The 70,916-nt window shown below is 43.9% G+C and overlaps 7 protein-coding genes, 1 long non-coding RNA gene and 1 other non-coding gene across 9 annotated transcripts; 4 read left to right on the forward strand and 5 right to left on the reverse strand.

The window, feature by feature from the left end:
- LOC8058647 lies at positions 1,980 to 2,641 on the forward strand. Its single transcript, XR_002451949.1, has 3 exons — positions 1,980 to 2,027; positions 2,118 to 2,210; positions 2,286 to 2,641. It is a non-coding gene; the product is annotated as an uncharacterized LOC8058647 (long non-coding RNA).
- LOC110434808 lies at positions 3,571 to 4,743 on the reverse strand. Its single transcript, XM_021459536.1, has 3 exons — positions 4,623 to 4,743; positions 4,197 to 4,533; positions 3,571 to 4,112 (listed from the first exon to the last, which is right to left on the reverse strand). The coding sequence occupies exons 1-3, from the start codon at positions 4,713 to 4,715 to the stop codon at positions 3,571 to 3,573; spliced, it is 972 nt and encodes a 323-aa protein (XP_021315211.1). The 5' UTR covers positions 4,716 to 4,743.
- On the forward strand, positions 16,848 to 17,820 carry LOC8058648 (uncharacterized protein OsI_030282). Its single transcript, XM_002452163.2, has one exon. The coding sequence runs from the start codon at positions 16,891 to 16,893 to the stop codon at positions 17,620 to 17,622; it is 732 nt and encodes a 243-aa protein (XP_002452208.1). The 5' UTR covers positions 16,848 to 16,890; the 3' UTR covers positions 17,623 to 17,820.
- Positions 19,419 to 19,490, reverse strand: TRNAC-GCA. The gene has a single exon. It is a non-coding gene; the product is annotated as a tRNA-Cys (tRNA).
- On the forward strand, positions 20,169 to 21,632 carry LOC8058649. The gene has a single exon (XM_002452164.2). It carries the CDS (start codon positions 20,697 to 20,699, stop codon positions 21,375 to 21,377), a length of 681 nt encoding a protein of 226 aa, XP_002452209.1. The 5' UTR covers positions 20,169 to 20,696; the 3' UTR covers positions 21,378 to 21,632.
- Positions 34,313 to 35,655, reverse strand: LOC8058651 (uncharacterized protein At2g27730, mitochondrial). Its single transcript, XM_002453889.2, has 3 exons — positions 35,233 to 35,655; positions 35,011 to 35,109; positions 34,313 to 34,681 (listed from the first exon to the last, which is right to left on the reverse strand). Exons 1-3 carry the CDS (start codon positions 35,407 to 35,409, stop codon positions 34,655 to 34,657), a joined length of 303 nt encoding a protein of 100 aa, XP_002453934.1. The 5' UTR covers positions 35,410 to 35,655; the 3' UTR covers positions 34,313 to 34,654.
- LOC8059630 (N-carbamoylputrescine amidase) lies at positions 36,109 to 40,527 on the forward strand. Its single transcript, XM_002452166.2, has 9 exons — positions 36,109 to 36,351; positions 38,585 to 38,633; positions 38,781 to 38,872; positions 38,963 to 39,114; positions 39,189 to 39,235; positions 39,359 to 39,392; positions 39,511 to 39,677; positions 39,837 to 39,933; positions 40,025 to 40,527. The coding sequence occupies exons 1-9, from the start codon at positions 36,260 to 36,262 to the stop codon at positions 40,189 to 40,191; spliced, it is 897 nt and encodes a 298-aa protein (XP_002452211.1). The 5' UTR covers positions 36,109 to 36,259; the 3' UTR covers positions 40,192 to 40,527.
- On the reverse strand, positions 40,875 to 42,046 carry LOC8058652 (protein FAF-like, chloroplastic). Its single transcript, XM_002453890.2, has one exon. The coding sequence runs from the start codon at positions 41,786 to 41,788 to the stop codon at positions 41,162 to 41,164; it is 627 nt and encodes a 208-aa protein (XP_002453935.1). The 5' UTR covers positions 41,789 to 42,046; the 3' UTR covers positions 40,875 to 41,161.
- LOC110434809 lies at positions 53,849 to 54,826 on the reverse strand. The gene has a single exon (XM_021459537.1). It carries the CDS (start codon positions 54,824 to 54,826, stop codon positions 53,849 to 53,851), a length of 978 nt encoding a protein of 325 aa, XP_021315212.1.

Raw genomic sequence — 70,916 nt, forward strand, 5'->3', positions numbered from 1 at the left:
TCATAACGCTAGATTTCATAGGAGGGGTACACAAGAGGTTGTTTATTAATCTTTGTGCTTATCAAAATTCTTAGTAAACATGCATTTATGTTATTCGTCATCAAATTTACTTGCTTTGTCTTATTACTAATGTTATTAATTGTACTAATGTTGTTTCTTTCATTTTTGAAACAGACGGGCTACGATGGCGGCGCGGGCACCTCATCCCCGCTTTAGCCTCATTGAGGCGGACTACGACAAGGACCACCGGGCCAAGGCCTTGTCGGAGCAGCAGAGGCCGTTGTGTGTGCTTCGTGGTCGCACGCACCACGTACACAGCTAGAACGAGCAATACGCGCCGTACATTCGTCGTGCAGGCTTTCTTGAGATTGTCCGGGTCTACAACAGTGGACTTCCCACTCTAGACCCTGCAGTTCTTACTGCTTTTGTTGATAGGTAACATAGCATTTTACATTACTTTAATTTGTTTGTTAAATATGTGCCTTCAAATAATTGATATACACAACATTATAACGATGCAGGTGGAGACCAGAGACGCACACCTTCCACACACCTTGTGGAGAAATGACTATCACATTGCAGGATGTGAAGATGATATTGTGTTTGAGTTTGTCTGGTCATCCGGTGACTGGGGTCGTCGATGAGTCTACTTGGCTAGACTTGGTACAGGAGTTTTGTGGTAGGCGGCCATCTGATGCTGAAGTTAAAGGCACCAAGTAAGTTCATATTTGAGTCCCATTGAAATTACTAATACAACCATTTTAGATAAATCTATATTTATACAATATTTGTTTACTTGTAATTGCAGGAAGACCTCAGGAGTGTCGACGTCTTGGATTACACAGAACTTTGGTGCAGGACCACCGCCTGATGCTCCAGATCATGAGGTAGAGATGTATGCAAAGGTGTGGTTGTGGCACTTCTTGGGGGGTTTCTTGTTCCCTGATTCCTCAGGAGACAGCATCAGCTGGATTTTCCTGAGGATCCTTATGCAGCCACTGGACAACATTGCCGGCTACAGTTGGGGTAGCGCGGTGCTTGCATGGACATACCGTTAGCTTTGTCAGGCCTGTCGTCGCCAGTCATCGAATGGAAACCTAGGTGGTTGCTCATATCTACTTCAGGTTTGGATTTGGGAGCGTTTTTCAGTTGGAAGGCCCACTAAACCTCCGGGTTTGCCTGTAAGTGCATTTGCTAATTCGATTTCTTCACAACACTTAAGGCATTTATGACATTATGTTTGTGTTAATTGCAGGTATGGGTGCATGAAGATGTTGGACCCACCGCCCTTTTTCTCTGGTCAGATGCTAAGGTAGTCAGGGGCGAAGCAGACAGGAGGTACAGGCAGTACACTGACGAGCTAGACGTGTTGACACACAACTACGTAAGTTCAATTCACTTTTAGTACTAAATGCACTATTAATGCGTTTTATTTTGAAATACTAAAAATAAGTTTACAAATTTTGCAGGTCACATGGTCACCGTGGTCTCGGTGGGAGCTAGAGGGGTACCTTAGTCCACGCTGCGACGAGGAGGATAGCGATTGGCTTTACGATGGCCCCCTGATCTTCTTCCACGTGGTCGAGATGCACTACCCTTGCAGGGTTTACAGACAGTTTGGGAGGCTGCAGGGGATTCCACCACTGTATTCCACAAACGCTGAGCTGCATAGGTATGATGGCACTTTGTTTGTTTCCATTAAGTGGCTCATTGCTAATGCAATATATTTTTGCAGGATTGATCGCAGGTTTCGGTCCACGCAAAAGGATTGGGCGGTCAGGCACGATGCACATTTGCAGACTTGGTATCACAGGCAGGTTCCCCTCGTCAACTCACTACCACCGCACGACCCGGCCAGATGGATGGAGTACCTACAGTGGCTGCACCGGAGTACGAAGACTCATATCATGGTCCCGTACACCAACACCCCTGCAGATGAGGGTGGTGAGGATGACATCGCCGATGCATTCGACGAGGTGCAAAGGGTTGACAAACAGGTTCTTAGGGCCCCCTTAAATAGATATGTGGTAAGTATCTTGGACTTTCATGTATTATTTGATGTTTATGGCACAACAGTTGTCCAAATGATCGAGTTAATCTTGTGTGTGATGTTGTAGTCACAACAGTTGTCTAACTACTCCGAGGAAGCTAGTAGGCAACTGTTCCGGAGTAGAGACGACAAGAGCAACCCTCTTCGCAGCTTTGTCAAGGTACTTTCGAAAAAATAATTCATTATTACAAAGCAATTACAACTAAATAATGCATGTTGTCATTTTATCCTGCAGAAAATCAAAAAGGGCTGCAAGAAGTTAGCGGCTAAGCTGAGCTGTGCAGACACGACATATGCGCCTCCGTTGCACCCCATGTTGTCTAGGAGCCAGACGGCCTCGATGTCCACCAGAGCTACTTCGGCTAGGGCCGCTTCCTCCTCTGTACGTACTCCGCAGTACACAGGGAAGGGTCCAGCGGACGTGGACGATGAGGACGAGGCCCTTCAGTACTCCACGACTAGTGGCGACGACGACGACGACGAGTTACAGTGGGAGTTCACCGGTCACGAGGAGATGGGTACCTCACAGCTAGGCGGTGCTCCTATTGGTACACAGGGGGTGGAGTACACACAGGAGGAGTACACACAGGGGGTGGAGTATACACAGGAGGAGTACACACACGTCGAGCACCAGGTGCCTATGCTGTGCTTTTACTTTTCTATATTTGCATGATTCAAAAATTAAAATTGCTCATTAGGGTGCTTGTTTGCAGGGTACTTCGTCCACACAGGAGATGGAGCGTGTCCATAGGCGGCAGCGCGAGAGGCAGCGGCGAGACCGCACGGACGTGGGGTGGACAAGCAACGTGGTGCCTACCAATCCTAGGAGGCGACGGAAGCCGCGAAACCGCTACACCCCTGGCGATGATTAGATTAGACATGTTTAGCAGTTGGGACTTGTCATGTAGTACCTGTGACATATTGTTATTTCCAGCACGTTGGTACCTGTGACATTTCTAGATAATTGATGTGCCTTTTTTTAAGAATTAGTGTGAATTAATTTAGTTGTTCGGATTTGTCATGTAGTGACATATCTCTGTATTGCCAAACCAGCTGCGAACCCGAACAATCGGTTAACAAAATACCAAACAACGGTAGTGCAGCAAAGGGTCTCGCAAATTTTTGGCTACCCCGCCATGGCTGGGGGCGGGTTAGGGCTACCCTGCCATGGTGCATGGCGGGGTAGCCCTAACCCGCCCCCAGCCATGGCGGGGTAGCCAAAAATTGGCCAGAACCCCATGTACCTTTCATAGCACTACTCAAAGTGACTTCCTCTATTTCTTTTTAAATATTACACAAAAAACTAGCTAGTAAACATGCAAGAAACAAAACTTTTAAATGTTATATTAGTTAAACATGTTACAAAATCTTTTTCAATTGTTATGTTAGTTAAACATTCTGACAGCTGTGGACTTTGGCGAGGAGCGATCAAATTGAAATACGTCGGAATACAAATTATTACATGACAAGTTTCAAAGTACAAAAGTCTCATCCCTAAGCCACTGACATACATTACCACATCAATCAAACTGCATGCACCACTGCGTAAGCAACTCGTCCTCGGACTCCCAATCGTCCACTACAACCTCCTTACCCATGCTTGCCTCCGCTGCCTTGCCCTCACTAGCCTGTCTCTCGTAGTAAGCTGCCTCTGCCTCTTCTGCCGCCTGAGAGTATAACTGCCCCTCTTCCTCGGTCATGTCTGTTGGCCACCATGAGTCATAGACCGATGTCTTCTGGTTGTGGTATGCAGCCTCACCCTCCTCTAAGGCACCGACAGGCATCGGTCCTGACGCCTCACCCTCCTCTGCAAGACGAAGTAGGTCGCCTATCCTTCCCATTTCGTAGTCATGCTCGTCCTGAGGGTACCCCAATTCCTCGGCAAGACGAATGAGGTCGCCTATCCTTCCGGTGTCGTCGTCTTCCTCCGCCTCGTCCTCCTCTTCGACCACAATCGGACGGCTAGCGGTGCCACCAACTGCAGCCTCCCGCCCTAATATCATATTCTCCGCGTACTTAGCACGGCCCACATCTGCTTGCCAGTTTCCGGTGCATCCAATCTCTGTAAGTACAAAATTTAAAGAATTAATAACATATTCATTTCAGAGAAACTAACAGTTTCACTTTCAAAAATTAAATGACTCACTAGCACATAATGAGGCAATAGTATCGTTCAAGCATTGCATCTCAGCTCTCTCAGCCTCCTCCGCAGCCTTCCTTGCATCCTCTTCAGCCTTCCTTGCACGGTACTCCTCTATCTCCTTTTCCCTCTCCTCGGACCACTTCTTCCATGCAATACTCGCAGGGTTACGAACACGCAACTCCTGGGCGAATGCAAGCATTTTCTTCTTATGGTCCTTCACAAAATCAGTGACGTAGTTTGCAGGATAACCTCTCGTCTTGCGAACTGCTACTCTTGCCTTATACTCATCTTTGAACTTAAACACATCATCAGATGATTCCCATTTGCATTTCTGAGTGCTCTGTTACGAGAAATATATGAATACAAAGTTAGCGTACAAAAACAAATATATGAGTATACTAGTACTAAATGTGCACAGTCCTAGCAAACCTCATCATAGTCGATCATGTGGCCACAGAAGTGGCCAATCCCAAGACCTGAAGGAACTAGGCCGTAGCTAGCTTCAACACCACATTTGCACATCACGGGAGGCGCAATAGACCTCCGCTTCTTCTTCCACTCTTGAACCTCCTCCTGCTTCTCAGGCTCTGGCCAATGGCTCTTTGGACCATAGATCCACTCCGCGAAACGACACTTTCGAAAACCACGATCCTACAAAAAGAACACATTAGAACACACATATATCAACTGAAATTTTAAGATTGAATCAAAACTTACTTCACGCCGCAGAGGACAAACGAACTCTAGTTCATTCCGTGGATTTATCACGGCTTGTTCTCCGCAATGACACTTTGGAGGATCCTCGAGCCGCCGTGCAGAGGCGACGACCTTCTCTTCCTCCGTCATAGGAGGAGGGTTAGGGGGGCGGAACCCAGCGAGTATACAACTCACGTTTGCAATGATCAACGCCGGGGTAGAAAAGCAGAATTCTTGGGTCAAACTTGTCCGGCCCGTCGATCCATTGGAAGAAAAAGCACCGGAAGTAGGGCTACAAAAGAGTTTCAATTGTCTCATTGGGAATAAAAAGATAAAAAACCAATAAGAAAAACAAAGGGCACAGTGACTTACGCTATAACTATAACAAGTATAGAAGCAACGTGCCGCAGTATCCGGATGTCTCGACTGGCTCACGTGTGCCGGATGTCCACAATCACAATTTGGAATAGGTTCCTCGGGAGGTGTCACACCCTGGCTTTTAAAATAAGCCTAGAGTCGTCATATGTGTGCCCAGGAAGTCCACACATACAACAAAGAATAGAAATATCAGGAAACAATGTTATATATAGCGGAAAACATATTTATATTATCACTTACAAACATCAGAGTACGCGGAAAGAGTAGCTAAACTTCTTAGGCTCCATTTTGCGTGCCATCCTCGGTTCGCGTGCGGGTGCTCGGATCGAGCCGTGGCGATGGTCTCCGCATCGCACGGCGCGGCGGGGAAGAAGGCCGCTCTCGCTGACAAGTGGGGCCCACCTGGCGGTCAAACAAGGCGCGGGTGGCGTGCGGGCCACTGCTGCTGCTGCTGGGCCGAGGCCCAAGTGGGGGCGCGGGGTGTTGGGCCGTGGGGAGAGGGAGACGGCCCAGGAGAGAAAGCTCTTTCTTCTTTTCTTTTCTTTTTGTAAAACAGAAATTCTAAACCATTTTGTTAACCAATTTCCAAACTATTTTCAAACCATATTTCAAAACAAATTTGATTCAATACTTAGGGATTATTTTGGAGTTGGACTTCTTTCCTATTTTTTTGAAAACATAACCTATTTTCTTAAAACAACCCTTTTTTTTAACTCAAATATGAATTAGTTTTCGTAAGAACTTTTAGTGTGTTTTTTTTAAAAAAAAACCGAAAAGGACCTACACGTGGCTTGCTAGAAATTTTGTAATTCATTGTTGTCACGCAAGCCAAACAAAGCTAGGGCACAAAGCACGCAATAACAAAACAAAACACCCTTCACTTTTCTTTATTGAAGTTTTAAATTCCACATTTTTCTCATTTTGTAATCACAATAATTAATAAAAAAAAACTTGTAATATTTTAGAAAAATTTTAAATCCTTATTTAATTTAGTGTTTTATAATAACAATCCAAAATTAGAAAATTTTGGGGTGTTATAGATCTACCCCACTCAACATAAATCTCGTCCCGAGATTTGAAGAAACTAGAGAGAACGATAAAGTAGATCATCAAAGTTGTTTCGAGACTTTCAAGATATAATCAAAGGATTAATATAGACATAAGGGTAAAGTGTATGGTAAAGATTGATGACAAGGGAAGATAAACGTATGAGATAAGAATTGATCTTTGGATCATGAATTATGATAAGATGCAAGGGCAAGGAACCAATATTAACAAGAGATGATACATATGAGATAAAGATTCATGTTATGGTGCTCATAATTTCCTTGATTCAAGATTTATGAGATAGAAGATGAAAGGATAAAGAATTAGCAAAACTTGACAAGGACTGAGATTTTTTTTTAAGTCTTCGCGCTTAATCATTTGTAGTCCTATGAGACGTAGGATCCAAGATTACATGTTGACAAAATTGATAAGGGCTCATCGCAAGAATGATAAAGATCAATATATAGTTCTCCATGTCTTTCTGATTAGAGATTTTCAAGAGTGATGATCGTAGCGGACGCTACCCCACTTAAACCAAGTGTTAGCTTATCTTCCAAATTCCTGTATAAGAATACTCATCTTGTCAGTAGATAATCTTCAAAGTTTTCCTTTGGAGGTTACTAGTTCGACAAAACACTGCACCTCTTGAGATTCTGAGAGACAGGGAGAGAAACAACATAATGATTGGAAAGGATAGATTAAGAATAACCTTAGTTATCTTAGTAAAAGTGTGAGACTTAAGTTAAAAGACAAAAGATTTATCTAGGAGAAAACTCTTGAACACCACCTGAGAAAACAATCCAAGGGGTCTTGAGAAATTGACCATAATGGTATGGTGGTATATTGCACCTTCAGGTTCTGAATTTGGTCACGAGTCCATCATATATTCCAGGGTGAAAAATACATCTTATCTTGGGACTTTGGTTTCCTATGCCTTGCTTTGACATGTCAACAGGCATCACACTTTCAATGATTTTTTTTTGTCTCCAAAGATGGATCCTAAGCCGACTTGACCTACTACTTGCAGTGTCGGGAGAATGTTGCAAGAGAGAACTACACAAATGATGTCGACTCATTTTGTATGAAGAATTTAAGTTAGCTTCACAGGTAAGCACTACAAATTGATGTTGGGATAGCACGATGTGCTTCGTCCATGGTTCCATCAGTTACCATAAATAGATTGAACATCTGGTCAAACAACTCATAACTCATATTGGAAGCTTAAGAATGATAAGGTACAATGAACAAGACATCTCATTTTACAAAGAAGATTACAAGTGACTTGAATACAAAATCTTTTTAAGCTAATAGACACAACTGACTTCAGATTTCATAGACCATCATAGACTAGCTCAAATCCATGTAGGTCCCTTAATATAACTTGCTTCACATCAGATGTTGAGAATACATTGCCTCTATATAAGGTCCACATTTTTTTTGTCTGCCTCATGATCGGCACCATCCTTCCATTAGTCCTTCAATTCTTGGGGTGAGGATGAATACCTTCATACGCAAACCTATCTCCTGATGGGGTGGTTAGAGATACTGAGTGTTGGGTACAGTCAATCTTTCCGTGACAAGCGGTTAACCATCCTCTTCCAAGAACGACATCAATCTCCAATGATTCTAGGACTATAAGATTCACCTCATAATTTACACCTTTTATAACAAGACTAACTTTTGGGCACATGTGTTTAGCTTTTATCTTCCCTCCTAGTGATTTGACCAGTATGGGTTTCTTCATTTCCAACATAAGCATCTTAAGATCAGCAACACATTTATTTGAGATGAAAGAATGTGAAGAACCTGAGTCAAACAAAACAGCGGCAGGAGTTGAGTTGACTAGAATCGATCCAAACACCACATTTTGTGCTTCGCGAGCAGTACATAGATCCACATGTTTCAATCTACCATTAACATAGTCACGAACTGGGTACTTCTTTGGACAATGTTTCTTGTGATGTCCCTCTTCATGACACTGGTAACAAACATTGCTAACAGTTTTAACGTAGGTGCTATCCTGACATTGAGCTCCTTGAATTGATGTGCTAGGAGTAACTAAAGTGCTACTAACTTGTTGGTTCTGAGGGTTCACCTTCCACGGAGTCTCTTCATCATTTCGCTTCTTAGCTTGATTACTCTTTCGAGGCTGAAGTTCTGTATAGGTGATGGTCCATCCATCTAGGCATATCTCTGGCATAGCAAGTGTAGCTGAAGGGGCATCTAATTCTTCAAGATATGAATGTGTCTGATGAGAGTTTGGAGCAAAATCTAACTGCAATGTAGAACTCAAATTTGGCTCAACACTTAACAGTGGCTCTAGGGAGATTGCCTTCCTTTTCTTGTTACCTTCAGTCTGTTGATCCTGGTGTATCTCAATCTTTCCTTCGTCTAACTTGTTCTGAATACAAGGCAAACCATAATGTCTACAACAGCGACACGGCTCTTGAATTCCAAGTGCCTCATTAATACCATCTTTCTTAGCTTTCATGTTCTTCCAGGCTTCTATTACTTGTCTCTTCATTGCTCCTTCCTGAGTTTTGGTCATGTTCTTTTCTAAATATAACTGAGAATCTTTTGGTGGTCCCACTCCACGTAGTACTTGATCTTGCATAGACAAGGGCTTCTCCTTGTTTACTAGGGACAAGGGTAGCATAGTTGGGTCTTCCTGACATTTGGTGTAAGCTTCTTCAATGTCACCTTGGAGAAGTAAAGATTGTAGTATCAAAAGCTTTTGGAGTCTAGCCATATGATCAGCTGCCATCTCTAGGATTTGGGATTGCCAAGCTATCATCTCTTCACTGCTCAATTGTGTTGCAGAAGTCATTGGTTGACTCTGATCACCAATATTTTTTCCATTGATGTCACCACTTGGATCAATCATCTGGCATTAGGCAATAGTAGAATGAGCTAGAGTAATATAGGCAAAGAGTATGACATAGGGTAGGAGAGAATAGCTGGACAGGATTAAGATTGACAAAAGATATGGATAGGATAAGAGAGATCACTACCCCACTTAACAGAGATCGAGCTAATCCCCAAACGATTTCTTCCAGAACTCCTTCAAAACACTAGAATAGAGACAACACACAAAACATCAAACCAAACAAAACAAGCACGCAACACACCAACGATACTACACGTACTTCTTCAATAGTGGTGGTCATCCTAAAAGGTAAGTCTGAGATGATGAAGGGCCATCGAATTTGGAAATAAAGCAAGTTTTGTAAACTTTAGTAAAACAACTAAATAAGAGCCAAGGAGATAAATAGAAATAGCTCAAAGGAAGCTATTCAAGGAGTGGATACAACATGACAAGGATGAGGAAATAGTCAGAATAAAAGGGTCAAGGTGTAAGAAAATAGTTTTGTCTCAAAATAAGCTTTAGAAATCGACCAGTGCTGTCTAGGCATACGTCCTACAGTCAACATTGCTCTGATACCATTCCTGTCACACCCTGGCTTTTAAAATAAGCTTAGAGTCATCATATGTGTGCCCAGGAAGTCCACACATACAACAAAGAATAGAAATATCAGGAAACAATGTTATATATAGCGGAAAACATATTTATATTATCACTTACAAACATCAGAGTACGCGGAAAGAGTAGCTAAACTTCTTAGGCTCCATTCTTCTCAGGGACGGTTGACTGGGGGCTCCGTACGCCAAGCACTTCTGATAAGCTTCTAGAAAACTCCATAGCATCTTTGTTCTTCTTCTGAGCAGCACTTTACTACACACTGGGGTGTGGGGGGAATAGCAAGGGTGAGTTCATGTCGAACTCAACAAGCACAGACGGAAAGTAATGACATGCAAGGCTTAAAACAAGGTAAAGCTGACTTGGTTTGATTGCGGTAGCATTTTAGTTGATCACTTTTAATTATGACTATTATTAGAACAACCTACTACTAATTATGAGTAGCATAAACCCAACCCTTAATTAGTGTAAGTAGTAGTTAGCATCTTTTAAAGGACTATCCTAATCATTATAGTAATCCAGGGATTAACCCCAATTATTAACACAGGATAGCAATCCTGCCAACACGGAATAGCCATTCCGCCAAAACACGAGGTAGCAACCTCGCCAAGATCCATCTCCAAGTATCCAGTGAATCCAATTTGCTCATCAGGTGAGGGTCTGGGCCGCTCGTGACCGTGAGCACGGCTGATATATCAGTTTTACACTCTGCAGAGGTGTGCACGTTCACTCCAAGTCGTGATTCCCATTTGCCCGGGGTCGCGACTCCCCAAAACACTACCAAGGTGAGCAGGCAGGGTTTCACTACGAGACCTTTCACAGGGTCCAACTAATAGGATGCCACTCGCAAGTTTTCGCCGGGGCGCTCGACAGTCGATACCCATAGCCATGGCGTACCGAGCAGCCGCTAACTTAATATTCATTACCCAAGCTACTTCCTCACGCCTACCCGGAAAGTAACACCCTACTAGTGGAGGTCCTGCTAATTAGTCAAGCCAGAGCCATATAGCTTGGAGCTGCACTGTAAGTCCCAGGGGGCCGCTCCCTGACTAAGTCCTTACGGAGAGCAGAGACGGGTACGCCCGGCAAACCGGACCACCAACAGTACCCGCTCCCCCTGTCCTCAACCAACCCACGATGCTCGCAAGCACCGCAACATCTCCATCACCGAAGTGACCATTATTCACCATTTAATCATTTGTCATCATTGAAGAATTTATTAAGCAAGATCATTACTTTCATTTATCATATAAATTAGATGAGTAGAGCAACTAAGCATATCTACTATTCACTATACTACCCATGTATAAACCCAGGTATACAAGGAATATAGTAGAAGACTAGTCATGTCCTTAGGGTTTGCAGTATTAAGACACATGCAATGGAAAGTAAATGTATTTAAAGTTCATAGGTACTATATGATCAAAGGGTGTCTGCACTTGCCTTAATTCCCAGTGTATATCTGCTCAAAATTCTTTAGCTTCTTTCTTCTGATCTCCAACTTCTGCTTCGACTGTCGGTCCTCAGCTCCTGATCTTCACTGTTGATGAACCACGCTTCTACTCGTAGCAACCAAGCAACACGAACAGACAAACAAACAATCATGACTAAGAACAAACAACAATCAAAAGAAAAGCTTAGAAAGAGCGCACTAAACGACACGACTTAATACTACGATCGTGACAATGTAAGAACGATTGAGAACGGAGCTATCGTTAATCGGACACGACTTTCGGGGTTCGAAGTGTAACGGAGAAGACGACTATACGCTAGTCGTATTTTATTAAAAGAGGTGATAGACTTTGTCTAAAAGTTGAGTTGACCAAGCTATAAGAGATTATAAAGGTTAAGGTTAAATGTTAGTCATATTCTATTTATAATTAATTATATACCACTAGAGCCAATCAAGCATTTATAGTTTTGAAATATAGAACATATGAAAGCAACTAATCGAGTGATTACATATCATATTTAAACTAATCAAGTTATAACTAATAAAGAAACATTAAAGTTGATATTAATAACGTGGGCATTTATTTATTTACAAAAGATCAAAATTATAAACATTATTTACTTTTAAATCAAAAAGACTCTAGATAAATATTACTAAATTATTTATGTGCTTCATGTTTAAATAACCAAATTATAATTAAGAGGTATTTGAGTTCACATTTGATTATAAATACCAAAGTGTAAACCTAACGTGTTTTTAAATTAATTAAATAGGAATGCATTCGAAACATTAATCGGATTAATTATACTCATAAACATGAGACAATAAATATAGCACTGCTAACATGTATATTACATCGACATAGTCACAATGCAACGAGAACCGAATTACAACCCTAGATTATTTCAAATTTAAAAGCTATTAATCAAATTATATTTAAATCAATAAATTCAGAAATAAGTTACATGATAAATATTTATACTACTGCGTAGAGCGCGGCGATATGAAACTAACGCGACGAGACCAGGCTCAATCGGAAATAAAACGCGCATTCTTTGGCCAAAACTAGATCAGTGGCAAGACTGTGAATAAACCAAACTAATTTTCGTATTTTATATAATTTAAACTGATTTTTAAAAGCCTTTTGGACTTAATCTATAAAAACCAATGGATCCAGTGGCTAAACGGCTAAAAACAGGACCTAATTCGAAATACTTTTGAACTATAGTGGATCGCGGGTTGATTACTGAAAACCACAGGGGGCTTTTTGCAAAATGGCCAGGGCCTTGCGGGTGGCCGATCTGGCGGCCACGTGGCGGGCTGCGGTTGGCGGGTCTACAGCGGGGCTGTGGACCAGGGGGCGCGGGGGCTGGCTCACCGGTCCACGGTGGACCGGGCCGAGCGGGCGTGGGCGCGGCGGCCGGGGGGTGGCCTGGCCACGGCGGCGCCATGGCCGTGGTGGCCGTGCTCGCCGCGACGGCTCTATAGGGCGTGGGGAGCCACGCCGAGGGCATGGGCGAGATGCGCGGGGCGCGGCGAGTGCGTTGCGCGGGTCGGCCGCGCGGTAGAGGGACCGGGGCGAGCGCGCGAGGCGGCGGGGGTTGGCCGCGGCGGTGGCGTGCTCCGGCGAGCTCGTGCGCGCAAACGGAAGAGGGAGAGAGAGCGGAAAGGGAACGGGCGTGGTCGTCACCTCGCTGCGAACGCCGAGGGCCGGTCGTCGTCGTCGAAGATGGGGTCGGGGAGGAGATCACCGACGGCGGGTGGAGCTCGGGCGGTGGCAATGGTGGCGGCGCTGCTAGGGTTCTAGGGTGGCCCGCGGCGGTGCCCTAGGGTTCAAGGGGGGCGCGGGGTGTAGCCGAGGGCCTTTATAGGCCGCGGCCATCCTCGGTTCGCGTGCGGGTGCTCGGATCGAGCCGTGGCGATGGTCTCCGCATCGCACGGCGCGGCGGGGAAGAAGGCCGCTCTCGCTGACAAGTGGGGCCCACCTGGCGGTCAAACAAGGCGCGGGTGGCGTGCGGGCCACTGCTGCTGCTGCTGGGCCGAGGCCCAAGTGGGGGCGCGGGGTGTTGGGCCGTGGGGAGAGGGAGACGGCCCAGGAGAGAAAGCTCTTTCTTCTTTTCTTTTCTTTTTGTAAAACAGAAATTCTAAACCATTTTGTTAACCAATTTCCAAACTATTTTCAAACCATATTTCAAAACAAATTTGATTCAATACTTAGGGATTATTTTGGAGTTGGACTTCTTTCCTATTTTTTTGAAAACATAACCTATTTTCTTAAAACAACCCTTTTTTTAACTCAAATATGAATTAGTTTTCGTAAGAACTTTTAGTGTGTTTTTTTTAAAAAAAAACCGAAAAGGACCTACACGTGGCTTGCTAGAAATTTTGTAATTCATTGTTGTCACGCAAGCCAAACAAAGCTAGGGCACAAAGCACGCAATAACAAAACAAAACACCCTTCACTTTTCTTTATTGAAGTTTTAAATTCCACATTTTTCTCATTTTGTAATCACAATAATTAATAAAAAAAAACTTGTAATATTTTAGAAAAATTTTAAATCCTTATTTAATTTAGTGTTTTATAATAACAATCCAAAATTAGAAAATTTTGGGGTGTTATAGGAGGCACGGGGGCATCCTTGCAAGACACATCGGGGTACAACTCTCTAGGACGACCCTTTTTTCGCCAAATAGACTCACGATACGAGTCCTCCATCTAAAAACGCGAAAATAATTCAACACAAATCACATAACTAAACAAAGTAACGTAACAAGAGATTTACTAAACATATTAAATAACCAAATGAACTTATCTAAACTATGAAAACGTAAAGGTTGTAAGAAATTTACCTTTTCCAAACGAGGGGTGGCCGGGAAAACAACCGTGAAGAACAACGAGGCGGGGAATACGCAGCGGAGAAGAGCGCCGAGGAGGGGCAATGGAGGTGAAGGACGACGCGGAGGGGCACCGGAGAAGAGCGGAGCTCGGGTGTGAGAGAGGGAGAGAAAGAGAGACACTCGGGGTGAGAGAGGGAGACAAATGAGAAGAGATGGCCGTTCGGCCGACTAAGTAGGGCGCGGGTGCACCCCGCCATGATGCGCGGTGGGGTTGCAACCCGCCATGATCGGTGGCGGGGTCCCCGTACCCCGCCATGGCCGGTGGCGGGGTCCACGTGAGCCGGCCCCTCCCACCCGGGCGCCACGTGGCACTTCAACCCCGCCACCATGCATGGCGGGGTGCAGTGATTTTGCCCCGCCATGCATGGTGGCGGGGCCAAACGGCCTAGTTTTGAAATTTTTTTCGAAACCGTGTCAAAATTGAAAATTGTTTCATTTCTGGGCTAAAAATAAAAAAAATTCTCGGCAGGCCAGGCGCCGCCACCAATCCCGTCCCCAACGGATCGATGTCGGCATCCGGATCCTCTATGCGTGCTCTGCTCTACTGAGAGCTAGTGGATGAGAAAAAGAGAATAGAAGATTTTTTAGGGTTCCTAATGTGAAACTCTTGACTCATAGTCATATTACATAAACACTTAACGGCAGTATGTTAGAGCATGTTGAGAATAAGAAAAAGTATAGGGGCCTAGATGAAAAACATTTGTCCTATTCGGTTCTTTTTTTCATGTGTTAATCAGCTAAAAGTTATAAAATCTATATAAAATCATATAAAATTCATAAAATGAAATAAAAACAAGTTATGTTTTGTTTCTAATAACTAGAACTACGTAATAGATATATATAATACCATATGCATTAGTGCAGCTTCAAACATTCAACACTAACGATTCAGAATCTCCATCTATATCCGTTTCACATTGAAGTATTTTTTTTTATTTTCAGATACTCATGCTCCAAATTTCAATTAGCATCTATATAATAATATTTGAGAAACCAAATCAACCAAAGATTTATTACCACCCGTTAAAATCTAATGCATGTGCTCGTACTCTTAAATAACCAAGTTTATGAACATTGCTGCCCATTTACAAAATTAAAAAAAAACCTTGTAAATTCTATACTTCATATAAAAAATTGCTTATATGACTAACACAATACATATCAATAATATCCATTTTGTGGGGCTATAGGTAATGTAAATACATACAATAACATTTGTATATATTCACGTATAGACATAATATTTCCACTTATAATCTTTTCACGTATGTTTTGTTGCAAAACATGACACCTAAGCGAAAATAATGAAGCCAAGTATTTGTCTTACCTATATTGCTTAAAAAACATACTTCTATCCACACATAATTATTATTATTACTCTGTAGGTGAAATAAATTCTATATCAACTATAATACACCCATACAGGCTCTGCGCGGCAAGGTCGTGCACCTTTCTAGTGGTTCCATAGAAACTGAACGAGCCTGAGTGGGTATGTAATACTCCCTCCATCCATGAAAGAATTAATTCCTATAATTCGTATTAGTTAAAAAATTTTAAGTTTGACTAACTTTATAGAAAAGAATAACAACATCTATAACATAAAATGCGCATTATACGAAAATATATTCTATGATGAATCTAATGATACTAATTTTATACTATAAATCTTAGCATTTTCTAGAAAGTTGGTCAAAAATTAAAAAGTTTGAGTTAGCTAGAACAACTTTAGAAATTGATTCTTTCGTGGACGGAGGGAGTACTACCTACCTTTTTTCTTCCTCCATCCTAAAATACAAGAGATCTATGTTTGTTGTAAGTCAAGATATGTTAACTTTGACCAAAATTATAGAAAACAATAATAGTTATAACTTATTTTTGCAAAGGAATAGTTAAAACTTCAAATTAGCATCATTGAATATGTTATGAAATATATTACATCTTTGGATATTAATATTATTTCTTATATTTTAATCAAACATTGTATAATTTGACTTAGGACATAAAAATTTGGTGTTGAATTAATATAATTCTGAATTCCGAATCATAAAATTAATTTAGATCGATACTAGTCAACGACATCTGTGCATTATAAATAAGTTTTACTGTTAGTAGATGTACGTGATCGAAATCTCTTTTATCTTCAAAATATACATTGTGTATTTGTTTAGAACAAGCCTACTCCCTCTATCCAAAATAAGTAGTTCTCACTTCTAGAGAAGTCAGCCTTTTAAAAAAACTTTGACCAATTATATATAAAAATACATAATTATTATCATCAGATAGATCGTTGAATATACTTTATGATAAACTTATTTAGAGATATAAGTGTTACATGTAATTTTTATAAACCCAGTTAAAGTTGAGAAAATTTGATATACATGTACCTATAACGATTTTTATTTTGGGGTGGATGGAGTAATACATGGTTGTTCCTTTTTTTTAGGGAAGTACATAGTTGTTCCCTTGGTCAAGACGGAAGAGTAAGGAGGGGGGACGAAGAAGCACCAGGCTTGCATGAAGTTACCCTACCCCAATTCTGGAGCCATATCCTCATCCGCGCGAGTCTCTCTTCGGCTCACCTTAATTACATTGTCACCATCCATCCACCCATACATGCACGGATCCACTAATTACTATTTACAGTAAAAAGGTGTTCACCGTTCAATAAAAAGCCGAAAGCCACCGTCTAGCTTGGATTGTGAACCAACTGAACTACCAACAGTACATTATACCGATTTTTTTTTACCATGGCCAAGATGATCCTCCTACTAATCATCCTTGTTGCTACCATCACAGCCGCCGTGGAAGCCGCTCCTTCGCCAGCAGTGCCTGTGCCTCAGCAATCCTCCGCCGAAGCTGACAAGAAGATCAACGAGGTGAATCTGACACTGAAGAAGGTCTTCGACGATGTCATCGCCACCGCCCCGCCGGCCAAGAAGCAGGAAGCCATAGACGCGACCACCAAGCAGCTCCAAGTCGCCGAGCGCGCCCTCGCGAAGGCCAAGGCAGGAGGCGACGAGAAGGTCGCGAAGCTCGCCATGTCCTACGAGCTGAGCGCCAGGATCGTCACGGAGACACCGCCGGCGATGAAGCTGGAGCGGATGGAGGAGCTGTTCAACGCCATGGCTGCACCGAACCACAAGACAGAATGCCACCCGAACGCCGAGGCCGACAAGCCCTTCTGCGAGACCGTCTCCAAGCTGCAGAAGGCCTTCAAGGAGGTGCGCTCCGCCGTCGCGCAGGGCAAGAAGGAGGAGACCATCGACGATGTGTTCCTCGTCAACCAAGAGTTCGCGCCCACGATCAGGGCTATCAACAAGGCGTACGCGGACGGAGACGAGAAGGAGATCGCGGCGGTTCTGGCGACCTACGACAAGTGTGCCGATGCGATCCTTGCAGCTCCGCTCGCTGAAAAGTTCAAGGTGATGAAAGAGAGCATCGCGGCCGCTTCCCGTGCACCCGGAAAGCAGGCGCCATAGTGCCACACCCACACTGCATGCCACCACAACACTTTCGACGACGCGACCACTTTGCAACGACGCAATATCGATCCATACGCTCAGCACCAATGATCATCATAGTCATGTATGTAGTATTTACTTACCATTCCTATATATATATATATATATCCCCTAATTGTATAGACCCTTTTGCTCTGTCGCTGGTTGGTTCTTTAATGTCTTCAGAAAAACATGTTTGTCTAGAATGTGCGTGGTCTCGGGAGGCCGCGCGCGGCGTAGTGCTGTAAGAGAGTTTGTAGTCGAGGAGAGTGTGTCTAGTATGAGCTTCTTTCATAAGAGTCACAGCTTAGTTCCATGTAATTAGGATCTAATCTGACTGAATGTACTTTTATAAGACGAGGCTCCGTTCGCTTGTTTTATAAGACATACTTTTTTCTACTAACCAGTAGTTTTTTTCTCTCATAATAAATCAACGAACAATACTTTTAGTCATAACTTTTTAGACCAGCAACAAGACCAGATGTGTTTGTAATTCACTTTATTTCTTTCCATGCGCCGATCATTAATTGATTGGTTTGTAAGCAAATTAGGGAAGGCCATCAAAATACTCATTCAAAATGAACCCAATCAGGTGAGCTTGTTCGCTTGGCAGAAAAACCATGGAAGTATTGTTTACCGATTTATTGTGAGAGAAAAACACTACTGAATGACTGATAGATTCAGCAAATAAGCTTAAGCGAATAGGCTCTAATGTGTGTCGGGTACCATATATCCCGGATTTATTCTAGGATTTAATGACGCTATGCTTTTAGTGCTAGGCGACATCTCCATTGACAGCGAGCCTTCTGTGGTGACTTTGTGAATCTCGTGATCTGCTGGCTTAGTCCTTCGAAAGTGCTCATGAAGATATGATTTGCGTACATGTTATGGGTGAGTATGCGTGCGTTGTGAGTATTTGCGTTGTACTATGTAATTCTAAAAAAAATCCAAATCTCCTCTATTCTGCTAAAAAGGCTCAAGAATCCTTTGACCTGTGTTATTTAGGCGCCGGTTAAGACTTACAAACATATCAGATAATTTTTCATATGCTCTAGATCCAAATTAGTACATATATTGATGAACATGTAGATTGTAAAATCTTTTAAATAAGATCAAAATATTTTTGCCAAAACAGATTTAAAAATTATTAAATAATATTTTATGTCACAAATATGATAAAAACTTTAATTGCGTAAGAAAATAAATTAAACATAACTCATGACTGAAATAGAAATTTAAGGATATGTTGAAAAGCTTGTTACCTCCATCTATCCCAAATTATATGTATTTTCTAGGTACATACTCCCTCTATACTCATAAAAAAAGTCGTTTTGGACAAGATTTGGGTCAAACATTGAAAATATAAATCATAAATAACTTTTAAGTTGTTGAATTTGAAAATGTGAAAATCATATGAATAGATTTGTCTTGAAAAATACTTTCATAAATAAATATATATATATATATAACTTTTTGATAAATATTTTTATAAAAATAAGAAGTCAAAGTTAGGCTTTGGAGATCGTGTCGTTATCATAAACGACTTTCTTTATGGGTATGGAGGGAGTAGCTTTTATTACACACCTAGATATATAATAATACATTCTAGATATATAGTAAAAAATACTAGATATATAGTAAATAATAGTGTACCTAAAAAGCCAAAATGGCTTGTAAATTGAAACGGAAGGAGTTTTGGGAAGGCGGGAACTCTGGAACAAAAGGTAATTAAACAGCAAAGGGGAAAGCTAAAAAAGCAAAAGATATTTGAAAAAAGGGCCCATCCGGGTTCGAACCGGAGACCTATCGATCTGCAGTCGATTGCTCTACCACTGAGCTATGGACCCATTTTGCTTTTGTTGTAATATATCACTTTATTTGGCATGTTACATCCAGCGATCCAGACAATAAGATTGGATTTCTTTCGTGACAGTTCCGTTTACTCTAAGTGGAGATCATCATTTGTGAAAATGGAGAACTTACTCCTAAGACACTCTCAATACATAAACTATCATAGTTTCTATAAATATAAATTGTACTGATGTGACAAGGTAGTTATTGAAAAGATATCTACACGAGAATCAAGACATAAAGTGATATAATTGGTTGAGAATGGAGAGAGAATAAATGCGATTGAATAAAAAAATATTTTGTAGAAATTACTCATTGGGACTATGGTTTCTATATATAGTATCTATAAAAAAATAATAGATATGAAAACTACATGTAGTTTTTAGCATTGAGAGTGCGCTAAGACCAATCTCAATGCATAGTTTTATGGAACAATTACTAAGACTATAAACTAGGTGGCCGAGCCACATGAGTTTTATGGGGATGAAACTCCTCTCTCATCTGATGAAACACATTCATTTAATGACCCTACCAAGTCAGCAATTTTGCTTATGTGACATCATATTTAATGTGCATGACACTCTCATGAAACATGCATTGAGAGTACCACTACTCCTGTAGCACGAAGCACCAGACCGATTCGAAACAAAAGAAAACAAAATCACTCGAATCGAAACGGCGTTGGCATAGAAGCTTCCTACTTTGGTGGCGCCAAGCACCAAGCAGTCCCGCCTTCCGGCATGCCCGGCGGCACCCCCGTCCCATGGACAATGCAAAGTACCAACCAACCTCCATTGACTTCCATCTCGTACGTAGCTAGACTCCGGCCTCGTGCAGCTGCTGAATTTAACCAAACTCGATTAGTTTAATCTGAGACATGACAAGCGCAAGAGCACACGGCAGAGGTCTCTCGGGACCCGGGAGCACAATAATCCAAACCAAACCAAACTAAACCTACACCATTAGCTTCCAAATCGACCAGCCAACCCCTTCCCCCTGCCTGGATTAAGCTCAGCCGCCCCCCACCCACCGCTTTTCCATCACCATTTTCAAATCCTCCACCTCCCAAACCATTGGCGCCTCCTCTGCACTGCTGGTCGCCACGGCGCCTCGCTCTTCAAAACCAAACACCACCCGCCGTGCTTGCCTGCTTCTCTCCTTTCCGCCGCTTCTTGCACACATTGAGCTGCGCTAGCTGCACGATGCCACCGCTCGACGTCGGCTCCCTCGTCTTGTGCGACAGTGGCGCGGAGTCGGAGGCGTCGTCGTCGTGCGGCTGCGACGAAACCGCGCTGCCGTCGTCAACAGATGGCTACGACCCGTACGACGACGCCCCCGCGGAGTCTCTCCGGCTGCGGATCGGCGAGGACATCGACTGGAGCGACGTCGTCGTCGGCGCCGTGGCGGCGGCGGCGGTGCTGGAGCGGGACGACTCCACCAAGGGCGCCGCCGCCAACCCCAAGTCGTGCGCCGCGCGCAGGAGCGCCGCGACGGCCGCGAGGAGCTCGCTGTCCACTACCCCGGCACCGCCGGCGCCGAGGACGGCGGTGGCAGTGGTCATCGGCGGCCTGCCGACCGCCACGCGCGACCACGGCGGCAGGCGCCGCTCCCCGTGCAGGCCTCAGCTTCAGCTTGGCGGACGCGCGGCGAGGGTGTTCGCGTCGTCTGGGGAGGCCGCGGGCGGCCATCATCAGTCGGAGCCTGGGTCCCCCAAGGTGTCCTGCCTCGGAGGCGTCCGGTCGCAGCCGAGGACCGCGGCTGAGGGTGAAAGGATCACTAGTGGTGGGCGCCGGTGGTGGGCGTGGCTGGTGGCCGACGTCATGTTCTGCTGCTGCTGGAACGGTCGCCGCCACAGGAGGCCGACGGCGAGCCAAGCCGAGTAGAGTAGCCATGGCGCCACGGGGGATCCCAACATCAGATCGGTCGATCGATCGTGTAGTGCAGGTGTGCCTGGCCACGTACTGTGATACTGTCGGCCACATGGATCTTTTGTGTGTGTGTGTGTATGTGTGTGTGTGTGTGTGGCTAGATTTGGGTTTTTGTCAGTTGACAGCCGGTCGGATCGGAGTAGCTCGTGCCTTTCCTGTACATGCATCTTCGCTAGGAGTTTAATTTGAATTCGAATTTTGTCATGGCCCTCTGCTACTCTGCCTCCACATTTTCAAGTCTCCAACCACCCTTGCTATACATTTTTTTATGGGTCCAGATTGCTGAGTGATACTTTTTGATAGCACCACTAGTGATCTTTTTTGATAGAATCACAGGGTACTCAGGTACTCTGCGCCGGAGTACTTGTTTTAATCCCGATCTTTTGTGCCTGAGTACCCTGTGATTCTGGTGTTTCCTCGCAGAGTACCAAGTTGCATCGTGTTGCTATATAAAAGGAAATTTTGATAGCATAAACCAACGTACATGCGCTAAGTCAGTTTAAGATGCTTCTGTCATGGTGGAACTCCTTAAAACATGCTCTCAAAGAACCCTATATATAGTCTGCCAGGATGAGATGGAGCTAGATGAAACCATAATTTTGGGCTTCACCCTCAATATATCCTTTGTAAGAGGACGATTTAAAGGGCTCCTTGGTGTAGCCATTTGGTTTTACCTCTGTTTGGCACAAAACCACTCTAGATAACTTCAAGAACCGGTGAAGAAACTGTATCAAACGGGTCTAGATTTTTTTTATAACTAGCAGTATTTCTATGCGTGTGCGTCACATGAGCCCTCAATTGGTGGGCATGCTGCAAACGACATAATATTGAAATGTGTGTATAAACTTTTTTTCATTAAAAACTAGTTTTTCTTTATTTTATTAAAATATAAAAAATATACTACAAACTAGCTCATAAGGTTTTTTATCTGAAACTGGAGGGGTGTAACCTCCTACTGTGCTTTATTAAAAACAAAAACAGGTCCAGTACAAGTCCCCAAGAGTCAAGAGACAAAAAAAAAAGGAACAAAGAAAACAAGTTTAACTACACAAGCTTCTATCCATAAATCTAGATGGGGTTGATACTTTCCTTTTGCTCTGAGCTTAACTAGAGCAAATTCTTGTTTAAATATGGATTTCCAGCGTTGAACTAAAGTTGGGAAGTTCCTAAAGATTACGTCATTCCGAATTGTCCAGATGGACCAACACATGGTGATTAGAATTTCCATTAAAAAGGGTACTCTAAGCTGACTTCTGGAGCTTTCAAGGACTGACAACAATCCAGTTGCACTGGCATGAAGAGGTTTAAACTGTTCTAGCAATCCACAACAAAGGGACAACCAATTAGAAGATGAAAAAGCGTTTCTTTTGTAGTATTGAGGCAATGAACACAACTATAATCTGGTAGGAACATGTTTCTTCGCCTCATGAGATTACGAGTACTAAGCCAGTCTTTGAGGTACTAACCAGAAGAAGAACTTATGCTTGTTCTGGCAAGAAGATTTCTAATGCCACCGATAGACATGATGAATATAGGGCTGGCCACTAAGGACCTTATAAGCTTTGTGGGAGGAGAAGATTGATGAGCCCCAAATATAAGACCACTGATCTTATGCTGCTGGACAGTGATGTTTTGGATCAAGAGAGCTGAACCTCTTTGGTATTGGGCATAAGCCTCAGTGGGAAGAGGCAGGTGTGGGTATGTGATGTTATTGTGCCATGGACCTTATCGACTGCAATATGTGTCTTTTGCAAAGGAGCAAAGCTCTGGATAGACTAGTTGTAGCACATTGTGGTTCCAAAGATCTAACCAGAAAAAACATGATTTGCCATCTTGAACATTAACCATGGTCATACCTTTAAAAGAATCCAGTAGTTTCAATAAGTCACGCCACCAAAACAAGCCCCTGAAATGATTAGTAAGTCTAGGAAGTCGCCCTTCATTATAATATCTGGCCCATACCAAATGAACCCATAGGATGTCCACGTGATTGAAAAATTTATGCAAAATGCTTGAGGAGAAGACCTCCTTCTTCCTTTGGAATGCAGACCACAGACCAAGTCGCTTTTGGTGGCTTCCTATTATTAGCATCTGAACCCCCGCCAAAGACAGTGCTTGCGATATATTATTTTCTGCTTGATAATTGTTTTAGGTAGAAGATATGTGCTCATGGCAAAAGTTGGTAAGGCCGAGAATACTGCATTGGTAAATTCTAGTCAGCCAGCTTGATTTTAAAAAGATGAGACACTTACCAATCTCCTCTCACATTTTGTAGCTAGGGTCCAGAAGTCTGCAACCGTCGGCTTTGTATTGCTCAGGGGCAAACCCAAATAGGTAAAAGTCAATAAGCCTTTAAAGCGACAGTCTGTGTAGGATCCTGATAAGGGGACTAGCGACTTTGAGAGGAGTCATGGGCGAGGAGAGCGCCCCCCCGCTTGCGTGCGCCGACGCCGAGGCCAACCCCGCCAGCAAGCCGGAGAAGACGGTCCCCACCCCACCGGCCCCGTCTGCGCTGGTGGGGGGCGACGCGGGAGACGAAGCAACCCCGGAGCCACTCGACTGGGGCTCCATTGATGATGAAGACGGTGCCTTTGGCCAAATCTCCCAAGCTGCAAGACTTCAAGATCCAGATCCGACGCTTCCAGATGCTCAGCTACGCCCGCCTATGGAGAAGCTGGGCGAACGCGTGGGGGAGGTAGCCTCCACCACTGCGCCCCCTGCAACCCTGGAAGCCGATGCAGAAGCTGCAAAGCCGCATCTTGCGGGAAGCGACGCGATGGCCAAACAGAGCAAGCATCAAGACACTGCAGCGGCTTCCTCGACTGTGCTAATTTCATCAACTCGGCAACGCTCCTCCAACCACTGCAATGGGGGCACTTATGGCCCTCTGGATCATGGCATCTACACCCAAACTGGCATTCTTCATGGCCGAGATCTGGATCTACTATCAGACGCCGAAATCGACTGGGCGGCAACCTGCCGCTGCGAAGCCAGCTGCTGGCGCTCCCCATGCTGCGCTGGAGCACCGAGCTGGGCTTATTAACACCTCTGCTGCACCGGCGACGCTGCCGGACTCGGACTCCATCGGCATGGCCAAGGTAACCAAGCGGCTTACTCTCCCCAAGTTTGTTGCTTCTGAACTACATCATCCCGAGGCACCGAACGCTCCAATTCGGGGTGTGCCGCTGAGTTATTGCGACGCTGTGCGCTCGCGCCCTCCTACTGCTCGGGTAAATGCCCAGCAGCATCTTCGTCGCCCGCGCGCCAAAACTCGGTGGAGGCCGCTGCTCCTAGAGGGAAAACCCGCTCCGCCGCCGGGCTATAAAACGCCCTTCGCCGGCCGTTGCTACCGCTGCCTTGGCAGAGACCACAAGCTTGCTGAGTGTAGAGATCCCCTCCGCTGCCTAACGTGTCGCGGCAATGGACACCTTGCTCGCGACTGCCCTCTGAAAAAACCCACAATCCGAAACCTCCCAATCCATTCTCGCCTCACCTTCCCCAAGTCATCCATCCACTCTCGTCTTTCCTTCCCCCAGCCCGTTAAACCACCCATTCATAGCCGTCTCGCCTTTCCTCCTCTGCCCCAACCGTCTGCTGCAGCTCCAACCTGCAGCACCAACGCGGAGATGACCTGGTACCCGGGGATGCCGGAGAACCGGCCGGCGGCCGGCAGTGTGGTGGTGCTCACTTCCGCTGCCATGGTCCAGGAGACCACCAGGCTGCGCACCAGGGCTGTGCTGCTTGTGGCACGGAATAGGCCGCACAACATCGACATCACCATTGGCGACGTCTCCAGGGTGGTGGCTGGCTGTGTCTGCATGCCGCCACATGAGATGCGCACCACGCGCCATCGCCCAGAGGACTTCATGATCATCTTCGACGCTGCCCATCAGCGGACCCTGGCGCTCCGGGTGGGGAATGTGCGTGTCAAGGGGGTCCTCTTCAACTTTGTCCCCTGGACAGAGCACGCCCATGGTGGGGATGTCACCTGGTGGTACCACGTCAGGATGGCCATCGAGAACCTGCCGTCACACGCCTGGAACCTGGACGTGCTCAAGGAGATGCTGGGAGAGGTCTGCCTCTTCGACAAGATCGACCGGGCAACATACCGTCAGCAGGCCTCGGACATCCTCTACTGTTGGGCATGGATGTGGTTTCCTGACGCCCTGCCGCGCTCCAAGACGGTCACCTTCTTCTCCAACGGCGCTGGCCAGACACCACCACCATTGGGCACCAGCCAGCAGCCCTGAGAGGTTGCACCACCACCACGTGGCAAGAGCCACAACCTGATCATTCACTTGGACCTGGTGGAGGACTGGAGCCCGCCAAGGGAGCGCACACCAAGCTCGGGCCAAAGTGGGATACCCTCCTCGGTATCCTCCGGGCCAGATGAATGCCCAAGGATCTACAACTTCGACGACTGGCAGCCGGGGGTCCTGGATGGCCTTCATGCGCGCCCAAGGCCTGTGGTGTGCCGGCCCCCCCAAAGAAGCTTCGCCCCCAGCCCCGACGACGACAACGACGATGAGCGCCGACAACGGGACCCCTCCCGCGGCCTTCTGCAGCAGGGCATACAAGCTTTTAGCCTGCTGCGACGCACTGCAGGCTCCAGCAACAACGGTGTGGGGGATCGTCAGCGTACCCGCTCCCCCCCACCATCCCGGCGCTGGGCCCGCGATGCCGAGGATGACGCTGGCCAGGGGAGGGGCAGGCAGCTGGCGCGCGACGCGCATACCTCTCCGCGCAGGCGCGACCCGATGCGACTGGAGGATGCTGACTGGGAGCGACGCCGTTCGCGCTCCCCGCCGGCCAAATCAGCACATACAGATATGCAAGATGCTGCGTTAGGGGCGATTGGCAAGGGTGATCTTGGCTCCGCCCTGTTCTCTGGGACCCTTGTGGCAGCAGAGGAAGCACCTCCCCCACCGCCCAGACACCCAGACCCGATGATGGACTGGTTCAAGGAAACCTGCACTGGAAACATCTGGACTGATATCTCCTGCTCCTTTGGCAACTATGACCCGATGCTTGCCGAGGCAATGGCAGCTTGCTCTATGGCCACGAGCAGGCCTCTATCCTTCTACCCCGACGGCAGTCCTCGAGAGGAGCTCCACTCGCCAGTATACACCCCCAACAGCACCAACTGGGACAAGATTGCTGAGCTTACGGAGGAGGCACAGGCTCTTGGGCTTGGCAATGTGATCCATTTCGGCCCTGGCGTGCAGCGAGAGGACAACGGGCGTCTAATCACCACTGGCATCACTGAGCAGGCTGCAGAGGAGCTGCTGAACGCGCGTAGGGACACGATTGTTAGCAGCATGTTCGTTCCTTGTGAGCAGCCAGTCCTGGCAACTCCATCTGCACACATGCAGCAGGGCAGACCTCCGGGAAGACAAAGGCAACTAAGACCGCAGTGGGCACACTGAGGAGGAGCACCAGGCAGAAGGCAAAGATCTCCTCAGTCCCAGTCTCCAAACGCGCCTCACACCGCCTGATCAAGGCCTTCGGAGTGGCTGGCAACAATGAGCCCATCGGGGATGAGGCCCTCCAGGCATATGTCCAGACCTTTGCCACACCGCTCTCCCCCGAGCACATTGAGGCAGTGCGGCGCCTCACTTCCCTGGACAGTGGTCCGGTGATGGCAGCGACAACTCAGTTGGCAGCGGCAGAAGGGGACCCTGCTGCAAAGGAGTGAGAAGATGACGCTGCCCAGCCAAGAGAGCTTTTTCTAGTCCATGTTAGTTATCCGGGATTTGTCCCCAGCTGTTAGATGTCAATGCCCAGGAGGGCTGTTGAGTGTTGTACCGAGTCTTGTGTGCATGGCAGTTGCCCAGGTTGTGTCCTCTAGTCAGCAGTTGGTAGTAGTATGTGGTGACGGTAAGCGTCGTGCTGGTGCGTGTGGTAGATGCAGTTTCAATGGTCGTGTTGTGGTGGAAAACAAGTATTGGTTCGCTTGGTGTTTGTTCAACAAGTGTATCTGCAACTCAGTGGCTTTAATAGTAGCACCTATGTTGTCCAATGCATAGCAACGATCTCACCATCTTAACCTGGAATGTTCGAGGTTTAAATGATGCAGCACATAGGGAACTGGTCAGAGAAGTGATAATCTGCTCCAAACCGAATATTGTTTGCCTACAAGAAACAAAGATAAGCACTTTCAATCGAAGCCTTGCGTACGAAACACTTGGGCAATGCCTTGACTCTTTCCTTGAGCTTGGTGCACAAGGGACCAGGGGTGGAATCCTGCTTGCTTGGAACTCAGACACCATCTCAGTGTCAAATGCGACCCACAAAACCTTCTCAATCACGGCAACCTTCTCTTCTGTTACTTCTAGCAGCCAATTCATGCTGACAACATGTTATGGCCCAACAGAGGATGGGAGAAAGGAAGATTTCCTGGCTGAGCTACAATCTATCAAGCCTCAGGCGCCTCGGCCTTGGATGATCATTGGTGATTTCAACTTGATTTACCAAGCTGCAGACAAAAGCAATCTGAACCTAAACAGACGGATGATGGGTAAATTCAGAAGGACATTAGACAACTGTGAGCTCATGGAAATAGCACTACAAAACAGGAAATACACTTGGTCAAACGAGAGGGTGAGCCCTACCTTGGTGCGCCTGGATAGGGTATTCTGCAATTCAGACTGGGAAATGGCCTTCCCCAACTTTGGGCTCCACGCCCTGTCAACAGGTGCTTCCGATCACTGCCCGCTACTACTCAATCGACAAGAACAGATCCTAAGGAAGGCTACCTTTAGATTTGAGAATCACTGGATCAAGATCAATGGATTCAGTGAAGTTGTACAGGAGGCTTGGGCCAAGCCACAGCTAGGCTCAGCACACACAGTACTGAGCAAAAAACTGCCTGAGACAGCGAGAGCACTAAGAAACTGGAGCAAACCACTTTTCAGCAATGCTCGCCTACAGCTGCATATTGCCAATGAAGTGATCCTCAGGCTCGACATAGCACAAGAAAGCCGGCAGCTCTCTGAGGCAGAAATAACCCTCAGACATGACTTAAAAATCAGGACGCTGGGACTGGCAGCGCTTGAAAGGAGCAGAAGAAGACAGGCGTCAAGGATCATCAACATCCGGGCTGGCGACGCTTGCACGAGATTCTTTCATTTGAAGATGTCTGCCAGGAAGAGGCGCCAGTACATTCCCGCGCTCAAACGACCTGATGGCTCCTTGGCATGGAACCACGAGGACAAACAACACATCATTCAGGGCTACTTCGATGACCTGATAGGGAAGAAAGCTAATAGAACATCCACACTGCACTGGCCAGAACTACAGCTAGCGCCACTGCAACAAATCCCAGGCCTGGAACTGGACAGACCATTCACAGAAGGTGAGATCGAGTATGCTGTCAAGATCCTGCCCTCAGAAAAGGCACCTGGCCCAGATGGCTTCACCAGTGATTTCTATAAGCACTGCTGGCAGATCATCAAGGCTGACATCCTTAGCGCTTTCCACTCCTTCCACATACAACACTGTGGCACCCTCAACCGACTTAACCAAGCCCAAGTGGTGCTCATCCCAAAGGTGGAAGTGGCAGCAGAACCAAAAGATTTCAGACCGATAAGCCTAATCCATTCCTTTGCAAAACTACTAACTAAGGTACTGTCAATCAGGCTGGCAGCATACATTGACAAGCTCATCTCCAAATCCCAAACTGCTTTCATCAAAAAAAGATGCATTCAGGAGAACTTCATGTATGTAAGAGGTCTGGCGAGGTACTACCACAGAACAAAAACACCGGCATGCCTAATCAAACTAGACATAACTAAGGCCTTTGACTCGGTCTCTTGGGAGTATTTACTCGAGCTGCTACAGAAAAGAGGATTTCCCACCAGATGGCTTGACTGGCTGGCAGCCATCCTCAGGTCATCAACCTCCTCCATCCTCCTCAATGGCTGTCCGGGTAACAGCATAGCGCACAGAAGAGGGCTCAGGCAGGGTGACCCTCTGTCACCCTACCTCTTCATCCTAGCTATTGATGTGCTTAACAACATATTTGATATAGCCACACAACAAGGATACTTATCGCCCCTGAAAGGAAGGCATGCGAAGCTGCGGATCTCAATGTATGCAGACGATGCTGTCATTTTCACTAACCCAACGAATGAGGACATTTCTTGCATCATGGAGATCATGAACGCATTTGGCGAAGCAACTGGGTTGAAAATCAACATGCAGAAGAGCACCATAGCACCAATTAGATGCGTTGACATCAATTTAGATGCGGTGCTACAAAATTTCCCAGGACCAAGAGTCTGCTTCCCAGTCAAATACTTAGGATTGCCGCTAACGCTCGGAAGGTTAAGAATGGCTCACCTACAGTACATCATCGACAGAGCCAAAGGCAAGGTTGCCGGATGGCAAGGACGCTTAGTCAATGTAGCTGGGAGAAGAGAATTGGTGCGGTCAGTCCTTAGCTCACTACCTGTTTATTTGATGACGGTCATTAAACCTCCTAAGAACTTCCTGAGGGAGCTAGACAAACTGAGAAGAAGATTCCTATGGGCAGGTGACCACGAACTCACTGGTGGAAAGTGTAAAGTGGGCTGGTTCAAGGTATGCACGCCAACTGTTAGTGGAGGCCTAGGTATTGTAGAATTGGAGAAGTTCAGCAGAGCCCTACGACTAAGGTGGTTGTGGTTCTCCTGGGAAGACACAGAAAGACCATGGAAAGACATGCAGATGCCAGTGGACAAGGATGACATAGCACTCTTCAATGCTGCAACCAGAATTGAACTGGGAAATGGTGCTAAGGCTACCTTCTGGACCTCGCGCTGGCTGCAAGGTGAGGCTCCTGCAACCCTATTCCCAACACTCTTTAACCACAGCAGAAGGAAAAACAGATCAGTTGTCGAAGCGCTAACCAATGACAAATGGATCCAAGATGTCGACCATAGTATGACACAGCGGACAATTGCAGAATTCGTGGCCTTATGGCGGCGCCTTCAAAACATCACACTCCTCCCACTGCAGGAAGACAGGATCATTTGGCTGCACACTACTAATGGGCAATATACTGCAAAATCAGCATATGACCTGCAATTCGCAGGCACAACTAAGTCACTGGCTGCAGAGAACACCTGGCGAACGAAAGCACCGCCAAAATGCCGCTTCTTTGTCTGGTTGATGCTCCAAAACAGAATTTGGACAGCTGCACGTTTACAGCTCAGAGAATGGCCCAATGAATATTTCTGTCAGCTCTGCGTTAGAAACTTAGAGACCACCTCCCATCTATTCCAGGAATGCAAGTTCTCAAGAATGATCTGGGATAAGGTCAGCACATGGACTGGGGCAGTGAATCTCAAACCGTCTAATTGGGGATGCATAGATGATATGGAACAATGGTTCGTGAACATGGGGAACAGCAATAACAATGAAGTGAGAGATGGGATACGCTCCATAGTCATTCTGACTATCTGGGAAATATGGAGAGAACGAAACAACCGTGTTTTCAACAATTTCTGCAGCACGCCGAGCCAAGTACTAAGTACAATCCAGGATGAAGCTAAAACATGGATACGATCAGGGAACAAAGGCCTACAAACTCTGCTGCCAACGTTTGTACCTTTAGGGCCTCACCTCTCATGAGTAGCACTTTTCTTTCTAAGACCAGTAGGCTCCTCTGCATTTGTAATCTAGTCTGTAATTAGTAGGGGTGTTATGGCCTCCAGAAAATGCGAGGCCACAAAAACTTGTAAATAGCTCTTGTAACTATTATTCTCTCCACTTATCAATGAAAGCCGGTAACGGATCTTTCGAAAAAAATAAGCCTTTACAGCAACCAAAAGCAGCAGCAAGATAGACAATTTGTTTCAAATAACTAGCTCATAAGTTACCATTTAGTTGGGATACAAGCTAGATCAATTCATGCCCCTACTGTTGTAAAAAAAAAGGCTAGATTGGTTCGTAGTAAAGTCCATTTAAATTTGTTTTATTATATCTTACCTTTTCTCCAAAAAGCTTACTCATTCCGTTCATCATTACTACACATCTCGTTTGTTGAGAAGTTTTTTTATTTTAACTAAATATATAATTTTATAATAAATAGAGCAACTTTAAAAGATTTTTTACATCTTTTCTTAATAACATTCTGTTTAATTGGATCTCCAAGCCAAAGATAGAGGGCTGGATAACTCTCTAGAGAGCACGTAATAAGATATAAAAAAATTATTGAAGGGTAACAAAATAGAGAAGGTCAATGGATAAGAGGAACGGAGGCGACTGATTATGGGATTTCCCGGTTACAGCTTGAACTGGATTCATCCGTACTGAAGAAGGCTCTCCAATCAAAATTGATGGACTTGTCTCTATGAGTGGTATGCTGATCAAAGACACACGGGACCTCGTAGTCCAACATTTTGGTATGCTGATCAAAGACACGCGGGACCTCGTGGTCCAATATTTCTGTGTGCAGTGATGTCTTTTTAGCACACGAGCTAGCTCGAATGGATATGAGTTGGAACCAGGGGAATCTCATGTTTGGAAGAACCCCTAACAGAGCTTGTAAAAATTTTAATGTCTCACAACTCTTTCGGTCAAATGAATTCAATAACAAGGCCATAGAGCCAACGAATAGTATCAAAAAAATATAAGCATTATTTTACTCAAAATGATGAATGATCTTATGAATTTAGAAAAAAAAACTTTTGATGATGCTCTTAAAAAGTATCATCAATATTTATACCTTTGGATAAGTTTATTATAAAATACTTATTGGTTAAACTAAAGAAAGTTAGAACTTATCGAGAAGTAGAGGATTTGTTTTAACGAAGGGACTATATTATTCATTATTATTGTATTTATACCCTTCCTGAGATAGCTAATTGTGATTCTACCCTCGTTTTTCGCGATCTTGTGTTTTTACCCTTGTTTTGTAAAAACGAAGCTCCAGTTTACCCCTACTCTGTTATCAGGCAGTAACGGTGTTAACTTTGTCTTTTTAGGACAACTTTGCCCTTGCAAAAATACCCCTACTTTTCTTGTATGCATTGTGATTTTACCCCTGTTTTTTTTTTAAAAAAAAATTTGGCAGCAACATTACACAACTTGTTATATATAATTCCACACAACAAGCAAATATAGATAGATATGAGTACCAAATATATCCATATAACACAGTCATCTACCATCCAATATAAATCCAACAAAAGCTACCCATCATCCAACATAAGTCCAACAAAAGGCTTCTATCATCATAAGTCCAACAAAAGCACTAATAGTGAGATATTACAAGTTAATTGTCACACTATTCCTAACAATGCAGCCAGCCTCCCTCCTCTTCCTCGTGTTCCAGCCCCTTGTACTCCACTTCTAGGTCGTCCACTTGCACTTCTTCCTCTTCCTCTTCCTCTTCCTCTTCCTCTTCCTCTTGTTGCAGCCCCTTCTATTCCACTCTCACTCTCAGGTGCTGCACTTGCACTTCTTCCTCTTCCTCTTCCTCTTCCTCTTGTTGTAGCCCCTTCTATTTCACTCTCACTCTCAGGTGCTGCACTTGCACTTCTTCCTCTTCCCCTTCCCCTTCCCCTTCCCCTTCATCAGAATCAGAGGATGCAGCCAAGTCACTGTCATAGCTACTATCACTTGCTGCCACAAGTGAATCAGTGTCAGAATGTATGTCCTCCTCAACTCCTACTCCCTCCTCAACTCCTACACCCTCCTCAACTCCTACACTCTCCTCAACTCCTACACTTGTGGATTTCTTGTTTTTGGTGGCTCCCTTTTTGGTGGATGTGGGTCGTTTAGCAGTTTGTGTCTCATAGGTGGGCACTCTATTCCTCACAGAAGGATGGCATCTACGTTTTGTAGGAGAAAACTGCAAAGGACCCTCAAAATCATTAATCTGGGCAGTAATGTACACCTTTCCCTTCTCTTTATTCAGTTCAAACCACTCAAGCAACTGCTCATCACTTTTAATCTCGATAGAACCTCCACTGAAAATAAACCACTCAAGCACCTGCTCATCAGTTCTAATCTCAGTACAATCTGCACTAAAAATATCCTCCATTGCACGCCACAAAGTTATGTGCTGTCTTGTACCCCACAGATAGTGCTTAGCTATGAAATCAATTAGTTGCAAAAGGTTGAAGCTATGCATGTCAACAGATACAGTAGGCAAGGTTCTGCCCATTTGGTGTGATTTTGGTCCCTCATCAGGCAAACTCAAAAAAGACATAACCCTAACAACCAGATCCAAATTCATCTGACTTTGCCTACGAATTAGAGTAATTGAAACCAAAATTAGTGCCATTGCCTGAAGCCCAACATCAATTCGTCGGATTCAGAGGTCCAAAGAGGCTACCTGCTTGCCTTGCCTGAACCACCGTCGGTAGGAGGCTCCATGGCACCTGAACCACCGTCGGGAGGAGGCTCCATGGCCACCGCCTGCTTCACGTGTGGGGGTGCCGCGTCTGCGGGGAGGCCGCTGCCTGCTGGATTGCCTGCTCGCGCGCCAGGAGCCGCGCGCCTGCCCCGACCCTGCCGCGACCCCGCCTGGAGCCGCGCGCCTGCTGCTGCGCCCGCGCACGGCCGCCGGCTGACCGCCGCTCGCGCCTGCCGGGAGTCCGCCGCTCGCGTCGGGAGTCCGCCCGCCGCCGGCTGACCGCCGCTAGCGCCCTGCTCTTCCCTCTCGCCGCTCGACGGTGCCTAGGGTTACGGCGGCGCCGTGCGGGACTCAGCGCGTCCGCGTGACGGACTGAGCGTACTGAAACCGCGTGACGGGTTTATTTCTGGTGTGTCCAAGGGGCCAAGGGCATTTCCGTCCATTCGGCTTTTTCAATAGTGGCAGCCTCATTTTCTCATTTATTTTAAATCAAAGTAACTAACGGAATGGAAAACAGGGGTAAACTGAGGCTTTGATGTAACAGAGCGAGGGTAAAAACACAAGATCGTGAAAAACGAGGGTAGAATTACAATTAGCTATCTCAGGAAGGGTATAAACACAATACCCCCATAGATAAACTGTGTACATATAAGAGGCTCAAGGGCGCCTCCATTTGCACCGACAAGACAAAACCTACAAACAAAGTTCACAACAGTGACAGGGGCTACACACGACGAGCAGAAGTTATAAGAGATCAAACATTCCTCTCAATTTCTGAGTACAACAGTGCATGGAGAGGAGTCTGTTTCCATGTAGTACTTGTCATCAGTAGTATCCACACCATCACAAAGTTCACAGCTCACAGGAGTATCGATCTGATGTGTGGCGATCAGCTCGGATGAGCCTCCTCACCCTTCTGCAAACAACCCAACAAGAACACGCACATAAATGATCAACACGAATGTCAGAGGCCAGCAAACATTGTAGACAGAAATCATAATCAGGTTGGTATAGTAAGATAAGATCCGACGTTTAGAGCATCTCCGGTGAAATGAGAAAACTCCCAACAAAGTTGGTAGCAAAATTATTGGAGGAGTTCAAAAAAATAAAATTATGGAAACTTGGAGGCCTACTGCTCCGGCAGGCGGCAGAGTGGGGAAAAAAATCCACCCAAAATGGCAGTTTTTATTTTTTTTTCCTCATCGGAGAAGGAGACGAGAACGGAGGATACTGTTATTTACTCACCTTCTTGTCGCCTTTGGCGGCGGCGGCCCTCTTGGCCGCCTCGGCCTTGGCCTTGTCCTCCTTCCTCCTCAGCTTCTCCAGCTTCTCCCGCTCCATCTTCTGCTTACTCAGATCAACCCCGAACCAAATCAAGTTATTAGCACAATCAAATTCGAAACCATCACACCGCTGATCAATTAATCAGTCAGTCAGTCAGCAGTGGGCAACCCATCGCCACCGTACCTGTATGTAGACGTTCTCGGCGGCGCGCTCCTCCTCGCTGAGCACCCTGCCGGAGGCCTTGTCGCTGAAGTAGCGCGACACGCGGGCGCCGCCGCCGCCTACGCCTTCCATGCTCCTCGCCACGGCCGCCCACGCAGGCAGAGCAGTAACCCTCACCACGGCCCTTCTTGTAGCCATCCCCCGGTTTCTCACCCACGGTATCTTCTTGCTCCGCAAGCAGAGCAGAGCTCGCTTCCTCCCCGGGAACACACACACACGACCACGTCGACACGCTGCCGGTGACACTACTAATCGGATCGGTTCTCGTCGACTATTTCTAGTACAACGCCGCCCTCGGCCTTATCTCCATTTCTACTAGGAGGGTCTGTCAGTGTCAGGCGAGGCTCCGAACCTGCCAGATTCTCATGTGAGTCAAGGATAAGGATGAGCCGAAGAGCGAACACGGTTTTATGAAACCGCGACTATAGGCTGTTTTTGTTGTCACCTAAATTTTTTTTCCTCAAATCATATCAAATATATATATATATTAAATATTAATTTAAAAATAATTAACTATACAATTTAAATATATATTTTATAAAAGAATCTTCGAAATCTAATTAATTGATAGCTAGATTAGATATTAATTTATAATTGCAAATATGCTACAATATTTATAATTTTTTTTCCGAACTAAATAAGGAATAAGGCTACGTAATCCTTCCTATGTGGGCTCATAATGCTCCACTGGCCCAACCAAGCCCATCAAAGTTGGACCGACTTCCCATGAGCAGGACGGAGATCGTGGCATGGGCGACGGAGCAGATGGGAGGGATGTGGGCATGGGTCGCGGCCCACATGAAAGAAGAACCAAGACAAGTCAACAACGGTAGGCCCCATTCCTCAAGGCGGCGCCTTTTTCTCCTACTTTTTCTCTGCCTGAAACCACAGCAGCAGCAGCGGCGGCCGCCAAAGCCCCCAAGGAAGGGAAGGGAGGTGAGGGGTAGGTGAAGTGGGAGTGGGAAGACGCGCGGAGGGGAGGACGAGCATGGCTGCGGCCGCGGGGAGGAAGGTGGCGGTCGCCGCCGTGCAGTTCGCCTGCACCGACGTCGAGGCGGAGAACGTCGCCACCGCCGAGAGGTATGCTATTGCCCGCCCGAGGCGGCCCGCCGACATCCCTAGTTAACCCCCGCCACCGATTCCCTCCCCAAGGAACCAAAATCGTAGCCGTAGTCGCGGTCTCGCAGACGTTGAAGTTTGCTGGAGTTGTTGTGATGCCTACCTCTTAACCTGCTCAGTAGCACGTGATCCTGGTGTTGCCGGCTGCTGCTAACAAGGCCACAAGGGGTCGATTTGTGATGATTTTATACTGAAATCTGCATTCAGTGCGCACTCCTAGTAGGCTAGTACTTGATTTGCACGCAGGAGTTTGCTTTCAGTAACCTCTGATTGATTCTGCAGTCTTTATTTTACCATCAAATATCTATCCTGATAACCAATTCCATAGTAACCTAGTACGGTCCCTAGTAGTATCTTCTAATGTAATTTGGATTTGCTGTAAATTTTTTAGGACAAAATCACCTCAAACAAAATTATAACAATCTTATATATTAACTGCTGTGTATCTGCACATTGGATTTCTCTGCATTCTTCCTTGGATCGGACAACCCTGTCAGCTACTTTATTCTCAATTCCATTCTTTTTTTTTCTGTCGGTTACTTTATTCTTGCAGTGAATTATTGAGGCATCTGCTTTGGTGTTTGGATTCGGTTATGTACCTTGAGATGTTGTGCTTTTTGTTAATACAATAAAAGTACACACATTTATGTATTAATCCTTCAATACAATCTTACATAACCATTTGTATCAGCTACTTTATCCTCATTTATGCATTTCTGATGGCTTCTTGGGGAATCCCAATGACAAGTTAAGTGATCTATTTCTAACGTTCAGTTGTTGGGATTTGGTTACTTATGCTACAAGATCTGCTATATTCTAGTACAGTAAAGTGCAAGTCCGTTTCCAAGTTTGTTTCTGTATTGGTAGAGCAAGTACAATAATGGGCTTAAAGCCAAGCTAATGCTGATGTGGAGGATAGAAGAGAGGAGAGAGATGATAGCTTGGCTCTTATGTAAGCACCAAGCTGGGCACGGATGCATATGTAATAGTGGGCCCAAATAACAAGTGTTGTGAGAAGGAATAGGAAAGAGAAGATGTTTTAGAGACAAGTATGAGACAACTTATTGTATAACTTGGCTCTAATCACTTGGCTTATAGCCAAGCACTTGGCTCTATTATTGACCTTGCTCGTATGGTGGCCACTGCAAAAACATGCAAACTACTGTGGACTTGGTTACTCTGTCTACATTTTAGCCAATGGTGCTGTTCTAATTTCTAGCTGCTGCGTTAAAACCGAAGCACATCTTTGTAAATTAGGAACGATATGCTTATTGAGTCAGTTTTCCACCCTTTGCAGTGTTAACTCTTCTGCCACTTTTCTATGGAGCTACGTTGCCAGGATTCTATTTTTCAATAGTTACAGTGCTGTTCCAAAAAAGGAAAACCTGGTTGGATGCTACAGTTACATTGTGCTATGCTTTGTTTTGATTATATATTTTAGTGAAAAAAAGAAAACTCGGAATTCCAAAATTTGTCTTGTCTTTACTTCATTTGCAATTCTCTTGCACCTCATGTGGGTACATCATAACAACAGTATGCTTTATCTTGCTGAATGGAATTTCTTGAACTTACTCTGTTTCACTTTCTGTTACTCTGCTTTGCTACTTCATTTCCATACATGTAGCATAGTTGAAGTCATAGCTTTACTTGAGTGCATTGGTGTGTTGCAAAGCTATTCTATAGTTATGAGCTTAGTAGATGTTCTAAATTTTTAGTTTTTTATTATTTCTTTTGATCTAGTACTCACCATTAGTGTCAATTCGTCTTTCATTTACTCTCACTACCATTGATCGAAAAAAATTACTCTCACTGCCATTCTCAGCTGGACAGTCGTCAGCCACAAGTTTTACAACTTTTTATTGGTCACTATTACATCCTCTTGTGGGTTCAAAATTCAACAGTTTTAGAACTTACTTTTACAAGATTTAGAATTAGAAATATATTCTGACTACCCTAGAAAAGTTAAACATCCACGATTGGAATAAATTTACCTAAAATGACAGGGAATACATGCTTTTCAGTTTTAGCTATCGCTCTGTTTTTTCTTTGGTTTTTTTGCTCAAATGCGCTGGAGAGCATTGCATTAAAGAAGAAAGTATGATGTACAGCACCCAGCACACACCCACATGCACCCAAATTTAAATTACATCGCTGAAAAACCATGAAACTTAGGGACTGATCGCTTGTTTTACAGGTTGATTAGGGAAGCACACAAGAAAGGTGCAAAGATTGTACTCATTCAGGTAAATTTATATGATAGCTATGGATCATCAAGATTTTAACTGCAATGCTTCTTTTTAAAACTGGAAGCAGAAAGGGCATAGTAGTTTGAACAGATATTCTCATTTCCGTTTTCCTTAAGTTTTTCATTTTATCTCTCAATGTCCTAGGAATTGTTTGAGGGGCACTATTTCTGTCAAGCTCAAAGGATGGATTTCTTTCGGCGCGCTAAGCCTTACAAAGGCAATCCAACTATTATAAGGTAGACCTTGTTCCTGTCAGCAGTCAATAAATGCATGTATTCTATTTCTTTGGCATTTACATGTGCAGCTTTGCCCCTCATGGTCCATAGGATGCAACAGCTTGCTAAGGAGTTGGAAGTTGTGATACCTGTCAGTTTTTTCGAAGAAGCAAACAATGCACATTATAATTCGGTGGCCATTATTGATGCTGATGGCACTGATCTTGGACTCTATCGCAAGTCACACATTCCAGATGGACCAGGTAAGGTCAATAGTCTTTTCCTGTTCTGCTATAGATTGGGTTATCTCATCTAAAAAGCTGCTTCTGTTTGTCAGGTTATCAAGAGAAGTTCTATTTCAACCCAGGTGACACTGGCTTTAAGGTGATTCCTGTTCTCTAACTCTTGTATATTCCTGACAAAAAATATAGATATATATGATGTGACTTTTACTGTCCTTGATATCAGCAAAAGTCAACTTAAATGCATTTACTGCTATTGATGCAGGCTTTCAAAACCAAGTATGCCACGATTGGTGTTGGTAAGTTATGCAGTGATACAGGCTCTTATTTAGTTGATTTACTACAGTAGCACTAATAGTAATTAATAATGCAACATAATATCAATTATAACTAATGCCATCATTCTTGACCTTGTAGGAATCTGCTGGGATCAGTGGTTTCCAGAGTGTGCAAGAGCAATGGCACTTCAGGGGGCTGAAATACTGTTCTATCCCACTGCAATTGGATCTGAACCCCAGGATGGTAACCTGGATTCCCGTGAACATTGGAAGCGAGTTATGCAAGGCCATGCTGGTGCCAACTTGGTACTGTTTGTTGTTTACTTGTTTTGTATAAGTTCATGATGCACTATGACCTTCATTGAGGAACCACAAAGATGTTTCTTTTTTTGTTGTTCCTCTAAGTGACACGGGTGAAACAGCCATTTCTCTGGTCGCGTTATGATTTCAGCTTGAATTATCCAGGTCCCTCTAGTTGCTTCCAACCGGATTGGCAGAGAAACTGTTGAGACTGAGCATGGCAAGAGCACGATAACCTTCTATGGGAATTCCTTCATTGCAGGTAATCTAGTTGTGTATATCTTTATACCGGTAGATAGAAGGGTTAAAAGTCAAAAACACGATTTCAATTGAAAATATGTGTTTCTCTGCAGGACCAACTGGAGAAATAGTGAAGCTTGCTAACGACAAAGACGAGGAAGTGCTGGTGGCAGAGTTTGACTTGGATGAGATCAAGTCGATTAGGCATGGTTGGGGGATATTCAGAGACCGGCGCCCTGAATTGTACAAAGTGCTATTGACGTTGGATGGCGAGAAATAATCATAAGCTCCAATCTCGTGTGTGTGGTTATCTATCCTTGAAAAGGATAAGGGCTCAGGGCTCCACAATAATGGGAAGGCACCAGCAGGCTCCACTGAGTGCTGCCACCACATCAATGGTAGTTTTTCTCCTTCCTTTCCCTGTCCAACAATGCTTTGCCTGCATTTGTACAAGCCATCTGGGTGCTTTGTGATATTTCTCCATTTCATATTCAGCAGAATATATCCTTTTCATGCAATGTAATCCTATGGCAGAGGAAAATTCAGAGCTCCATTTCATAATTGCACCAATGATTCCTTGTTATACTCTGATTTATGGTAGCATTAGTCTATCAAAGTAGGAGGGTCATAGTACTTGGCAGAAGGTGCAGAATCAGCATATTTGATTCCAAATGCCATTCGTGATGGCTTTAACTGTCAGCCGTCAACTAACTTTGACATGTGACCTGTACCTTTTCCATCAACAAAGCTCAGGATTCTTGTGAACTCTGTCGTCTGTGAGACCCTAAAGTGCTCTGCATCAGAAAAATGTAATGCCAGGATTCTGACTTTCTGCTAGGGTACAAGTGCCACGCTAATACGTACTAGCTTATTGGTTTCTGTACTTGGTTAAGGTTCGTTTTTTTGTACTTGGTTAAGGTTCTGGACAAGAGTGTTTTTCCTTTGTTGATTCCTGCCACAAAGTCATTGAACTGCCTCACTAGCTTATATTGCAAAACCCTAGCAATAGACTGGATGATTAAACACTGATGAGGAAGCAGTGAAGATAAATTCCGCTATATTTACATCTCTCTGCAAGGGGCGAAAGACAAACTCTAGTCGTGTGGAATTTGTTGACGAACGATGATTAAACCTGCCTCGGAGCCGAAAATCTAAAACCCTGAACTAGTCGTACTCGGTTCACCTGCTGCGTTTTCTTTTTCTCTGGCGCCATTGCATCTGCTGGAAGCTGGATCTTGGTGGCCCTGTGCCTACTGGCATTCGTCCTCGTCGTCGTCGGGTTGGGGCTGGGCGTACTGGAGCTTGAACCGGCCGTCCTCCCGGCGCGCCTGGAGCAGCTCCCGTGACGGTATCCTGACCTCGCGCAGCACGAGGCGGCCGTCCTCCCGCTGTGGCCGGAGGTAGAGCCACGGCTTCCCGCCGGCCCCGATCAGCGAGATCGGGGGCGGGAACGACGGCCGCCTGGCGCTCCTCGCCCTCCCTGCTGCCGGCTCCCCATCACCTGATCCTCCGTCACGATGCTGCTGCTGCCACCACTTGCACGGCAGTACTGCATGCCCGACGACGTCGTCGACGCAGGCGGCGACGTCGTCGGTGAGGTCGCTGAGATCGATGTCGCCGGAGCTCTCGGAGCCGAGGCCCTCGGTGCAGATGTCGAGGTGGTGCGACGACAGGAAGGACGACGGGGGCACCTTGGACGACGGCGGTCGTGGCAGTGGGAGCGGCGGCGGAGGAGGAGGAGGCGCCGGCGCCGGCGCCGGGTCTGCTGTTTGCTTGACGACGACGGTGCCATCGACGTCGGAGAAGAGAACCTGCGCCGCCGCCCGCCCGCCGCCCGCCTGCTGGTGGTAGCCGTAGGCGCATGCCGTCGCGGCCATGCACGGCGCCGCCCGCCCGCGCGCGCGTGGTGAGGCGAAGTCGCCCTCGTCTTTTGTGGTGGTGGTGGTGGTGGTGGTGGTGGGGTTGAGATCACGTCCAGAGTTATAGGGGCGAGGCGATATGGGAGGCGGGACTCGTGGCCGCGTCTTGGGACGCCTTCAAGAGGAGCGGTGGCGAGTGGCGGCTACGGACGGCGCTCCCCTGGCCCCTGGCCCCCTGGACCTGCTGCTACCCCTGCGCGCGGGGCAGCGGCCAGCCCCGCCGATTGGATGGATGGATGGATGGGTGGGTTGGACACTTTCTCTAGCTCGCTTGTTTACTTCCTAGAAAATTTTGCAAAATTTTTCATATTTTCTGTCAAATCGAATCTTTGGACACATGCATAGAATATTAAATATAGACGAAAATAAAAACTAATTGCATAGTTTGGTCGAAATTGACGAGACGAATCTTTTGAACCTACTTAGTGCATGATTGAATAATATTTATCAAATACAAACGAAAGTGCTACCGTACCTGTTTTGCAAATTTTTTTGAACTAAACAAGGCCTAGATCGGCCCGCCCTGCTGGATTCCAGGGGTGGAAAATCGCGTGCACACACAAGAGTTGGCACGACGACGGATCCATTCCATCCGTTTGATTGAGCGGTTTATTTCTATCTTCGGCGCGGCAGCAAATTTGATTACCTTGAGATCGGCAGTATTTCGCGCAGTTTGACCAGCGCCTTGCACGCGTTCTGCTGTGCAGCACCATGTCGAATTAGGCTAGTCTATTTCGTAAAAAGTGTTATGCACATTAAATATGATGTCACATAAGTAAAATTGCTGATTCGGTAGGATTATTAAATGAAAAAGTTTCATCAGATGAGAGCAGGTACTATAATAGGCTTATAGTCAAGCTAATGCTGATGTGGAGGGGGAGAAGAGAGATGATAGCTTGGTTGTCATGTAAGCATCAAGTTGGGCACAGATGTATAGGTAGTGATGGGCCCAAATAACAGGTGTTGTGAGAAGAAATAGGAAAAAGAAGATATTTTAGTAACAAGTATTGTGATGATAGCTTGGCTCTAATCACTTGGCTTATAGCCAAGTACTTGGCTCTATTATTGACCTTGCACTAAGAGGAGTTTCATCCTAAAACTCATGTGCCTCGGTTACCTAGTTTATAGTCTTGGTAACTACTACGTAACCGAGCTATGAAACTATGCATTGAGACTGACCTTAGCAAGTGATAGTGTTTACAATAAATCGCGACCTGTTACAACACACGTTTAAACATTGTTCGCTTGTCTTATAAGCCAGCCAGTAGTGTTTTTCTCTCACAATAAATCAACAAATAATATTTTTAGCTATGATTTTTCACATAGGCAAGCAGGCTCTAGACAAGATAGGATTTGGTACCTCAATGTTCTGAGAATATACCCAAACAAATAAGGAAAGACTAGCATATCAATGGTTGCCTATTCGGGTGAGATACGGATACGGCATTTTTATAAGGAAATGGACAAGGCAATATGGATTCGAATTCAACATGGCAATATGGCATGCAACTGACACGAGGAAATCCATTAGCGATTGATTGATTCCCCTGTCCGGTACCTGTGCTCTGGGGTGTGGAGCTAGATGATCGATTGCGGGGGCAGCCAACAGTTAATTAACCAGACTAGGGTAGAGGTGTTTGGTTGGGAATGTTAAAAGTTAACAAGTACTGTAGTATTTTATTTTATTTGACAAATAGTGTCTAATCATAAACTAATTAGACTCAAAAGATTCATCTCGTAAATTATTCTCTAGCTGTGTTTTTATTTTTATAAATATAATATATTTAATACTATATGCATATGTCTAAACATTTCACGTGATGGAGGTTAAAAAAAACACCGGAAACCAAATAGGCCCTAAGATGTAGTGCAGCCGAATTTTTTCACATGTTATGGCTCGCTTTATTCAACCACATTAATCCTCTTTGCTGTTATTGCTTTGTCCAAAATAAATCAACTTTTAGAGTTGTCCTAAATCAAACATAGGTGTAATTAAGTTTTATAGAAAAAATACCAACCAAATTATTACAGTTAAATTCAACATAAAATATTTTTTTATAATATATTTATTTGGTGATATAAATGTTGGTATTTTTTATAGAGTTAATAAACTTAAGAGAGTTTGATTTTAGATAATTCTATAATTAATTTGTTTTGAGACAAAGTACATGTCTACAATATGTAGTGCCAATCGTTCTAGAAAATCTAAACCAAAGAGCACATTAAGACATACTCTCTCTGTAAAAAAAATAATTCTCATCTTTCAAGAAGTCAAACGATTTAAAATTTTGACCAAAATTATATACCAAAAAATACTAAAATTTATAATACAAATAAGTATAATTCAATTGATTAAAAAACATATTTTCATAATAAACTTATTTAGAGACATAAATGTTAATATTTATTGTTTATAAACTTGGTTAAACGTAAATTTATGTGACAGATACAAATCATATAATTATATATTCTTTTGGAATAGAGAGAGTATCATTCTTGTTATGGACCAAAAATAGTACAAAAATATCTCGTACTGAATCGTATCGTTTTCTACATTTGACCCAATTAAATTATTGTTTTTAAACAAATTCAAATTCAGTTTAAAATGCAAAACATCACATTTTGAAACAAAAATGATTTAAATATTTTCTAACCATTTTCTACTTTTAATTGTGAATATCCTGATTTTAAAATTTGATTTATATCTAATTTGGTCCACAATATAGGTCACAACCCAACTACAGGGTGCTCACCTACTGGTGGCCGTATTTTTTATAATTTAACCTTTTTTTTTGAAAAAAAAATGTATCTTTAGCTCTTTAAAAGACATAAACTTATTTGTGGACCCAGAAGATCGGCGCTAGAACTCGTGGCTCCGAGATAATATGTCTCAGCGCCACAGATCTTGGCTTCGAGGTGTCTGGCCATCCACATCATGCATCCTAGGTGGTGCTGACATGACTGATACCTTGGAGCCACAAATCTTGGCACCGAGCTCGGAGCTATAGATTTTGGCGTCGAGATCAAAACCAAGTGAAGACATGTCTGTAACAGTCGCCGTGCAGAGACAGAGGACGAAGCGTGCGTGGTGCGTGGAGGATGACCGAGGCAACAGGCGTGGGCTGTCCTCTGACTGGCTCACCGTGGCGCCCTCTCCCTGTGGCTGGCTTTGCCTAGGAAAGCTACTATGAGTGTGTTTGGTGTCCTGGTCTAAGGCTTAGCCAGGCTTCCATAATACAACTTGGACTTGTTTGGTTGCCTGTTTGGCTTGGTAGCCAGGCTTCCATAAGCCTATTCCATATGAATTGAGTGGCTTGCTGGAAACGCCCGATTTAGGTGTTCTCGCGGAGCCTGGCTTAGCCAGGGGCGAGTGATAGTTCTCGTCACCTTCGGTCGGCGAGCCTCCTCCTCCTCCACCCACCGTTCGGCGAGCACTCCTCCTCCTCCAGCCCACCGGCCGGCGAGCCCTCCTCCTCCACCCCACCGGCCGGCAAGCCCTTCTCCTCACCCATCGCACCCAGTGCCATGTCGCGTCGACGCTCGCGGAGCTGCTCCCTGCGGCGGACGCCGGTGCCGGCGACGCGGTGGCAGCGGAGGCGGGCGAGGAGTTCCTCTCCGCCGCGTGGATCCGCCACCTGCCCGTGACCAGATCCGCCGCGTGCAACGCGGCCCGTGACGGCGTCGACCAGGTCCACCGCTGGTAGCGCCTCGCTGACATCGCGGCATCCGTGCTCAGGTCCCCCGGTGAGGTCCACGAGGGCCAGCTCCGCCGCGCGCGCAAGGCGCTCACCGACCTCACCGCGCCGGCGGTGTCGCCTCCTTCCTCTCCTCCCACCGCAACCGCTCCTTCGGCCGCGCGCGGGCCACCCCGTCTCGCACCGCCGGCTCGGCCGCCGCGGCATCCGCGTCCGCCTCCCACTTCCGCTCCCTGTCCTGGAGTGTGTCCCGCACCTGGTCCGCCGCGCGCCGGCTGCAGGCCATCGGGGCGGGGCTCGCCGCACCACGCGCGCACAAGGCGGCCTCGCCGTGCACGAGGCATGGCCAGGGTCCTCGAGCGGGAGCCATGGCCAGGGTCGTCTTCCCGGAGTCGCGACGGTGAGTGCTCACGAACTGTTCGATGTAATGCCTCAAAGAGGTAAAGCTACCGGAACAAGGAAGAGGTGACTGTATTCAAGCTGACCAGACAACCAAACATGATCAAAGCAATCCAGGCTTAGCTAAGGCAAGTGAACCAAACAAGTGCCTCTTGCATTGGGAGAACCAGGCTTGCGGTAGCATGCATGCCTACAGTAGCTATAGCTGGTTTTGATGGTTTAGGGTTTACTACTAGAGTAGCATGCATGCATGCCTTGTCTACTTCCAAAAAATTTTGCAAAATATGAATAGTAACACTTTCGTTTATATTTGACAAATATTATCTAATTATAGACTAACTAGGCTCAAAAGATTCGTCTTGTCAATTCCGACCAAATTGTGCAATTAGTTTTTATTTTTATCTATATTTAATACTCCATGCATACGTCTAAAGATTCGATGTGACGGGGAATCTGAAAAATTTTGCAAAATTTTTGAGGAAGACAAAAATACTATGTATATACACACTCGTCTCCTAGTAATTAGTTCTTGTTTAGTTCATCATAAAATCTCATGGAGCATTAAATATAGACAAAAATAAAAACTAATGGCACAGTTTACCTGTAATTTGTGAGATGAATCTTTTGAGCCTAATTACTCCGTGATTGGACGATATTTGTCAAATAAAAACGAAAGTGCTACAGTAGCTAAAAACCAAAATTTTTACGAACTAAACAAGGCCTAAATTTTTTTCAAGATTCTATGTTATATTAAATCTTACGGCACATATATAAAATATTAAATATAGATAAAAATAATAACTAATTGTACAATTTGACAGTAATTTCTGAGACGAATCTTTTGAACTTAATTAATCCATGTTGAACAATAATAAATTTACCGTTCATTTATTCTATATTATATTTTCTATCCTATATGACATGATCACTCAAACTATAAGTTTACTGTTCATTTGTTACAAAATATTTTTATTTGTATATGATAAATATTATTTAATCATGGACTAATTAGGTTTAAAAGATTTATCTCACAAATTACAGATAAATTATGTAATTAGTTATTTTTCTATATATATTTAATGTTCTATAATATATGTTAATATATACCGTAAGATTTGATATTATAGAGAATTTTAATTTTCTAGAAGTAAACAATGCCCTAGCTTTTAGCTCAGGCTAGTACCACATGCATGAGCCAAGAGGGTACGCCTGGAAACCCATCAGTCCACCACCTCTCCAATTATGGTGGCGTCAGATATAAAGGACGGAGACATGTCCTTTCATCTGGTTTTATCCTCGGGTCTGGCCAAGATCTATGCCTCCGAGCGCCACTTAAGATGCTATGCTGTGGGTAGTTAGGCACTTCGGAACCAAGATCTGTGGCACCGAGATGTGTTATCTCGGAGCCATGAGTCTGACGCCAATCCTCTAGGTCAAGAGATGAGTTTATATTTTTTAGAGGCTAAACGTATAATTTTTTTTTAAAAAAAAGACTAAATTGTAACAAATTAGGCGGCACCTAGCCTCGTCACGCTTCACCTAATGGCGGCAAGCCAGCGGTAATCTTCTGCCTGGGCCATAGCCCATCAAGCTTACCGGTATAAGCCCACCTAGGAAGTCAATGTAAGGATGGCAGCGGGTCGGTTTTGGTTCGGATATCCGTGGGTTTCGGGTCCAGTAGTTTTGGTTTTGGTGGTAGTTTTTTGTCCACGGTTTTCGGGTTCGGGGCTCCGAAACCGATGAGGTTTGCTTTCGGGTTTGGTTTTCCACCCGTAAATATCCAATAGATATCCGAAATAAATCATTTGGAATTAAAATTTATATTTTATAATATGATAATAATAATTTATTTACTTACATTATTAAATTTATTCAAAGTTAACTCATGAAAATATCTATTATTTGTTGCATCTTGTTTATACATGTGAATATGTGTCTATATATCCGCGGGTTTTGGATAACCATTCAGGTTTCGGGTATCCGCGGGTTTGGTTTTGGTGCTGAATTTTCACCCAAATCGGTTTCGGTTTTGGTTTCGGGTTTTGACTTCGGGTTTCGGTTTTGGGTGCACGGAGACTCCACCCGATCCAAACCCGACCCGTTGCCATCCTTAGTCAATGACACGTTGATAATTTTTGTCTCAGCCAAATAAATCTGTAAAATAAAATACTACATCTATTCCATAAAGAATAAAATTATTCTGATGTTCTCTTCGCTAAAACTGATTTGTTGTTAAAGAAAACACTAATAAGTTCAAGCAAATAGGTTTCGAGTTCACGTTTCTATCATATATAATTTTAGTTCAAATTTTAAAATGATATGCTAGTTAATATATTTAATTTTAATTCGAATCATCCTGGTAGCTATTAATTGTTCTGTTCTAGACTTGTATTTGTGTGTTGGCTATTATGTTAATACTTACTCCCTCCATACTTGAATTAGTTGACGTTTAGGACAGAATTGTAGTAACCAAGAAGTGATTAATTAGGCCAGTCTCAATGCATAGTTACCAAAACTATAAACTAGATAACCGAGTCATATGAGTTTCATGGGGATGAAACTCCTCTCTCATCTGATGAAACTCCTTCATTTAATGACCCTGCCAAGCTAACAATTTTGCTTATGTGACACCCTATTTAATGTGCATGACACTCTTATAAAACATACATTGAGACTGGCCTTATGGATTAGTTTTCCTACTTTATCCTTATTAAATAGCGCTGCGTGTGTTTGGGTGCCGGTTGAACTCCTTTGGAAATACTATTTTTTGATTTGCCAAGCCATTTTTTTTGCATGGCACTCTTTTTTTTTATGATTTTGCATTGCACTCTTCCATGCATGCGCTTGCTAGCATGAATTTGGCCCTGCGCGCTCGTCGGGTTTGGCTTGCGTGTGAGCTGCTGCCTTGACGCGTGCTATGCGAGCGTGCTGGCGACAAAGTCATCCTCGCGAGGCAGCGCAATTAATTATGGGTGAAGCCGCGCAGTCGCATGCAGGCGGCCAGCGCATGCAGGGGCAATTGCGTCCGTATTGAAGTATACGGCTGGGCAACGTCAAGCTTTGCGGATTTCTCTCACCAGCCCAGAACGTTAAAAATAACAGATACGGAGGGAGTAAGAGTTAAGACCAAGGGTCATGCACTTGTTAATTACTATATGTACTTAAACTTGATCATGCACTTGGTAATTACTATATACTTGATCATGCACTTGGTCGGTTGGTACTCTATATTGAATTTTCGTATATCAACCATACTTAACATAATTCCGCTCGAATTGGATCATTTCGAAATTCTTGGTATTCGTAAGTTCGTGTTCATTCTTGTGCCCGGCTTTATAGCTATTGCTTTCGTTTTCGTATTCAGGTGTACAAATAGAAAACAATTGAGGAGTTTCTAACCGTTTCTGACCATTTCATCATTCTCGCAGTTGTAGCTGTTCGTATTTCAAGTTGTATTTCACTGCTTTTTCTATGTCAATGCTTGAGATATGTGTACTCCTTTGTGTTTTCATAATAAAGGGATGCCTCTAGATGTTGAATATTTAGTCATTTTACGGCGTGCATTAATCCATAAAAACGATAAGCAAAAAACTAACACTAGCATTTTTTGCATGACAACAACAGTATTGCTACAATAGCTAACATCATCCATCATGTATGCTAAAACAGTAGCAAACGCAGAGACTATCACCACTAAGCATGCCATAATCACAAGTACATGGTATGCAGAGTAGAGATTCGGTTTATACCCAAGGGTGGCACTGCCGGTACCCGCGGACAGTGAGCCACCTGTCTCTGTGTTGTCGTTGTCGTTGCCGCCCGCACCAGTCCTTGTGTTCACCATGGCGTCGGGATGTCAGCGACTCGGGCGGCACCTCGAACAGCAGCAGCAGGGAAGCACGGACAGAGCAGTCGCGCCTAACGACGCTCTCCAAAAACTTGATTGCCCGCCTACCCGAGCAGGTACGCTTGACGGACAACAGTTCTGGAGGCCTGCTCACCAGAGTTCTCTGTGCGCGCAGAGAGCTTCGGCCGGAGATGCAACAGAGCAGCACAAGACTTAGAACAGTGGACGGAGGAGGAAGAGTGTGCAGACTTGTGGTGGGCGCCCAGGCAGGCGCGCCCTCCACTTATAGCTGCGCGGAGACTTCTGCCCGTTACTCCTTGTCGGGGGGATGAACCTGGATAGGGTGGTTGGAAGTTGGGGGTTGGCTAGTGCGGTGGCGGCGGCTGGGCCGAGTGACAAAAGCCAGCCCAACAACCGACGACCAAGACCAGCCACGCCCACGCCCGTCACGGCGCGCGCGGGGGCGGTGCGGCTCGGCTCGGCTCGGCTCGGCGGCGCGCGCGTGTGGCTCCCCGCTGCTCCTTCTCAACTTGTCTATGAGAGCATCCCAAAGCTCTCTATTTAAGTTAAGCATCCTCTTAGTGAATAGACCATTTGGTACTAATCACTTTTGCACTTAACACTAATTGTGGACCTCTGGAGTTCATTAGATTAATTAGACTAATTCTATGGGCCAAGCCCAATTAGTCCAACAATCCCCACCGAACTTCAGAGGTGCACAATTAGTGCCCTCAGTTCTTAGCTTGTTTGATATACCAGTGTTTCGATGGACACTGTTAAGTTGAACTTCCATCTAGAAACGGGGCTTGCACTCATTCACAACTGACCAATGGACTAGTGCCTTGAATTGATAGCTTTGCGCGAAAGTGAGGCTTACCCAATTCCTTAACTGATACCAGGCTGCCTTAGAGCATCCCCTCTGGTTGGAGCATATAAGTCAAACTCCTTGCCTTTTCATGAGTTTCTAGAGGTCACCCAAGCCTCATAGACTGTGACTAGCAGTCGAGCTCATATAGGTGTGTTCCTCAGAAGATGTCCTGTAGGTTGACATCTTTGCTTATTTAAGCCACTCGGATCACATTAAGGTTTGCACCTTCCTGCCATACAGATAGAAGAGAAATGCATTTATTCAAGAGATGGACCTTGTAGGGTCTCTTCTCTTGGTCTAACACCATTTTGTTTCACCATTCTACTTCACGGGATCTCTGATCACGTAGAACAGGTTACCACTGTGGTAGACCTTAAGTGGGTCTCAGTCTCATCTCACTTGATGCATTATCTATCACATTACGTGATAGTCCCTTAGTGAATTGATCTGCCAGATTCTTAGACGTATGGACATAGTCCAACGCTATCACTCCGGAGTTTCTCAATTTTCTGACAGATTTTAACCGCCGCTTAATATGCCTCATGGTCTTCATGTTCTCCTTTGAACTATTCACCTTGATGATCACAGTTTGATTATCACAGTTCATAGAGATTGCAGGTATTGGTTTTTCAACCACTGACAAATCCATTAGGAGCTCTCGAAGCCATTCAGCCTCAACAGTGGCAGTATCAAGTGCTGTTAGTTCTGCTTCCATTGTAGACTTCGTCATGATAGTCTGCTTGCAAGACTTCTAGGAAATAGTGCCACCTCCAAGTGTGAATGTGTATCAACTTGTGGCCTTTAAACTGTTAGCATCAGATATCCAATTTGCATCACTGTAACCCTCTAGTACCTTCGGGTACCCGATGTAGTGAATGCCATATCTTGTTGTACCTTTTAGGTAACGCATTACTCTCTCAAGAGCACGCCAGTGATCGTCTCTAGGATTAGAAACAAACCGACTTAGTTTGCTCACAGCAAACGAGATGTCGGGTCTTGTGGCGCTTGCTAGGTACATCAGCGAGCCGATGATCTGGGAGTATCTCAGCTGATCTCTCATTATCCTTCGGTTCTTCCTTAGGATTATGCTAGGATCATAGGGAGTGGAAAAAGGTTTGCAGTCACTATAACCGAAGCGACTTAGAACCTTCTCAACATAGTGGGATTGCAACAGTGTAACCCCACCATTTCCTTCCCTTAGTAGCTTTATGTTCAAAATGACATCAACTACCCCCAAATCTTTCATGTCAAAATTCTTTGATAGAAATTCTTTGACTTCCTCAATCACCTTGAGGCTTGTCCCAAGAATTAGTATGTCATCCACATACAGACATAGTATTACTCCTTCTCCACCACCAAATTGATAGTACACGCATCTGTCAGCTTCGTTCGCAACAAAGCCTGCTGATGTCATGGTCCTGTCAAACTTTTCATGCCACTGTTTGTGTGCTTGCTTTAGGCCATACAAAGACTTCAATAATTTACACACCTTTCCTTCTTGACCTTCTACTACAAACCCATCAGGCTGCTCCATATAAATTTCCTCTTCTAAATCTCCATTTAGAAAAGCTGTCTTAACATCCATTTGATGGATAATAAGATTATAGGAAGCAGCTAGAGCTAGTAGTACTCGAATTGTGGTCAATCGGGCCACTGGTGAGTATGTATCAAAGAAATCCTCACCTTCTTTCTGGGTATAACCCTTGACCACAAGCCTGGCCTTGTACTTTTCAATAGTACCATCGGGCCTTAGCTTTTTCTTAAACACCCATTTACATCCCATAGGTTTACATCCATGGGGACGGTCTACTACTTCCCAAGTTCCATTAGACATGATGAAATCCATCTCACATCGCACCGCTTCCTTCCAAAAGTCAGCGTCTGGAGAGGAGTATGCCTCATCAATGGTTTTGGGAGTATCATCCATGAGGTATATAGTGAAGTCATCACCAAAGGATTTTGCAATCCTCTGTCTCTTACTCTTTCGAGTACCTTCGTTATTATCCTCCTCTGGATTATCCATAGGTGTTTGTTCAACATGCTCAGTTGGCACAGTGGGGGGAGCAACAACTTCTTCACTAGTTGTGCTAGGTACATTTCCTCTCATAGGAAATTCATTCTCGAAGAATGTAGCATCTTTTGACTCCATCATAGTACCGCATATCAGGTACTTCAGAGTTTATAATCAAGAATCTATATCCCACGCTATTCAGCGCATAGCCGAGGAACACACAATCAACAGTCTTTGGTCCTAGTTTGCGCTTCTTGATTATTGGCACATTTACCTTAGCCAAACATCCCCAAGTGTGCAAGTATGAAAGAGTTAACTTCTTCTTTTCCTATTCCTCGAATAGAGTTGTCTCTTTATTCTTTGTAGGAACTCTATTCAGGACATGACATGCTATCAGTATCGCCTCACCCCACCATTCCTTAAATAGTCCCGCAGTGTCTAACATGGCGTTAACCAAATCAGTTAGAGTATGGTTCTTCCGTTCGGCAATCCCATTGGATTGTGGTGAGTATGACGGTGTCCTCTCATGAATAATTCCATATTCCTCGTAGAATAAATTGAACTCTTTTGAAAAGTATTCTCCCCCACGATCAGACCGCAAACGTTTGATTTTCCTCTCAAGTTGGTTCTCAACCTCACCTTTATAGATTTTGAAGTAATGCAATGCTTCATCTTTAGTTTTTAGCAAGTACACATAGCAGAATCTAGTGCAATCATCAATAAGAGTCATGAAATATTTCTTTCCTCCCTTTGTCAATATTCCGTTCATCTCACACAGATCGGAATGGACAAGGTCCAGAGGTGCCAAGTTTCTCGCCTCTTTCACAGCCTTGTGAGGCTTGCGAGGTTACTTTGCTTGCACACAAGCATGGCACTTGGAACCCTTCATCATATCGAATTTAGGGATTAAACTCATATTAGCTAAGCACGTCATGCAACTAGAATTAATATGACACAGTCGCGAGTGCCAAATATCGGATAAATCATTATTAGCAACATGGTTCACAAATTTATTACAAGAATCCATCAAAGAAAAACGAAACAAGCCTCCGTGATCATAGCCTTTTCCAATAAAAGTTCCATATTTTGAAACAACACATTTATTGGATTCAAACGTGAGCTTAAAGCCATCCCTACACAGTAGAGATCCGCTGACGAGATTCTTCTTGATAGAGGGGACATGCTGCACGTTTCTCAGCTACACGATCTTTTTCGAAGTGAACTTCAGATTGACCGTAGCAACACCATGAACAACAGCATGCGTACCGTTTTCCATCAATTGGGAGGAACCTCGACCGATCTGGTAGGATGAAAACAAAGAGATGTCAGCACATACATGAATATTAGCTCCCGTGTCAACCCACCACTCTGGTGAGAGACTGACTGAAAGAATTGTAGGTAAATAATTACCATACCCAGGTCCTCTAGCCTCGCTCACAATCATGTTGACTTTCTTGTTTTGCTTGTCTTTGCAGTCAGGGCACTCTTTTGCCCAGTGATCAGTGGCACCGCAGACAAAGCAAACACTCTTTTCTTTGTTTTTCTTCTTGAAGCTGGCAGCTTTGGGCTTGACGGCATCCTTGCCTTTCTTTTTCTTGTGGGCTGCATGAGTATTCTTCTTCTGCACCATATTGGCGCTAGAAGCCCCCTCATGTGCTACTTTCTTGGCCCGTGTGTCCTTTGCCCTCGCATTCTCCTCAACACCAAGGATGGCAATGAGATCAGTCACACTGAACTCCTGCCTCCTGTGCTTTAGAGAAGTGGCAAAGCCCGACCAAGCAGGTGGCAGCTTAGCGATGATACCGCCGGCCACAAACTGGTTAGGGAGATCACACTCCATGTTCTTGAGTTCCTTTGCCAGCATCTGTAATTCATGAGCTTGTTCTACCACAGAACGGTCATCGATCATCTTGTAGTCATAGAACTGCTCCATCTTATACAACACGTTGCCGGCACCGGTTACCCCGAACTTGGCCTCAAGTGCATCCCACATTTCCTTACCCGAAGGCAAGTCCATGTGCGCAGGAACCATGCTCTCAGCGAGAATACTGATGAGAGCAAGCCTGAACAAATTATCTGCCGCAGTGAAATCCTTCTCTTCCTCAGCGGTGAGAGGAGGTTCAGTGCGCTTTCCCTTGATCACATGCTCGCACCTTAGTGCAGTAAACCACAGCATGGAGCGCACACACCATGTGCTATAATTATCCCCACCATCTTTCAACGGTGGTGGTTTTCAGTGTATGCGCAAAGCTAGCACTTGAAAATAACCTATCAAGTTTTTCCATAAATACGATAAGCAAAAAACTAACACTAGCATTTTTTGCATGACAACAACAGTATTGCTACAATAGCTAACATCATCCATCATGTATGCTAAAACAGTAGCAAACATAGAGACTATCACCACTAAGCATGCCATAATCACAAGTACATGGTATGTAGAGTAGAGATTCAGTTTATATCCAAGGGTGGCACTGCCGGTACCCGCGGACAGTGAGCCACCTGTCTCTGTGTTGTCGTTGCCGCCCGCACCAGTCCTCGTGTTCACCATGGCGTCGGGATGTCAGCGACTCGGGCGACACCTCGAACAGCAGCAGCAGCAGGGAAGCACGGACAGAGCAGTCACGCCTAACGACGCTCCCCAAAAACTTAATTGCTCGCCTACCCGAGCAGGTACGCTTGACGGACAGCAGTTCCGGAGGCCTGCTCACCGGAGTTCTGTGTGCGCGTAGTGGCGGCGGCTGGGCCGAGTGACAAAAGCCAGCCCAACAACCAACGACCAAGACCAGGCCAGCCACGCCCACGCGGCGCGCGCGCGTGGCTCCCCGCTGCTCCTTCTCAACTTGTCTATGAGAGCATCCCAAAGCTCTCTATTTAAGTTAAGCATCCTCTTAATGAATAGCAGAATAGACCATTTGGTACTAATCTGGAGTTCATTAGATTAATTAGACTAATTCTATGGACCAGGCCCAATTAGTCCAACACTAGAAACTCTGATACTCAGACACATCGATGATAATGGATCACGTGTTGGAACTTGCGGCAGAGGAAGTTCACAAAGCAGAAACACCATCTACGGACGGCTCTGCCCTCTCTAGCCAATAGCAACAGAGGAAGCACTGACCTGACCTGGTAACGCAGCTTCACATATAGACACCAATTATTTGCCCCAAGTCTCGATCGTTTCCGATAGAATTAATTTTGCTCTTGGCCCCAAGTCAGACTTCACCAGCACTTCGATAAGACAAACGATGGGGCCTTTCAGTTTCTTCGTGTGCTATGCCATGTGAATTGGAACCAAACACGCATCGTTGGCATGATGCCATGCTAACCCGTGTATACGGGCTAAACGATGCTTATACAAATACTCAATGGACGCTGTAATCCTCTATGAGAGTACAAAAAAAAGTTGTGATGTTTATATCGTATACTTTGGTTTGCCACCACATTCTGAGCTACGTAGTTCTTATTATATGAACGGAAGCATCAATCCGAAAGGTTTTTAAATGTTTGAAACTTTTGCACACCAAATTATAGGCAATATTGTGGTGGATAGACCGTGTAACATATGACCATGATGTTGCTTTTTCATCGTTTTCCAAAGAAAAGAAAGAAAACCCATACCTTGAACAGGTTACACTTAATTGGGCTGAACATAAAAAAGCGGGCCCATAAAAGAGATGTCACACAGCTCCAGGATAGAGCCCAGGGCTGGAACGAGAACAAGACACGACCGTCGTACCTGCGCTCACATCTCATAATTCGTGCTAGCTACGAAGTTGTACTGCCTCCACTTTCGTCGCAATCAATTTTTTTTAAGTTCTCTTCAAGTTTTACGTAATACCATATTATATGTTTACTATATAGATCTACTCATGCAGCAAAATCTTCCTAACAAAACCTTCAATATTCTATTTTATATTTCTTATGATTTTATTAAAGATTTTGCCAAAAAATAAAAAAGACAGACAAAACTCAAACCATCATTCACTGTAGCAAAAATGACTTTAAAACTATTCTAGGGAGGTAAAATATATGGTTTGTAAAGTTGAGACAAATGGTTTACCCGGTGTTGAAGTTGTGGGAGAAGAAACGGACTATCGTGAAAGCTAGGGGAGAAAAAATAGAATTTTTTCTAAAAAGCCTCATGTGTTAAAACCGGAAATGGGCTAATCCTTATACGGGCCAAAATCACCTAGTCATGCCCGAGTGCTTGAGTACAATTTTTCTCTGGCGTCGTATTAGCCAGCCGACTCAACATTTATCTTCTCCACCAGCGTTACTAGGAGTTATGACAAACACCATATTCCAATCCCAATAGTATTTTTTTGCTAGAGCCCAATAACAAGACGTCATATTCAGGATTCTTATATCCATTTGCCACCTTGGTGTGATGCCTCAAAATCAAATTTATTACCACGATACTAGTGTCTTCTAAAGAAAATTTAGTAAGAAAGACAAAACATATATCATTTGGGAGCCGATTCAGTCCCTTGGCTATAGTAGCCTACCTATGTTTACTATGTTCTTCTGAAATCCCTAAAGGTTTTCTAAAAGAGACAAGATTTTTGTCAGTCAAGATTCATTTGGCAAGCTAACAATAAAAGGCAAAAATATCGAATACTAAGTGGGACATATTGTATCGTTCCAAAGTTCAAGGCAGTTCGGGTATAGCAGATCTGTTGGTTAAAAATAAATGTTGAACCTGGTAGATGTTGCTAAGAAATAAATATTTGAGTTCAAAATTATTTTCCCTTAGTAACATCTACCAAATTATCTTCATCAGTGAGGGGTCATTTTAAATTATTTTCCCTTCGTATCTTCATCAGTGAGGAGTTATTTTAACAAAGTACTCGATCCATCCCAAATTATAAGACGTTCGAATTTTTTAACACCAAGTTTGACTACTCATCTTCTTCAAAAATTTGTGCAAAATATCACTTTTTTGTCGTGGCTTTATTTATTAATAAAAGTTCTTCAAGAATAACTTAAATTTGACTATGTTTGCACAAATATTTTGAATAAGATGAGAATAAAAAAAATCAAATGTCTTATAATTTAGGATGGAGAGAGTATTACTTAACAAAAAGAAATTGGTACACAGGAGTGAAAAGTGTTGTTTATAGTGAAAAGTAGCTATACTAGTTAAGTTACACTTCTATTTTTATTGCAAGCATGCTAAACTATTTGTAGAATTATTCATATAGCTACTAGTTAATTTCACCTTGTCCCATAACTCATATACTTGGGAGTTGGTTAACTGGCATAGGGGATGACAAAATTGAGCTTGTAGGGTCGCTTCTTTTCTTTGGGCAACTTCGTTAATGCAAAACAATATACAAGTTATTTTCAGGAGAAAATACTAGCCATAATTGTACACTATTACAACGTGAGGATAAAAATGAGATCGGCTGACTGGTGAGCGGGCATTTTCACCAAAAATAAATGGAGAACAATAAAATAATTTTCTTATCATCAGTGTTTTAAATAGCGGATGACCTTCTCCAAAAAACTATAAAGGACATAGTGGAAGCTATATTATTAACTGGTTTTATAGAAAGCATGAAAATTCTTAATTAGATATGCATGAAAACATTTAATGAAGAACAAATTCATAAACATAAAATACTCAAATACATGTCAACATCACCAAATCAATCAACATACTCATGACTACGATCAATATTCATATTTGTTTAACATTCAATATTCATAGTTCAAAACTTATTCAATAGTTCATTATATCATTTATTTAGTACATTACCTAACAAAGAGACATTGCCCTATTTGAAAAATAAGTATCTGTTCAAAAGTTTATATTATGGAAAATCAGAGTGTTTGGAGATCCTGATTAATATAGCAATCATGTTTGAAAATCGGTTATTATAGCAATTCTTTATGCCCTTCTTCATCATATGCCCTTCCAATTTCATCATTGTTCGGTCACCTCCTAGCCGCTCCCCACTTTGAGGCTTGACCTTGTTCCTAACCACCACTGCATCTAGCACCTCCCTCCCCACCATCGCCACCGCTGCCCTTCTCCATCGCTATGTACACATGGGGTGGCCAAGGAGATCTCGAGCGAGTGGGAAGCGAACGGGAAGTTCCTTTTTTTTCTAGCGTAGTGGAGCAAGATTTCTTCCCTTGGATAGGGGAGGAGATAGCAGAGGAGACAGGGTGAGTGGAGAAGATTAGGAGAGGAAGGGAGGGGCAACCAAGCAGCGACGAAGCCAGAAGTGGCGCTAGGGGGGCTCCAGCCCTCCCTACCGCTGCTGGCCCAATGGAATCCCTAGTGCCCTCCTTCTAATTTTAGACGTAAATTTATAAGGTAGGGTGGGCTGAAAACTTTATTTTTTAGATATATTTTATGAATTTTATTATTAATATATATTTACAGGGGTAATAGTAGAGCTAAGTTGATGTAGAACTTTTACTCAGCTCCCCCTAAATTTTTTTCTAGCTTCATCTCTGCAACCAAGGAAATCACCCTGCAATGGATGTACCGCAAGGCCTCCCTCATGGTACAAGAATGGTGAGTGTAGTTCAAACTTTAATTTTCCGAGCTTGATTCCTAGAAAATCGAAGAATAATTGAGTAGTTTGAGTTGGATTCTTGATTGTTTTTTACACAGAAACAAAATTTAAGCGATTCTAAACATGCACATAGATTACTAGCGTATGAATTTATGCCTTGAGATTAACTATGCTAAAAGTATTATGCTTAGCGGAGCTAAAATATTATTAGTGGCGGTATCATAGTGCTAGACCCTACGAGAAAGCTAGAACTAAGTTATAACGGTACTATAACATGTTATCATTTTTTTAAATCTTTTGAGTTTTAAAAACTCCATCCTTGACCTCTAATTTCTAAACCATAATTTTGTATCTCTTTAGTTTATAAAATCATAGTTTTATGATCATCCAAACATGCCAAGAACAGTTTTCAAAAGTTGACGTCTCTTCTAAAATGTTAGTTGAGTGAACGGCAACCGGAAGCCATCTGGATTCACCAAATGAGAGGGATATTTTTTCTTTGAACAAGGCAATGTTTACTACTACTCTGATCTCTTCAGCTCAAAATAAATCAATTTCTAGAATCACTCCGAGCTAAAATATCTTAATTTTATCAAACTCTATAGAAAAGGATAGTGATATCTATTGCACCAAATAAATATATTATCAAAATATATTTCATAATATATATCTAGTGATACTAATGTATTGTTATAATTATTGGTGCTCTTTTGTTTGAGACGAAGAGAGTTGATTAGAGCATCTCTAAGTAAAACCCACTTGGCAAATCTTATGATTTGGCAAGTTGCTAAAACATATGGCAAGTTAGATTTTTTTTCTATCTCCAACAGTTTGTCAATTCGGCTTGATAAACTTAAAAAGAAGGCCCACAACCACAACAACCAGATCAACTATTTGTTCCTTCATCGATCTCGTGCGTGACTGTTCGCTTGGCCGCGCTGTGACTGTTTGCCTATTCGTGGGATCGAGTTTGTCCTGTGCGTTGCCGCCGCGCCGTGAGGGGCTCCTCCTGCTGCTCGTTTGTTCCAGCCGTGAAGGGCTCCTCCTGCTCCTGTGCGTTGCCACTGTGAAGGTCTCCTCCTGCCCTTGTGTGGAGGGCTCCTGGTAGCCGCTGTGAAGGTCTGCTGCTTATCATCTCCTCCAAGACTTCAAAGGTGTTCTTCCCCCATCGGTTTCCATAGTTTTTATTGTACTATTTTTTTCGTTTTTCAGATTTAGTTTGTTCATATTGTATTGCATCACCTATGTAAATGGTTCTGTTTATTGTAATATACTGTGTAAAGGTTCCATCCACCTATTGGTGATGATCTAGGTTATTCATATTCCAAACATTTGTCCTTTAGGAATCATGCCTAGGAAGAGATCTCTTTCTCGAAGATAGTTGGATAATTCATCATCCGATGATGATGATTTTGACATGTTAGCGGCTGCTGTGATTGTGGACACGTTTGCCAATCATAAGAAAAAACCCGATGGCTCTGTCTGAGGTCATAGAATGCTTTACCGTGACAGAAGGCGGACACGAGAGGATGTTTCAGGATTACTTGGTGGTGAATCCAACATATGGCCCTGAAATATTCCGTCGAAGGTTGATGTTATTTCTCTTCTTATTGTCTTGTTGTCTATGTTCATATATTATTGAGTTTGTGAGACTTTGGTTTTGTTTTATGCAGGTACAGGATGTCTAGGAAGCTTTTTTATGCATAACGAACGCTGTTGAAGCACATGATGATTATTTTGTGCGTAAAAGGAACATGGCCAATGTTCTTGATTGAGTTTCTTCCAAAAAGTCACTGCCCCAATGCGTATGCTGAGCTATGGGGTTCCCGCTGATGCGATAGATGAGTACGTTCGCATAGGCGAAAGTAGTGCACTTGAGAGCATGCAGAGGTTTGTGACTGCAGTTGATGAAATTCTTGGAGAACAATATCTCAGATATCCCAATGAGGCGGACACGACCCGCTTACTTGCAATTGGTGCACGAAAAGGATTTCCAAGGATGTTAGGGTCCATTGATTGTATGCATTGGGCATGGAAGAACTGTCCATATGAGAAACAGGTTCAGTACAAGGGGGCATGTGGAGAAGCCCACTATCATTTTGGAGGCTATTGCCTCGAACAACCTATGGATATGGTATGCCTTCTTTGGAATGCTCGGCTCTCACAATGACATCAATGTTCTTCATAGGTCTCCTTTATTTGATAACTTGTGAAAGTCCAAGTTTGGTTTTGGTAATTAATAACACCAAGTTGCTAATGCCTTGTGTTTAAGTGATTTGAGTTAGGCATAGCAACACATGTGATGAAGGTGCAAGGTGGCATGGAATGGTGGCCACATGATTACAAAGAGATGAAGCATGAAGTGGAGATCATGGTGATAGACAAGGAGTACAGTGATCAAGGCAAAGGTATAAACATAGGGTTTTGCTTTTGCCAGTCTAAGTTGAGTAGAGAAGGGTTTGACTGGATTTAGGATAGATAGTCGACTATCAAGAGGGAAAATCATGGTTATCTCTCGAATCAAGTGTTACTAGGTCCATATCTTGAGCATATGCATTAGGATCTAGTCTTGTGCTAACCTAACTCCTTTGATGAAAATGTTTGTGAAATGCTAACTCACATGCACAATAGTGGTGGTCACTTGGTGGTGTTAGCACATTTGCAAAGGAGGTGGAGTTCTTAGGGAAGAGAGGGGTTTGGGTTCCTCTCTCCCTCCCGACGAGCTTGCGAGGCGGGATTTGGCGCTTTTGAGAAAATGAAACACATATTTTTTATTGCATCGGTGGAAAGTTTGGAGAAGTCACGGGAGTGGAACACTATCCTCAAAGACATTGGACGCAGCATCGACGCTGCATCGGACGCAGCATCAGACGCTGCACCGGACGCACTCTGTGAGTTCGGTGAGTGGCACCTACTGGGGTGCACACACCGGACCCACGCACAGTAACATGAGCGAGTCCGGTGTTGAGCGTCTGGTGATTCACTGTAGAAGCACTCACGGCATCGGACGCAGGAGCGCGTCCGGTGATCATGCACGAAAAACACCCTCTCTATGTACAGGTCCGGTGTGTACCAGACGTGTCCGGTGGGTACTTAACCGCATCTGGTGGTTTGAAAGTGACCGTTAGAGATCGACGCGTGAGATTCAAACATTTGACACATGACTGTCTTCAGAGCACCAGACGCAGAGTTCGAGCATCCGGTGACTCCCTGCTGCGCGTCCGGTGTCCCCGAGTTTTGCCCAGTAAAAGAGCCAACGAATCTATTTGTTGAGGTAAATTATAAATAGAAGATGACCGGCCTTGGAGGGTTCTCTCTTGCACTCTTGATTACTTGAGACATACTTTGAGCTAGAGAACACTCCCTCCACTCATCTTCTTGCTTGATTGCCAATCCTAGTGAGATTGATTGAGATTCAAGTGTATTGCTTAGTGAGTTGCATCTAGCGGCACTTGATTCTTGAGTTTGCTGCAAATTTCTTGTTACTCTTGGGTGTTTCCTGATGCCCTAGATGGCTTGGATCAGCGGAGGTGTTGAGCTTGTGATTGGATATTGTTTCGAGCCTCACCAAGTGATTTGTGAGGGGTTCTTGAGCCTTCCCCATGGAAGATCGCAATTGGCTACTCTAGTGGATTGCTCGTGGCTTGGAGGATCCCCATCTTGGAGTGGATGTGTGGCACCCGTTGAGGGTTTGGCTTTAGATTACCAATTAGCTCATGATCCATCAAGTGGGTGTATCACCACAATGAGGATTAGCTTGCCGAGAAGCAAGTGAATCTCGGTAAAAAATCTTGTGTCATCTCTTGCCGAGGATTCTCTCTTGTGATTGTGATTGTAAGTGATTGATTGGATATATCTCTACTCTACTACGTTGGTATAACAATCACTCCCCACTCCTCTACTTTCTTGTTTACCTTGCTAGTTGTTTAGCTTGTGTAGCTTAGTTCTTGTTTGGGAGTGTGACTAGCCTTAGTTGTGCTTTGTTGTTGTGACTTAGTGTTTAGCCTTGTACTAGACTTTAGGTGGCTTGCTTAGCTTAGTTGAGCTAGTGCTAGAATAGCTTTGCCATTTGTTTTACTAATCAGCTTGTCTAGTTGAGTTTGTAGAGAATTTTAAATAGGCTATTCACCCCCCTCTATACCTTTCAAGTGGTATCGGAGCCGAGGCACCGTTTATTTGAGGCTTAACAATCTTTGGTGAAGAAATGACTCTAAGTTTGCATATCAACAACACCAAAAAGGCAGCTTACTTTGATAGCACAAATTATGCATATTGGAAGGTCAAGATGACCGCCCATCTCAAGTCAATCAATAGAGAGGTTTGGAAGGTGACAGAAACCAAATTTGAGGTGGCAAATGAGAATGCACCAACACCGGTTGAAGAGAAGAAGCTACAATGCAATGATATTGCCATTAGTGCTCTCCATGAAGCTCTTGATGACAAGACCTTTGAGCAAATCAAGAACATTGAGATTGCTCATGATGCATGGGTGTTGGTATCCCACGTATGCACAATGATCGGTAGAGCCCAAACCAACCGATGGTTGCAGCCCCGAGTCGAACAACGCAATATAAATAGGGAGACCCAACTTCTCTTTAGGTTACGGCTTACAGAGAAACATTTCCCCCCAACACTTCCTCATCCTGATCTAGAGAGGGCGCTGGATCGACCCCAAGGCCGCTGCCCTTCTTCCCCAACTCCGGCATCGGTGTTTGGGCAGTGCCGTTGGCGTCCCGAAGGCTGGCGCTACCCCAAATCCGAACGACCACGTCGACCTCGCCTACACGTTTTTTTAGATAATGGATAGAAGAATCCAGCCTCTACATCCTGGGATGTACACAGCCAACCTCGCCTACACGTCCCTACTCCACCACCGATGGCGGAACATCAAGGTCCATGTTTTATTGAATATTATTGATGTGATCTATTGACTAGGCTAGATCATCTAATTATATTAATCTTCGATATAACATACTCATTTTTAAATCAGGAGGCATTACTTTCTACCATTGGTCTATATAGCCGAACGGCCGACCGTGTACTGTTGGCAAGTTCATGGTCAATTATCCTAGTTTTTGGTGAGCCAGCATGCTTTACTGACGAGTCTCCCGTTGGACAATTTTCTTTGACAGTTTATTTTACCAGTTGGAAATTTGATCTAATGATGGTAGTTTCTTACCCGTCGAGGACTACAAATCATTGGGCAGTGGCCATATATCTACGTATTCGTAATTCTTGACTATCCATCGATCTTATTCGTGGAATGCATTCGCTTGTGCTATAAGTCTGCTAGTTAACAATATTTTTCTCTCACAATAAATCAGCGAATACTACTTTCACTCATGGCTTTTCAGACTAACAAACAGGCTCCACGATTTAAGTATAGGATATTTTTTTAGAAAATAATTTACTACATATCAAAATTAGCGACTGAGTTTGTGATAGTTATAATTATAATAATCACTCAAATTTGATGAAAATACATTGCACATTGAATATTCTAGTATCATTTCACAACTAGCACTATATTGCTTAGTTCATTCAAATTTAATCCAAAATAAAAAATAAAAAATGAAGTAGCAAAATAGCATTCGTCTCCCTATGACTAATTTATGTATGGATGAAAATACTTTCATAAGTCAACGTTGTTTATTAGGCATAAGCAAAATAACATTCTTCTCCCTCGCAATTAAATTTTAGTCTGTAACCAGGATTTTTATGGCTTGCATTCTTATATTTTATTTTAGGACGAGGGAGTACCCCTAGTAGTTCAGTAACTACTCGTCACATCGTGCAAAGCTTTGTGCGGGTTAAAGTCCCTTCGTAAAAAAAGGTCCTACTATCATACGTGGGGACAAATAATTTGTATGAGTATATATGTACAATCTGCATTTCTCTTGCTTGCAAGGGAAGATAGTATTATTGCTTAAATTTCTTTTCTCGTGGATTTGCACCAAGTCATTTGCTGAGGTGCAAAAAAAAAGGTGGGTTGACTTCCCATGTATGACTTTTGCATCATTTAGGGGGGTGTTTAGTTCCCCTTTTATTCTAAAAAATTTTGAGTTTTGGTTCATCAATTTGCATAATAAAACTAAACACCATGCAAAAGTATTAACAAAAAGGTGACTACTCTCTATTTTAGATTTTGGCCTAAAGATGCCAAAAAAAACCAAAAAGAGCTTCAAGAGGCTCTATTGAGGGCAATAAATTCTGCATTTTTTTATGAAACTAAACATACTCTGAAATTTTTAGTATTTTGCATTTCACCATTCCAAAGTATTTGCCATTTTGCATTTTATGGGAAACTAAATATCTCCTTAGTTTTGTGGATCCTTATGAAATCCAAATGAAATCTCTGGTAGCTGGAAAGAGTACATTTTTCTTGGATCCCCACACTTTTGGACTTCTTGGCTTTCCGTGGTCGTCATCGTCTCAATATATATTTTCCTCCAACCACCAAGGTTCAGTGCGTTAGTTTTCTACACGTGACACAAAAACAGAAAATAAGACTGTCATCAGGTCGAATTGTACTTTTTAAGAAAAAAAGTTTTTCTTTACCTGCGGTTTATTCATCAGATGCGGCCTTCTCCATCAATACATGATCCGCAAAGCTTCTGTAGGTCTTTTAGTTTTTTTTTAAAGTATCACATTGTCCTTACTGTTAACATTGGATTTTGGCTTGCCAACGCAACGCAACCCCCCCGCCCCCGCCACACACACACACCTTTCTCCATGCTTCACACAATGCTTTTCTTTTACATGGAGACAGAGGAAAACTATGAGTATGATTATTAAAAAAATAGAGTAAATGTGTATCATAGCAACAAGGTAGATATCATAAAATATTTACATGAAGATTGCATTAGAAAACGAATATAGATCCGGTACCACCTCTAACACAAAAATGTTGGGTTACGTGCCACCTACGTCTCGATGTGGTTTTGGGCACCATGAACAAGCTATAAACATCATGGACATATTGGAGATTAAACAGCGTGACAAAATAATGAACGAAACGTGCGAAAAAAGATGGTGAGCTGAGCCAGTTGGCTAGGCTAGCTCCCCCCTCCAGTCGGCTAGGCCGAGTGCCCTAGTTGGCTAAGCCGATTGGCCTGAAATCAGTCCATGGGGGCTACACAATCTCACAAAAGTCGGTTTAGTCGACTTCTTCTATCGGCTAAGCCGACTCCTGGAAACCGAGTAGGAGACTTCCTAAATTAAGTTTTTGGTATATTTTTGCGGTGAAAATCTTAAAGAACATGTCTTGGAGATGTTTCTTACCAGGATAAGACCACCCTCTATATATATAAGAGGATCATGACCAATTGAGTTTCCACCTATCCAATCGTCAAAAAAAAAATCTAACAACTCCTTTTGCCCCGTTATTCCTCTCTCAACCCCTCTTGTTGTTTGGCAAGTCTCCTAGCAAGATTTGTTGGCATCCTAGACGGCTTTGCTAGTCCTAGGAGATCCTCCATGTGCTTCTCCCCGAGGAGTCTTCCCGAGAGAGGTTATGGAGCTTTTCCAGCCAAGAATGAGCTCCACATCAGTCTCATCGGATCTCTAGATCAGTTTGACCAATTACGCTGCATTCTTGCTGCATTGCAGGTTAATTAGCAACCTCTTTGGGCGTTCAAGGCCCTGCTGGGTGTGTTGGCTTGGGGTCATCTTCAACGTCAACACGTTTGATCAAGTTTCAAGTGAATAGTATCCACATTTATGACTCCAAATTAATTATTATAAAGATACATTTCGTAATTAATCTAATGATATTTATTTAATATGGTAAGTATTGATACTTTTTATCTATAATTGGCCAAACTTAAGTTGAATCAACGTTTAGTCAAAATCATTTTTTAGCAATAATCAAAGTCTTATTTAAGACAAACTATATTGCACCTAGCATTTAACACGAGCCTTCAAATTTATTCGATTTAAAATTTGGCAAAGCCCAAATTAAATCCAACACAAAAACGACTTGAATGATTTTAAAAATTCTAACAAGTACATACAAGAGTATAGATTGATAGACTAGTTGTGGTGTAGGTTAATTAGGACTTAGCTCCTTTGATCTTGAGAACCTAGTTCTTTTCCAACATTTTTCTCTAAGACTCGGTCATTTGTGTTGATGAATGGAAACGAGGAGCAGAGAGGGAGAGAGAGATAGAGAGAGGACAAACCCGACCTGGGAATCTGAGATCACCGGCCATCCAAAACGCAACACTAGATGAGACAGGACTCGACTCCAAATACTGCAGAGAATGAATAAGCTGAAGCTATATCTTTTAACGTACTATACGTACAGCACACCACCTCGATCTCCCGACGTGGCCACGTGGGACGGCGCGCGCGAGCCACAGGTTCAGGCGCTGTTGATCACACGTTCCACCTGCTGTCTTCGTGCTCGACACAGCTCCTCACTTATAGGTATGACATGTGACATGTCGATCGACATTTCAACCGGAGCAAAATGGATGTTCTGGACCTGTAACCCTGTCAACTGACTATAAAATGTCTGCTGCAGACCTAACCGGGGGTATGAATTGAACATGTCCCAATGTCCCATGCCGTGTTGCTTTGCTATTCGGCCTCGAGCATTACAGCTCGTGAGATCTTGAGTTGATGTCACACAGCACCTTTTCATTGGAACTGTTCCTTTCATATTAAGATCTTGTTTAGTTTCCAAAGACTAAAAACTTTTTAAAATTTTTCATCACATCAAATCTTACGGTACATGCATATAGCATTAAATATAGATGAAAACAAAAACTAATTACACAGTTTGTGGGTAAATCGCGAGACGAATCTGTTAAGCTTAGTTATTCCATGATTGAATAATGTTTGTCAAATAAAACGGAAGTGCTACAATAGCGAAATCAAAAAAATCACAACTAAACAAGACCTAATTCGATGGAAATATTAGGGCGTGTCCAATGGCGATCTGGAAAAAAATTATTTTATTCATCACACCCTAGCGAGGTATGAAGCGGCGGGCTCGCACGAACTTCAATACCATCTGTGTCACTGCTCTAACTTTCTCTTTGCTACCATATCATGATGCTTTGATTTTTTTTATTTTATTTTCTTTAAGCCGATGATTTGTAAAGGTCATTGAGAGATGCCCTGTTTGGTAGAGTTTCTCTCCGGCTTCGACTCTAGTTTTTTCAGAAGAGTCATGCCAAATGAGTCATGCCAAATGTGTTTTTGTGGAGAAACTATTTTTAAGTAAAAAGTAGAGGGGTCGAAGCCATTTGTGGTTTCGTCAAAACGGCTCTGGCTCTTCTAGAAAAGCCCCTCGTGAGGAGTCGTGGCAAACACCCCCTTACTATGACAAAGAAACTCCCTTGATGTGCAATAAGACTAGCTAGTCAACATGCAAGTGGGTCACAATTGGTTGACCCAAACACTAACTCATTGTAGCTATACCAATAAGCTAGCTACTCCATGCATGTTCAAAATCCGAGTTGGCTGTGAAATTTTCATGGAAGAAAGTTAAGTTTCTTCCATGAAAAAAGTTAAGTTTCGTTGAGCGTGGTGTCTTCGGCTTCCTTAGTCCGCGTTCCAGCAGGGTTTGGTGTTAATCTTCTACTACAAACGTGACAACTAGAAATAGAGTAGTCAAAGCTTGCACTTTCCAAAAAGAGAAAAGATGCTTTTCACCAGATCGAATTTGAATTTTGAGATAATAAAAAAGGGTTGATGTCCCGGTCCATGTGCGTCACATTTTCATTAAGGCAGCGTTTTTATTTGTCGCGGTGAGCTTATCTCCGGTTTCCAAGTTTTTTAATGTGGTCTTTCAAAAAATAAGTTTCTCATATTTGAAGTTCCACACAGAAGTATTCCTTCAAAGGCTTCACATACATTTGGTTCATTCACAACTGAAATGTCACATTGATTAAGACCCTCATGCTTTGCATTGTCTCTTACAAAAATTATAAACACCCTTTTGTTTTATATCTGTTAGAGTTTAGAATAATTTTTAGAACTACAAATGTATTTCATATTCCTATAGTTATTATTCTGTATCTAGTATTCCCTCCATCCAAAAAAACATTGATTATTCTAAAGTCAAGCTATATATCTTAAGTTCATCAAGTCTGTAATATACCTATATTACCAAATAAGTGTCATTAGATTAGCATAAAATCTATGTTACATGGTTACCGATTTGGTGTCAGAATCATTGATAATATTCTCTATAAATCTGGGCAAATTACAATAGTTTGACTTAAGATAAAGATAACGTGACATATTTTTTCAGACAGATAGAGTGGTAGATATTTACGAGATTTATTATTTGAAAAGACCAATGAACTGTGATTATGGATTTGTATAGCCTTGTGGACAATCTATATAAAGTAGGAGATTTCGGTCTTAAACAAAATTTGTGATAGAGGTCGGAGCTAACCATATCATACCGTAACAATCATGCTATTTAAGTTCTTGTGACATACCCTAACATCTCCATAGTTGTAGCATGATCAGCATTGGATGATCATACGTCAGTCAAAGCTGACGAGTTCGCTCAAACAGATGCCAGAATGTAGTCTGGAGATGACGTCACCATGGAGGGGGCAGTTATTGGCCCAACGCCCAAGGCACCATGAAAGAAATGCATGGACAAATTCTCAGCTTGACTTATGAAGCACCACTAATTTACAAATATGGCCTCAATGGCGCGGTAGATAGTTCCGACTTCCATTAATATTGCCTGGTGAAAAAGACAAGCACAATGAGAGACACTAACCACAGGCACTCGGTAAAGATCTCCTTTGCCGAGTGCCAAACCTACCTGATTCTCGACAAAGCCAGGCACTTGGCAAATTAGCTCTTTGCCGAGTGCCCGACACTCGGCAAACAGGGGCACTCGGCAAAGAGTGCCCGGGGCAGACGTCATCTATGGTCGTAAGTTTTGCCGAGTGCCTACCGTTAGGCACTCGGCAAAAACTGCATCGTTTCCAAGTGCCAGCACTCCGCAAAGAGTTGCCACGTGGCTGCCTCAGGGGCCACCAGGCCGGCTGTGCTTTGCCGAGTGCCACGTGGTCGGCACTCGGCAAAGAAACCGCCAGATGATGGTGGCCGTTAGCTTTGCTGAGTGCTGATTGGCAAAGGTTTTGCCGAGTGCCGCTACATGGCACTCGACAAAGTATTCTTTGTCGACTAATTCTTTACCGAGTGTAGCACTTGACCGAATGTATAGCAAGCTTTGCCGAGTGCGACCAACACTCGGAAAAAGAAGCAGAATCCTTGTTCCATTTTCTTGCTTCTTCCCTTGCATATGTGTAGACCGAGCATTCATGAACTTCCTCTTCCTGTGAATCACTGCACACATTGGGAGCTAAATGGTAACGCCTCCAAGAATATAAAACGTTTCACAAAATGCTTGATGAACCTGCAAGTGCTTAAGGATTGGGTTTGCTCGGTCTTTTTTGTTATTCACACATATTAAATATCTAAAATTAACTAAAGAGTAACTATGTGAAAGGTCTTTGTTTGGTTTTGGTAATTGAGTGACAACTTAGGTGGACTAATAGTGTTTATGTGAGATACACAGAAGATTAGTCCACAGGTGATTATGTGATAATGGAGGAGCTCATTGCATTTGAGACATGACATAGAGTCATGTGATCAAGGTGGAGAAGATCAAGATGAGGCTTGGCTCGATGGACCGGTTGCAAGAGTGAAGGGCAAGTCGGAGGCTTTGAAGCGAGGGACCGCGTCTGACGGTGAAGC

This window comes from Sorghum bicolor, chromosome 4 (genome assembly GCF_000003195.3).
Source record: "Sorghum bicolor cultivar BTx623 chromosome 4, Sorghum_bicolor_NCBIv3, whole genome shotgun sequence".
In the NCBI taxonomy this organism is placed as follows: domain Eukaryota; kingdom Viridiplantae; phylum Streptophyta; class Magnoliopsida; order Poales; family Poaceae; genus Sorghum; species Sorghum bicolor.

What these genes read in the sequence shown, in the direction of transcription:
- LOC8058652 (XM_002453890.2), bottom strand. Translation starts at nt 41,788, where the DNA reads ATGGCCGCGACGGCATGCGCCTACGGCTACCACCAGCAGGCGGGCGGC.
- LOC8058648 (XM_002452163.2), top strand. Translation starts at nt 16,891, where the DNA reads ATGGCCAAGATGATCCTCCTACTAATCATCCTTGTTGCTACCATCACA.
- LOC8059630 (XM_002452166.2), top strand. Translation starts at nt 36,260, where the DNA reads ATGGCTGCGGCCGCGGGGAGGAAGGTGGCGGTCGCCGCCGTGCAGTTC. An exon ending in GTATGCCACGATTGGTGTTG is followed by an intron (nt 39,393 to 39,510) that starts GTAAGTTATGCA and finishes TTGACCTTGTAG; the next exon opens with GAATCTGCTGGGATCAGTGG. An exon ending in TGGGAATTCCTTCATTGCAG is followed by an intron (nt 39,934 to 40,024) that starts GTAATCTAGTTG and finishes GTTTCTCTGCAG; the next exon opens with GACCAACTGGAGAAATAGTG.
- LOC110434809 (XM_021459537.1), bottom strand. Translation starts at nt 54,826, where the DNA reads ATGCTGTGGTTTACTGCACTAAGGTGCGAGCATGTGATCAAGGGAAAG.
- LOC8058651 (XM_002453889.2), bottom strand. Translation starts at nt 35,409, where the DNA reads ATGGCTACAAGAAGGGCCGTGGTGAGGGTTACTGCTCTGCCTGCGTGG. An exon ending in CCGAGAACGTCTACATACAG is followed by an intron (nt 35,110 to 35,232) that starts GTACGGTGGCGA and finishes CTGAGTAAGCAG; the next exon opens with AAGATGGAGCGGGAGAAGCT. An exon ending in CCGCCAAAGGCGACAAGAAG is followed by an intron (nt 34,682 to 35,010) that starts GTGAGTAAATAA and finishes GGTTGTTTGCAG; the next exon opens with AAGGGTGAGGAGGCTCATCC.
- LOC110434808 (XM_021459536.1), bottom strand. Translation starts at nt 4,715, where the DNA reads ATGTGCAAATGTGGTGTTGAAGCTAGCTACGGCCTAGTTCCTTCAGGT. An exon ending in ACATGATCGACTATGATGAG is followed by an intron (nt 4,534 to 4,622) that starts GTTTGCTAGGAC and finishes TTCTCGTAACAG; the next exon opens with AGCACTCAGAAATGCAAATG. An exon ending in TATTGCCTCATTATGTGCTA is followed by an intron (nt 4,113 to 4,196) that starts GTGAGTCATTTA and finishes TTGTACTTACAG; the next exon opens with AGATTGGATGCACCGGAAAC.
- LOC8058649 (XM_002452164.2), top strand. Translation starts at nt 20,697, where the DNA reads ATGCCACCGCTCGACGTCGGCTCCCTCGTCTTGTGCGACAGTGGCGCG.